Source organism: Enoplosus armatus, chromosome 7 (genome assembly GCF_043641665.1).
Source record: "Enoplosus armatus isolate fEnoArm2 chromosome 7, fEnoArm2.hap1, whole genome shotgun sequence".
NCBI lineage: Eukaryota > Metazoa > Chordata > Actinopteri > Centrarchiformes > Enoplosidae > Enoplosus > Enoplosus armatus.
Window position 1 is genome coordinate 17,864,249 of NC_092186.1, and position 72,089 is coordinate 17,936,337.

At 40.6% G+C, this 72,089-nt stretch overlaps 4 protein-coding genes across 5 annotated transcripts; 3 read left to right on the plus strand and 1 right to left on the minus strand.

The window, feature by feature from the left end:
• Positions 1–5,141: 5,141 nt before the first annotated feature.
• Positions 5,142–15,759, minus strand: srek1ip1 (SREK1-interacting protein 1). Of its 2 annotated transcripts, none has more exons than XM_070908271.1 (5): positions 15,695–15,759; positions 7,640–7,689; positions 7,303–7,461; positions 6,611–6,686; positions 5,142–6,230 (listed from the first exon to the last, which is right to left on the minus strand). In XM_070908271.1, exons 1-5 carry the CDS (start codon positions 15,757–15,759, stop codon positions 6,053–6,055), a joined length of 528 nt encoding a protein of 175 aa, XP_070764372.1. In that variant the 3' UTR covers positions 5,142–6,052. The 2 variants fall into 2 exon arrangements, with proteins under 2 accessions (XP_070764372.1, XP_070764371.1); XM_070908270.1 differs by lacking the exon at positions 15,695–15,759 and adding an exon at positions 8,174–8,238 and having other exon boundaries at positions 5,142–6,284; positions 7,640–7,687.
• On the plus strand, positions 14,879–29,097 carry alpi.1 (alkaline phosphatase, intestinal, tandem duplicate 1). The gene is made up of 12 exons (XM_070908268.1): positions 14,879–14,927; positions 18,710–18,826; positions 19,522–19,647; positions 21,854–21,969; positions 23,134–23,308; positions 24,123–24,295; positions 25,570–25,704; positions 25,793–25,868; positions 26,643–26,777; positions 27,012–27,203; positions 27,491–27,607; positions 28,823–29,097. Exons 1-12 carry the CDS (start codon positions 14,879–14,881, stop codon positions 29,095–29,097), a joined length of 1,686 nt encoding a protein of 561 aa, XP_070764369.1.
• A 2,688-nt stretch (positions 29,098–31,785) lies between these two features.
• Positions 31,786–38,331, plus strand: alpi.2 (alkaline phosphatase, intestinal, tandem duplicate 2). The gene is made up of 11 exons (XM_070908362.1): positions 31,786–31,861; positions 32,430–32,546; positions 33,724–33,839; positions 34,619–34,793; positions 35,027–35,199; positions 35,683–35,808; positions 35,987–36,056; positions 36,508–36,646; positions 37,060–37,250; positions 37,363–37,479; positions 38,060–38,331. Exons 1-11 carry the CDS (start codon positions 31,786–31,788, stop codon positions 38,329–38,331), a joined length of 1,572 nt encoding a protein of 523 aa, XP_070764463.1.
• A 1,454-nt stretch (positions 38,332–39,785) lies between these two features.
• LOC139287764 (uro-adherence factor A) lies at positions 39,786–47,208 on the plus strand. The gene is made up of 10 exons (XM_070908936.1): positions 39,786–39,850; positions 40,826–40,978; positions 41,317–41,422; positions 41,688–41,811; positions 42,451–42,562; positions 42,893–44,904; positions 45,316–45,484; positions 45,894–46,056; positions 46,157–46,289; positions 47,042–47,208. The coding sequence occupies exons 1-10, from the start codon at positions 39,786–39,788 to the stop codon at positions 47,206–47,208; spliced, it is 3,204 nt and encodes a 1,067-aa protein (XP_070765037.1).
• Positions 47,209–72,089: the final 24,881 nt, after the last annotated feature.

Genomic DNA, 72,089 nt, shown 5'->3' on the forward strand with positions numbered 1-72,089 from the left:
CAGAGGAGACATGGGTAACCAGTAAGAGCGGCAGCAAGTTTGCGATGGATGTCGTGTACCTGCACCACAGGTGTGACTGGACTGGGATGGTGCTCTATGGCTTTCGTATGAGAGGGGTTGTATGGAGTGAGTAAAAATATCAAAAACATAAAGTAAAGTCCCTCGGGTTCTAGGGTGAATACTCTGCCATAAAAGATGGATGATGCAGTGACAAATTCATTTTATCAAAGAAAAGGCAGATAACATCAATTTGGAGAAGTGCAGACAGCCAGAGTGCCAGTAGTCATATTATGGTCATGTGCGCATTTAGCAAAAACTTATTGGAAATATCTAAATCCTGGCTTCTGGCAAACAACTACAATTTTGCTCTGATGGGGCAGGATGTGACATTGTGTTGTTTCAAAATAAAGCCCCCTCTCTACATTGTTTTAAATTCTTTAAGAAAGAACATGTAAACTTTCTTGCGTCAACTCAATAGAAAGATACTATCTATCCCCTCTTATGTGGTACTAAAAATAAACAAAATATTTAATGGGACTAAGCTGCATCTCTTTCAGCTTCATCCCCTAAGTTGATTTTTAAAGCACCATAGACATCAATATCATTTACATCCCCTTGCTTTCTTATTAAGTAACCCACACTATTAATACAATTTGCCTGGTATTCCTCTCTGGCCTTAAACTGTTCTATCTTTACAACTGTCTTCCTACTGTACAGCATGTGTCTGAAACTACTTTATACACTATATACTATACTTTATACCTCCAGCTATAAAAAGAAAGAAAGATGGGTTTTACAGATGATGAGATTCCCAATCTCATCAAGTCTAATCTGGAAAAATGTGGTTAAATAATATGATTTAGAAATTGTACAGTAAGTAGAAAAGCCTCAGAAGGATCCATGATTTACAGGATCAAGGCCTACACATCCTGGGTTCTGACTGACCCATATTCCATAGCCAGGAAACTTGTCCTCACCACCACCACCTCCACAAGCAGTCCGGTCCAACACAGGTTAGCCGTAGAGGGCCTACTGATCGTGATCCAATGCGACCCTGCGCTAATTCCCTGGTGAAAGCCACCCAGTCAGTCCAGCGATGCCTCAAAACCTCAAGGTTTATATGAACAAGCTCCACTCTGAATGGGAACCCAGGAACTAGGCCGGTAATAACAGACCTCAGGAAAAAAGCTTTTGACCAAAGAGAGAGCGGTGAACAGAGACTCACCCCGTTCGCCCCCTCGTTTTCTTTCCCTGCAGGTTTTGGGAGAATGTCGAACACGCTTCCTGTAAAGCTATGTCGTATTTATTACAGCCTCCGTTTTTGATGGCTGGGGTCATGTAGCCTGCTGTCTATTTATCCTAGAGGTCATTTACTACATTAGGCCTGCTTTCGGGGCCAGGAGAGGAAGAGAAGAACGAAATCTAAGATGCAGGAACTAAATTGGTAGCAAATGTATAGCCTCCAACTTGCCCCTTGGCCCTAATGCGTTTTTCAAGTGCTCTGCTCACCGTGCTCCAAGATGCGGGGACGGCTTGCCTCTGAAATAATATTTCAACAGTGGTTACAGACGCAAAACCGGCGCCATCTCTCAGCTTGGGTTGTTCCCACCAAAGTGCAGCATAAGGGATTTTCATTTTATTTCTGGGAAGATATTATGCTTTGCTGTGTAGCGGTGGTGGCCTTAAGGTTAAGAGAAGCAGGCTCATGATTTAAAAAGGTGCAGGTTTGAATTCCCAGGCTGAATGATAAAACAGAAAGAGTAATTCTCTATCCTCCTTCAACAGCTATACCACTGAGGTGCCTTTGAGCCAAGCATTTAACTGTATCTCCAGTGGAGCTGTGCACTGGCTTCAGTAGGAGACTGTGGTTGTACTGGGCCGCTCCCAGGTTGGATGAACTGTGTGAATGTGAAGCAGGGCGTTGCTGGAAAAAAAGAGCATGTGTGCTCAAATCCCCAAGAAAGGTTAAAAACAGACACCAGTGCCGAGGCTACCAGGCCGCCCACACGAGCCTGAAACTGAGCTACTAAAGTTATATAAACAAATTGAAAAACACACCTAATGTTAATGAGAGATCATTTAGCCATTCTGGTCAGCCATTTTGCCAAAATGATTCCTACTACGTTTGAGATCAATGCCTCAAAGATGTTTACGTGGAGGCTGAATTGCTGTTCTTCTGCAGCTAAACTCTCAAAAAGATGACATTGACCGTCTCATTTTCATTTAAATGGCTCAGTGGAGGCCCATTTGCTTTGAGCCCAACAGGCTCAATAAAAGCCAATGAGCTGATGAAAACAGGAAACCCTAGTTGTTGTCTTATACAAACAGCATATGGTTTGCTCAGTGTGGCTGCGCATGGCAGCACTCCTTCGACTCCATTTGCTCCTCTGTATCGAGTTGTCCTCTTACCATCTGGGTAATTATGAAGTTTCCCGCTCTCCAAGTTTCTTTTGTCAACACTTCACCATAGACTTAATAACAGTAGTGTATTAATAAGCTTATGAACAGTATAAATATGTTGAACAGCAGGCATACAACATTACTGTTATTTCTGAATATTAATAATGAACGCTTAAGTGTAATTCACAAAGTGATTTTTGTTATTTGACCTTCTTCTTGATGCAATAGTACTCAAAAATAATTTCATTTTTATTTTAGAAACATCTAAGTTAGATGAGGAGAATGAAACTTTCATGTATGTGCAAAAAATATGAAGCTGTGGACAATTTCTTTTACACAGTGACAGTCTCCGCCGGTTACATGACAACCTCATGGTGACAACAAGACTCCAGGAAGTCACTTCGCCGGGCCAAGAAATCGTCCAGCACATGACTTCCTCTAAAAGCACAATTTGTCGTTTTTTACACTTAGGGTTTTGTACAGATTAAAAATGAGATACAACATGTTAATTAGTGAGCTTTAGAGGTGCCACTAGGTGAATTTGTTACATTCAGACAGAGCCAGGCTAACTGTCTCTACCTGTTTTCAGTCTTTATGCTAAGCTGAGCTAAGTATCTACTGACTGTAGCCTCATTTAGCGTAAGAATAAGAGCATAGTATTGATCTTCTCATCTGACTCGCTGTAAGAAAGCAAATAAGCGTATTTCTCAAAATGTTGAACTGTTCCTTTAAAGAGGTTGGAGTGTCTGTAGATGACACTCTTCTCTTTATTCAGCTATGGTGGGGCCAAGTGTCACTTTTGCTACCAAATGAGATCTTCTCCAAACAAACAATTTCCTGTGACGATTTTTCTCAGAAATGACACTGAGTGAGGACAAGGACTCAAATTCCACCTTCTCCCGCAGGAATCAGACATCACACATTCCCAATTCCCAGATTTTTATCGACTACTGGACTGTCTCCGCTAGCTGTCAGCAGAGGCATGAAATTTTGATGAATCTGCCCTCTGGACCTCAAAAAGATAAAGGAGCGGGATATGTCTTGTCATAATGACGGGCTCTGATCAGCAGCTGTGCATGTAGCTGTCAGGATGTTGCAGATGTTTAAAAAGATATCACCTTCCCCAAGGCAAAGTGAAATTAATGGCACTATTATAAACATCTGTCACACAGCCTAGACTGAACAAAAAAACAAGGGCCCCCAAAGAACCTTGGTTTGTAAGGTTTGTAAGCCTCTGTGGCTCTTTTTGCAGTTCCATGTCTTTGCGGGGAGTGATACTGACAGTAGTAGTGGGATGGAAGCAATAATCACAGTAAACTGTCATGTGTCATATGGTTTGCTGCACCTGACTGTGGGCCACCATGGTGCCTCAGCCCATCGTCGCCCGCCTGCCTGGACCACAAGCTGCAGGGTCCCCAGAGGAGCTGGTCCAGCCCCAGCCTCCTGTCCTCCCTGGTTCGCCCTGAGCTGCTTTGCCTCTGACACTCTGAAAGCCGAGCAGAGCTTTGTGGTGTTCCTCTCCTGCAGGTTACGACAGGAAGGTTTGCGTGCATGCGTGCTGTTCTGAATCTAAGCGTTTATGTTTGAGTGTGTTTTTTGACATGTTTATGCAGGTGTCTTGCATGGGTCTGTGTGTATATTTATTCATGTGCCAGTATGTGTACGTGGATTGGATCACCCAGTGAGGACGTGATATACTCCCCATGTTTATCAACCCCCCCCCGAACATCTACTGTAGCAAGTGAGATTGATGTTTGACACAGATGCCGCTGCCATTAAGGAGTCGAGTTTTGAAACACTCCTATATGTCTCAGTCTGTCTCTATTGCATATTATCAGTAAAGATGATGGCAGCAACTCGAATGGATTCAGCTCAGTCTCTGAATGTTCACATCATGACCACAAGATGGAGCAAAGATTCTGTAAGCCTAGACATACATAGTGTAGTGTTAAGCATGGTTGTAAGTCATTATTATGGGTTTTTGTCAGATCATCTGTCTTTTAGATTACATATGAAAAACAAACTCACTTATTATTTGCCCCGTTCTGTCATTCACAGTTTTCTTCAGAGTACATTTTATTTTAAATCTCCTCTTTTTGACTATTCTTGAATATTTATATTAAATAGGTAATCATTATTTTACAAAAGAAGGGGTTATCTGATGCAAATCAATTTTATTTTACTTCATGAATATCTATGGCAATTCTTTTCCCAGGGCTGACGGCCTGCTCAGATTGGTTGTCCCTTGTCGATACCACGAACCCGAACCGGTTCATCACTGTACTTCACAAGAGTACTAGACCCTGACTCTAACCAGAAACAATATTCTTCTATGAAATATGTGGCATGTGCCACTGAATAACTGACTAAATCATGTTGTAACTTGATTTTCCACAGAGCATTTTTTTTCCTGCTACAGCTATGTAGCAGGTGGTGTACGTTTGCCTCAGCCACACATTTCCTTGTAATCTATAGTTTAAATATTTGAGATCATTGTCTTTCATCTCTTCGTAAGATTTCAGTCAGGTTTTAACACATTCGAAGCGTGTTGCTGCCCTCTACAGGACATACAAATTCTATCTGCTCCATTACCATGCAAAATGTCAGCAGGTCTCTCTGGCATCATAACTTTTATGACTATTTTCTGCAATGTCACATCTTGTATTTTTTCAAAGCCTAAACTGAAACAGTTGAGATAGTTTGATACAAATATATTTTTATTACAATAAAAGAATGGGGAAGACCAAAAAGGACATGTGTATAGGGAATAAACAAAGCTGTTTGCTTGAGAATGAACTCTTAAAATGTCCAGATATGTCCATAACTAGCAACCACATTGTCTTATCAGGAACCTCCAGGAGTTTCATTGTACTATTCAGCCATCCCACCAAAATACAGTATAAACATTTAAGCAGTTATAAACTAAAAGACCAAAACTTTTTTGTCTGACATTAGACAATACTAATAAACTGCTGCCGACACATCAGCACAGACAAATAAAAGGGCTGATTGTTGTTAATAGTGGCCATTACATCAGCCACAAGTATTTATAGTCATTATAACCCTTAGCCATTATTCCCAGTCAACCAAAAATCATGTTTAGCGTTCACATTTGACCTTTTAAAATGTTTTTGGGTACAATTTCAAAGAGAAGCATTGAGGCAGCAAAGTGTATTTAAAAAGAAAAAGTATGCAGAAACTTATTAAAGGAATCAATCACAAAAAATTATCCAGGATTGTTTCCCTGAATTAAATGTCTTGATTGGACTTGAAAACCTTACGCTGATGTTCAGCAATATGTCTGAAAAGAGACTGTACCATGTGTTCCTCTGCACACAACAAACACTGTCAAATGTGAAATGACAGTGGGTCTGGAAGGACAAAGAAACACTATATCAGAACATGTTCCCTGGCTTTGTACATGTTTTCCAAAATGCTTCAGAGAATCACAATCAGATTTTTTTTTTCATTTGCATGAATTTTCAGTGTACAGTGTATTCAACAGTGTTTTCTGAACTAATTAGTCATTTGAATCCTTGTCTCAGTAATAGCCACTTGTATGGAACAGGATGAGGTGCCTTGTTTACACATCTTTTCATGGACTGGAGAATAAATATGTTGGACCTACAGACGCTGCACAGTTCAGTTTGGCTCAGTCACTGTCTGAGGATTCACTGGAGCTGGAAGAAGAAGAGGAGGAAGAAGATTCGTGTTTCCTCTTCTTCTGTTTCTTCCCGTGTTCCCTTTTGTTCTTTTTGCTTTTCTTCTTGTGGCTTTTTAGTTTCTTTTTCTTCCTCCTCTCCTCTTCGTCAGATGAGGAGCAGGACCTGCTGCGTTTCTTTTTCTTCTTTTTGGTCTTTTCATCACTCGATGATGACGCAGATCTAGGGAGTAAAAAAACATTTTTTTGAATACTAATTTATTTTGTTGCCCAAAATAAAATCATTCAAAAGAATGCGCATGTGTAGAGTATCAATCAAGTATTATCAGTAAAATAATTACTGACTTAGACTTCATGTTTGCTTTAAATCTGTAATAGCTTATTTTCTGTTTTAACAAGTCCACTCACACAATATAGAGAGAGGATATATATTTACAAATCTTGACATTTCTGTTGTCAGAAGACTATATAAGTATAAAAAAAGAGATCTCTGGGGTCAGTGTGAACACAAAAAAAAACATAAAAAATTCCAGGTAAGAAAAAAGTTACCTCTTTCTTGACATTCTGTCTCTGCTCTTCTTCCGTTTGTGTCTCTTTTTTCGATCGTCGCCGTCATCATGGGAACCTGCAAAGAATTGTAGACAGAAGAGTCGGGATAGCTTTTACTGGAATAGTAGCAGCTCATAAATTAAAAATCATCTGTAAAATCAGAAAATAAAGTATGTATAATAGTAGCAACATTGAGACTTCAACCACTAGCACTTCTGGGGCTACTACTGCTGCTCATCTATGTGCAATCATCAAAATCCATCTGATGAGTTCGAAAGGCAGCAGAATATACCTTGTCTTTTAAAAGATACACCACAAAAGGCCCAGCTTAGCCTAAATCACAAAGTAAGGCTGTGTTAAAGGAAAATGTCCCATCCCCACTTACTGTCAACCCATTTATTGACCATATTTTCCCAAATGAGAGTCCTGTGTTGTCTAACTCTGCCAAAAGAGTTAGAAACGTAAGAGCAAAATAGAAACTGTATCCTGTAACAGCAGTTTGGCAAACACTTGTGCTTGTGGAGGTTATTAACATCAAGGTGCATGACCTCCTAGTACTGAAGTATAAAGCTTTCTTATGTCTTCTTCTTACAATGTCTCATTGCCACCCTTGTGTAAAACTGCTTTGTGAATCTGTAAATTGGTTCTTCCAAGACTATCTAACAAGGATATAGAAGTAGCACATTTGTTACCTCTGCGATGCTGGCCACTTCGCCCCAGCTTCTCGCTGCGTGGACCTGCAGCTACGTCTTCTTCACTCTCCTCACTGCTGGTGCTGCTTACATCCAGGACGATGTCTTTCTGGGGGTCAACTCTGACAAAGTTTCGGCACTCGAAGGTCAAGTGTCCCGCTGAAAAATGAATGTCCAAGAGAGAATGGATGAACAACTACAACAGAATAATTTTAATGTTTATAATGAATTAACAGCAACACACACAGACACACACAGACACAGACACACACAGACACACAGACACACACAGACACACAGACACACACACACACGTGTGGGTCAAAGCTTTACTTACGATATCCACATTTTTTGCACCCAGCCCTGATGTTGTCCTTATTAGGACCTGTGAGATAATAAGAGTTTTTTAGTGTTCGAAGTAATTAAGTGTTTGTACAACAGCTATAAGAGAAGTACATTAGATACGTACATTAAATAACGTTTAAAGTGACCGGTTTTATCTGTTAGACTCTCCATTTACCCGTATTTTAGTTTCGCTATATACCGACAGCACACCACCACGAGTAAGTTAACTAACGTTAGTTTACTTTCTCTCTGTGGCGCATTAACATTTCAGCAAACAGCAAACAGCCATGTATACAACCATGTATAAATAAATACAGTACAGTCTACTTTAGCTTCTCGTGTGAGGTGAAATATGTCGTTTAAAGGCAGTATCGATTATTACAATTATTGTTTGGTCCCTTAGCCTTAACGTTAGCAACATTTTGTTAAGCCACATCGTTACTCTGGTTGTCATTAGATCTCCAGATTAAACTACACGAGCCATACACTTAAAAATGTAAACTTGTATACAAAATCTACTACTTACCTGGATCGGCCATTGTGCTTTCCACGATAAAGCCAAAAAAGTACAAAACGGATGGTTGCTAGCGCGCGAACCAACCAAAATCTCCACGAGTCTTCACTCAAAATACCGCCGGGCGGAAACGTTTTCTCTAGAAACTACAAGGTTCCATCTTCTTCTTTTGTTTCTTTTTTTCCTTTACTGGCTGAATCATTGGCGTATTATCGCCACCAACTGGACTGGTGGAGCCTGGAGCAGTAGATTGCACTGGTTTAAGGATTTGTTCATCCAACAACAGCTTCACAAAAACATTTTAAGCCAGTTTTGAAGCCTTACTTCAACATTCCATACGTGACATATTAAGTCGTCAACAATTAAATCAAACAAACAAGACCTGAAAACCACTGTTTTGAATCTCTGCTTGAATCTGTGTTTTTTGTATTCATAAGTCATGTAATTGAAAATATAGGCCAAAAGCAAATGAGTGTTTTGGATGAGTAAAGGTGAAGAGGCAAAATTCTGTATTCTCTCTATATTTATGAATTATGAATACTACTATCTGACTAACTCATGTATTACTTGTTGGTTTATTTTCCAAAGTTCATTTGTTTATTTGTGGGTAATACAAATATGCCACATGGGCATGGGTTTCATATAGAGTGGTGCAATGTGTGCCAGAAAGTTTAGACTATAACAAGTGTACATTAAAATCAATATTGTGTGCTCTTCCTCAATTGCCCTGACCCAGAGTAGCCATTTCATGCATTCCATGCATCAATTTAAAAAAATGCTATACATTTTTCAGAAACAATATTCGCCCCATGCTTGATTGCTTTCCCAGTAAAGCCACTTGTGGTTTTTGTTAGGGGTTAATTGAAGGCAGCCAGAGTCAGACTGGCAGATGGAAAATGTCGACAGATGCGGGGCCCCCAGACATGCCCTCATCCTAATGTCTGTGACTGTGACACACACAAACACACAGACGCACACACCATCTCACTCTGGGTCTTTTGATCATGCCATCTGCCTCAGTGGCCATTCTGCCATAATTAATACTGTAATTCACTTTATTTGCTATAAACACTGTCATTATTGCAGTCGGTGTTACCCAATCAGCTGATGCATCATGATAAGCAGTCTCACAGCTCTGCTGTTCAACTCAACCAGAGAACTTTGATCCACTACGCCTCACCTTTTTTTTTCTTGTGCACTTGTAGTCACCTGACATGCTTAAAAACACACAACCTGTTTTTGAGTTTTGAGTCCAGTTTTGAGTCTAGCCACTGACCAGATGTACCCGCACTTTCTGACAAGTTTTGTTGCAGAGGTGATGTTTTTCCATTGAGGCATGATAGAACTTTTGTGAACCTTTTAGCACCTTTGTATCATTATCACTGCCTTTTTCCTTCCTGCCTTTCTCGTCCCATATGAATGATTGATTTCTTTACATGACTGAGGTGATGAAATTGCTGAGAATCGTAGCTTGCACAAGAATATGACTGTCACATTAGCCTCGAAGTAGAGTGTTCTGTTTTGATGATGCTTGTTTTATTTTCGTTCAAAAATACAATTGTTGTGTTTCCCTTGTACATTTAAGCACAGCATCCTGTCTCATTTTAAAATGTAGCATTACAGTAACCAGCTTAAGTAAAGCCTTTCTCCAGGCTTTTAAAACAAACTTCAGTTACTCAGATCTGGGCTTGCTGTTACGAAGCATTGATTATCTAACAAGGGTAAGATACAGTTCAAAGGAGCGTGCTTTATCTTTGTGTCGGTTTATTGCCTCGGGTGAGAGATTAAAAGAAAGAGTGTTTGTCAGAAACCTGTGCAGCTGCACGGTAGACTCCCTCTCTGTAGAGAATTGTTAAATTCACTTTTCAGCCACTGGAAGGTGCAAAGAACACATAGAAGACCTTTGAGAGACAAGCTTTGTAAAACAATTCATTTACTCTTAGTTGAAAGGAATAGCCTGCAACTGCTGTGGCAGTACAGAGAAAAAAAGGCAGAATAGATACAAAAAAGACAAATGACACAATATCACTATAGCTAATAGCAAGACAGAAAACACACACTCAATAACATTTATAATTACATTAGTCATTGGTCTGTCTACACCGACACAGTGGAAGAAATGCATACCAGTAGTCTGGGATGAGGGACTCTTCTGCTGGCTAGTTCTTTACTGCATATATCATATTACATTCACTTTAATACAGATTGACTCAGAGTAATCTGAAACTGTTATTCCAGATGTCTTTTTACAAGTTTCATGCTTTCACTCAGACATACGAAACACATTGAATACTGTCTAAGTATTCCACTTAAAAACAATGCTTCAGTTAATTCATCTTCAATGCTTTATTGCATTTCAGGCTACCCAAAAAAACAAAACCACAAAACTGTGAGTTATCACCTTAAAACTGATTGAGAGGCACAAAGCACGAGGTTCAGCTTAGTCAGTCTCTCTTTTGCTTGCCTGGCTTTGCTAATTCCAACTCTGTCTAGTTTTTAACTACTTCTGTTAACCCTGGGTTTACTTGTTCAGCTATAGGTGTGCAGTATAATTAGAAGCCAATCACATGTCACGTAAGAGATCAATGGTGACCCCCTGTGGAAATTAGGTCACTGATAGTGGAAACTGCAGTAGAAATTGACATTTAAGTATCATATTTTAGTTATTTTATGAAATAAAGTGGTGAGAGCACCATTTTAATTTCAATTTTTCCAGAATAGACATATGGTTGTTTTTTACGGACCTCATTATAACTTGTCAGTTCATTGTAAATGCCACACTTTTCCCAACATTGGGAGCCTGTAGAAATGAGGACTCAACTCTTCCAGTAAGCTGATTGGTTAGCAGATAGGGTTCTTACACATTTGGATCTTTCTGATCCTCTGAGCTGAATCTGCTCTGATGCAGGTTAACCATGCAATGAAGATTACCGAGGTGATCTAGCTCAGTTAAGAGTGAGCCAACTTTGTATTTATATTGTCAAAAAAACATGGATTGGGGCCTTAAAGGAACGCTTTATTGGTAGCTGTTGACAGGCTGGTTCACAAACTTGTCTACATTTCTGCACATAAATAGCTCCCTGACAAAGATAAGACCGTGGTAAAACATTCCTCAGTGGCTATGCTGCTGCTATTTTCCATCCTTACCTGAGTCCCACTTCTACAATGTCTGTCGTTCATTTTGCTTTCTGTTAAGGGCTGACTAAAAAACAGCAAAGGAGCGTTGTATTTGTGTCAATGTCCTATATGCCAGTGAATCACACTTTGACCATGTATCTAAGGGTTTGTGATACACCTTCAACACATCATTAGAAAGGGTATATATACACATTAATGTGGTCCTGCTGAGTCTTCGTCTTTTTCTCTGCAGCCTTTGTGAGTCACTGAACAATCGTAAGATGGGATTTTATTTGTTTTTGCTGTTTTTATGGTGCATCAAACAAAACACAACTTTTTAAAATGTGACTGATGGGGATATGTGTCAAAATGAGATACATCCATCTAGTTTGTGGGAATTTTTCTTGACTGTTGGATTTGAAAGGGGTGTTGCATTCAAAACATTTCCAGTAACACAAGTTATATTGCGACTGCAGGAGCTTGACAGACAGAAATTCTTCCTCAGGGACAACAAACCCTGACTTAGTTGCACAACTACTGAGATGAAACTTTGAACAAGAAAAACAACATAAATATGCTTAAAAGTGACCAAGAAAATGACAGTAATAGGTAACTGTGCAGAAACAGAAGGGTCATGATCAGACTGGTTTTCGTTCCTAAATGGGATTCATGAAATTCACCAATTGAGATGAAACATGGCCTTTACACACCAAGGTCATCTCATTGCGAAATGGCTTTTATTAAGTTTTGGCGATGTGTTTATGAGCAAAGTTGAAAATAAATTATTGAAACAATCTGTACTCCACTGGGACGCTTCAGCCACAGTCAATTAAATCTAAAATGGATTTCCTTGTTGGCCAGCTTTTGCATGCATTCAGATTCATTATTCACATCTTCGTGCCACAAACACACGTCATAGACACGGCTTCAAACGGCGGCTTCACACAAAGTACTCTGGTGGTTCCCAGCCCGAATGTTGTTGTCACCCAGTTGTATGTTACCCCAACAAGCATCTGGAGAGTTGGTCTGGGGGCACGAGATGTTTAGGTATGAGGGACTTTTTCCCACAGAAAAGAGCAAGAAGATGAAACCTTTTGTGCTCATTCATCTACATCAATTAACATTTCTTAATCAGAAAGAAGCAAAGCTCCCATAAAAGATTCATAAAACAAGTTTACAGAAATGCTAGAGGCTCTGTCAGGCTATGCTTAAGTACAGCTTCAAGTGAAATGCTAAAACATCTTAGCATAGAATGTTAGCATGCTAACATTAGATAGCACAAACTGCAGCTAAGGGTGATGGGAATGTCAATTGGTCAAGTATTGGACAAATTAATAAACTGACCTGATGATGGTGTTAGATGAAAAGGTAAGTTATTATAATTCATCCTGATGGGGTCATGAATGTGTACACCCCATTTCACAGCAATCCATCCAGCTCATGGTGGTACAAGAGGAAAAATCAGGGGATCACCAAAGTCATCCTTTGAGGACCATGAATGTCCATACACAAGTCCATCCCGAGAGCCATACCATTACATGGATAAAATTCAACAAAGTCTTGAGAAGTCCTCAAAGAGAGTGATACCCTCTCTGGGACATTCAGGTGTGTAAAGGGTGCTGAGAGTAGCAGATAAAGACTTCAGAAAACAGACAAAAATAACACATGTTGCCTCAGTCAGTTTATTCTGGATCAGTGAACATTGAGACCTCTTCACTCAACATTTCTTTTGTAAATGTGTAGCTCACTCATCTATTGTGAAAATGCAAGTTAAGATTGTGCCAGAGACAGAAAAAGGTTAATGTTGTTGCAGTGCATACAGGTCACTGATGAAGCTCATAGTTCACTTAAAGTCCTGTGAATTACAAATGTATCTGCAGTACATGCAGTCTCCTGGGTGGTCCCCAAGAAATGTCAACCCCATGTCTTATTGGTAATCTGTGCATGAGTGTGTGGCCTGAACGCCTAAGTTGTAAATGAAATGAATACCACAAAACCAGTTGAATGAAAGAAGCTGTCCATCTCGCAGCAGGTCTCCTTGTGCCGCTAACAGGCCCTGTCTGGTCAGCACCTGGTGGACACTGTGGACGCGGCAGAGGATGTTTTTGGACAGAGGCCTGCCTAGGAAAATAAACCCACGTCTGACCTCAAGCGCCAGTCGCTGAGTCGCCCGACCTCACCACCTGACACAATGTTCCTCCCACAAACACGAGCATCACGCCTGGGTGGCCGTGCGGGAGAGGGGAACTCTCTTTGGCGTCCTTTCAGAAGGGTAAACAAAAGCCGTGAGGAAGAGGAGCAAGACTCTGATTTTATGCTGTTCCACCACAGTGATTGGACTCCTCGATTTATAAACATTAATCTTCTTGACCTTCATTTACTTTGACTCAGGCTAAAATAAAAACTGTTTTGGGGATCTTTTTGCACATTGCTTTTTGGCAACTGCTGGGCTGTTTCTTGTGTTTCTGCCTGGTCTTGTTCAAGGTCTTGCCAGGTGAGGCAAATAGCAGCTGGAATTGATTTGTTTTGAATGATACTTCTGTATGCAGTAGGAGTGTGGTTTCTCTCCCTCGCCCCCTCTGTCCTCCCACCTCCCTTTCTCCCTCCCGGCTCTCTCTTTCTCCCTCCCCGAATCTTTCTGTGCATGTGTGATGGCTTCTGTAATGAGGGCTCTTTGATGTGGAGGAGATCTAGGGTAAGCAGAGTGCTTAGTTGAGTGGGAGGCGAGGAATGCGAGGCAGGTACACCACGGTTGTGTGTGTTGATTAAAAGTCTTGTTTTCTCCCATCAGACCGCGCTCGACCATCCTGAATACGAATGTATCTCTCCGGATTTCCACAGTTTCCTGCATAATCCTGGTTTTCAATCAACATTTAGCTCATTAGTACAAGTTTATTTTCACATGCCTGTCTTTGTACTGTACAGCATCTACACACTTGTTTATTTCCCTGCATTCCTTAAACCCTTTGTCCCACTTTGACTCCTCTGAAACCAATTCAGACATTTCCTGCAGCAAACTACAAAGCCTCAACCTGTGTGAGCTGCTGACAGACATGTGTCCACAAAGGACCGGGAGAGAAAAACACTTTGATTCCATGCATTGTGGAGAAAAAGATGGGCAGCGTGGGGAGGGAAATGGGCCTGCTCTCTGATTTGATGGATATTTCTGACGCAAACTGGTAAAAAGGTGAGAGCTGCTGGTGGTGCAGATATGTGTGTGTGTGTGTGTGTGTGTGTGTGTGTGTGTGTGTGTGTGTGTGTGTGTGTGTCCAAATAAATGTGTTTCCCCCTCCTCTTCTGCCTCTGTCTCCAACAAAAGATGTAAGCCAAGGCTACAGAATGGTAGTGGTGGAAGGAAAATAACTTTTTGTTTTCCATCAGTCATTTATTGCTTCCCTGGATACCTTGGAGGTGAGAAACTTCGCACGCCATTGTTGCAGAAGGAGGTATAAGAAGCAGAGTGCAGTCGCCAGGCATTTGGAGACCCAAGAAAACAGGAGAGGCGGAAGACAAAGAAGAGGAGCAAGAAGAGGAATGTGGAGAGAACAATAACAGTGTTGGGAAAAGAGAAATAAGTCTGACACCTGAAGAAGAGGTGGGATGATACTGCTGATGAGCTTACTTCTCCTCACTGGATGTGGCTGCTCAGGTGAGTCCGAATTTTATATATGTGATGTTGCTAAGAGAGCGAAAAAAAGGGCGAAATTAGCAAACCAACAGCCATAAGCAAATATTTGATGTGGGCATCATGTGCCCATGAAAGCACTTTTTTATGACATGATGTCAAATGCAATATATTCTTCAATGCACACAGTAAAACTGGAGCTATAAGCCTGGATATGAGTTTACTGCAATTTACTTTTTTTCCATGTCACAACATTTAGGTCTTAAGTCAGACATGACAACCATGGACAATTATAACACATCACAGAGAGGCAGGCAGGCATGTTTGCATTCACACATAACACACACACACATACACAGTCTTTCTTATACACACGAGACTTTTCTTTCGATCTTTCTTGTGCTCATATGTGCTCTGCTTCTTGCTAAACCAGTCTCTTTAATTTACTCTCTCACACACACACACACACACACACACACTATAGCTTAATTAGGGTAAACTCCATATTTCCTTTATGAGTCCAATTAAAAACTAAGAGGGGCCACTTCTCAAAGCTGTCAGACTGTTTGATGTTGAGGTAGCAATCTCCTGCCGTAGCTGCTGTGAGCTGTCTTGAGGCGGGACATGGGTCTCTCCGTACTTCACTTCTAATTGTCCCCCAATTGAGTTCTTTGCCTGCAGTAAAACCTTTTATGACTGGCCTTCCAACTGTTCTGAGATGGGATCTCAGTCACAAGCTCTTCCCATAAAAAAGGGGTTACATCATTTATGGTACCTCCCTAAATCTAGATATATTCTTCATCTGTCTTGTGGATGTCACTCTACGAGTGTGTGTTTGAAGGGAAGGGGGGGTCATATTTGTGACGATGGCCAAAATAGATCACAGGCATCATTGAAGACTTAGTTTAATTGTTCCTCCAGTGCCGTCTCTGTTTTTATCTCTTTTAGACCTGGCAGTGTCTCTGTCTCTTCAGTCTTTTTCTTTCCCTACTGGAGCCCTTCTTTAAGATAGCATAGCAAGCATCTACAACTTTCACCATCTATATCCTTGTCATCTGGTCAATCTCCCCTATCTTTGTCATATTTCAAAAACTCCTTTTAAAAGCCATCCTAAAAAAGTCAGGGAAAAGGATTTGGCTCTTTCTTTGAAATCGCGGCTGTGTGGTCTGGCACCACCCACATGTATATCCTTGCTTTGACAACCTGAGCCTAAACATTTCCCTCCGTGAGTTGTAATCTAGACACAAAGTGGGGCTAACAACTGTAATTTACAAAATCTATAGGTTAAAGGAGCCCTGCATGTCAAGAGCAGAGAGGAGGGAAGCAGAGGGGAGTGTAACATTTGTAATTTACTTTTAGGGGAGTCTGACTCAGGATCCAGATGCTGGAATGGGGGAGTGCTTGTGTGTGTGAAGAGGTATGTGTGCAGCTGTAAAGCCAGTGTATATTTATATATTTATTTTATACTTTAAAAAGATCTGTTTTAGGTTCTTTACGTATACAACCATACAGGGCAACTCCTCCACTAGATTAGGTCATGTGCAGCCTCTTTCACCATTCATTGATGATTCTCTTATGAGCTGTTTAAATGTTTAATTAAACAAAACATCAGCACCTGAGAAAAGCCAACTCTCGACAGACAGCAAAAAAAGAAAGAGAAAGATCCTGTACCCAAGTGAAGTGTTTCCTTCCACAGTGAAAACCACTTAAAAGAGACATAACACCTATTTATATGAAGCAATAGATGTCACAGCTTTAAAAGAAATACACTGTTTTAGCATTAGTCCTTGTTATAGATGATGATTATTCTTTACCAGACTGGGTCCTTTATATTTTTGAGACTCATGAACAGGTGCTTTTTGTGGTCGGATAGAACCGGAAATCTGATGAAGAGCCCCCCCACTGTATGGTTTCCTCTGCTTCGTGATCTCAATAGTGCACACAAGTCACCATCTGCTACACTATAAATATCCTGTATACACTTGCTCTCTATCAGAGGGTGGGAAAGTATGTATATATATATGTATATATATATATATATATATATTTATTTTTTTTACCAGCAGATATCTTCTTATCCCTCCTGCATGTAGCTTGCAATTTATTTCAATGGATCATATTTACTAGTAGTCAGGACTGCTTTGCTTGGGGGAATAAAAAGATGAAATGTGTTTTTGCTCTCAACAAGTTAGATATCTATCCCTTGGAGGTAGTAGGTTGTACAAGCGATTGTAGTTTTTAATACATAGTAGATCAAGAAATATTATGTATTACCTCTGAATATAAGACTGGATTAATAGCATGGCTTTAAATTTAGATGCTGAAGGTTCAGGAATTGATTCTATGACTGAAATGTATATAAAATATACATTTTAGATTAGATTTCTTAAACGGTTAACGTGCCCCGCTTTGTCTTCTAAATTCCCAGAAGTTCACTGCATTCCCACAAGCATTCCAGCGTGCCATATAATCAGCCAACAAAACAAACTAAGCACCTCTTGGTGAATGGATGATCCACGCTGAGACCTAAAACAGCCACCAGGTGTTTACACTTGTCTTGCAGGAAACTAATTTGACTTTCCCAACATAAGCTCGACTTTCTCTCAGGGGCAAACCCATAACAAATGGACAGACAGACTTGCCTCCACAAGTTTTCCTGCTCTTTGCACATTGCCGCTGGTATTTCCAGTTCATGTGGTGTGGGCCACATCATGTGAGGCCTCTCTACCCAGATTGCTGCTATGATTTTATTGCAGTCTTGATTAGGCACATGTGACTAACTGCAAACCCCTGTTGGCAACGGGTGAGCGGTTGGCAGAAAGCAGAGGTCTTCCTGAGCTCTGAAATGTAACGAGATTCAGCCTCGCGGGTTCACTAGACGAGGGCCGTTCGCCGGGAATTTGATTCTTCTGGCCGTGTGGAACAAAGTTGGCCCAACTCACTTCATTTCACACATTAACTGTTGTGTTTGCATTGAAGAGAGACATTTTCATTCTGCAGGCGGTCTCCACTACCTCACAGAAGAAAAATGCTAACCCCGCTTCACTTCCCATGGAAAAAACGGCCAAGTTGACGTGGTGAGAGGGGAAAAATATTGGGGTCTTATAAATGCAAAAAATTCAGAGGGGGGAAATGAAAATATGACCATTTCCCTGACATGAAAAGCAGAGCCCATCAAGACTCAATCATTATATTCTAAAGAATAGGTTGGACCTCTTTCCCTTTCCTCCCTTGGACTGTTTTTCCAGGAGATGGGGGGAAAGAAATGGAAAGAGACTTGGTTATGATTTGTATCGTGATGGATGCCAACATAAATTGGGTAGCCATTATTTTCTCTCCCTGTTAAAGGGACTGCTGCCTAAAAAAGACCCATTATACTGTACATTTACCACATCAAAGGACCATTCAAATTTCTATCATACACACTTGTGAGTGCAGGAGCCAGGGAAAAGAGAGAGAACTGAATTAAAGCACCCTTTTAAAACAATATAATGGGGGTGGTACATTTTTCAGGAATCAAAGTGAGTAGAGGGGCTGTGATGCTACAGTGCTCTTGTGTGGTCCCAGCTTCTCTGTCTCTTTTTCTCTCTCTCCTCTGGCTCTTCCTCCTTCTCTCACATTTTCTCTTCCCACTTTTGTGTCTCTAAGCCTATGAGCTGGCGTTGGCCCTTCCTTACTGCACACCCAGTGGGGCTTTAAAAAGGCAGGGCCGGAGGTCTTAGCAGCCACACACACTCTCTGCCTGTGCCTCTGTCTTTCGGTCTCGGTGTGCTTGCTCTGAAAGCCGGCTGTGTCAACCTCTCCAGCCTCCAGGTCGCTCGGATTAGAGATGCAGACGCCACATTGCAGGGCCCCCAATCTCCTGCTCGTCCTTCTGGGCCCCATACTGTTGGCTGTGGGCCGGGCCGCTACGCAGAGCCAAGGTGAGGAGACGACAGAGTTATTATTGCTGCCTGCGGTTGGGATATTAGTAGCACTTTGTGGGCAGACAAATGGACGCGCAGGGAGACTCAAGCAGGTAACCTCAACCTGGGAAAGGGTGAGTGTGTGAGGACAGACTGTGCTTGAGAACTTGGTTCATGAGGACAAACTCAGGTATGTAGGTGTAATGAGAGTTTGTGTTAGTGTAGATGCACAAAAGCATATGTGAGTATATTTTTGCCTGTGTCTATACCTGTTTATGTAAAATGTGGGATGGACTGTTTGTCTTTCCGTTGTTTTGGTGTTTGGCTGGAGGAATGTTCCTGTTAGATTTCCTTCACTGTAAGACTCTCAGTGGGCATGAATGGACAGAAACCAAAGTGTCTTCGTGGCTGTTTTTGTCATTTTTGACGCCTCTTGAGAAACCTCTTCTCGTGTCTAACCCAAGGCCAAATATAATTCAAAGTGTCAGAAAAAGGCACAGAGGGATGCAGGCACGCACAGACACACCTCAATTCACTCGAAGCAGCTCTGTACTGGAGCTTTACACTTCCACACAGGCAAACGGCACACACCCACACATACTAAGCAGTCACACACATACCTGATTCTCCACCTGCTAAATCTCTGAGATCCGCTCATATCCATCCACACTCCCATCTCATTTTCTATCTATGTGTGTGTTTCCTCTGAGCAGCGCTGTACGAACTTGAGAAGGAACCAGCCTATTGGGATGCTCAGGCCAGGGCAACACTGGATGCTGCGCTGAAACTCCGCCCTCGGGACCACCAGGCCAAGAACATCATCCTGTTCCTCGGCGACGGTAGGTCGTGTTACCATTATGGAATCCATTCCAGCATACATTCAATACTGACTTTGTTGTGGTTGAAAATCTTTACCTTTCAGCCTCAATGACAAACACAGCTCAATATGCAATGCAAGACAATGATCAGGTGTGTTCAGTTACAGTTTTCTGTGATCAGGATGGATTTAGGGAAAGTGGCTTGGACTGTGTGTGAGTGGTAGTGCAGGCGTGTGTCTAGATTTGTAAGGGCTGATGAGCCAGTGGTCGTAATAAAACTTTGGACAGCTTTAGTCGCTTGTTCAAATGCTTTTAATTTATTACGTTTACGTGGGCTTGACTGAAGTAGAACAGCAGAAGTAGTGTGGCATTAATCTCTGAAACAATTTGGAGTTCACATCTCATCTCCTGCCAACAGCCAATGCTGGTTTCCTTTAATCGTGAAGGTGATTTTTCTCTAACCAAGTAGTTTTAGTCACCTAAACTCAAAGCTGCACTGACAAACATTTTATGGTAACAACGGATCAAATGCCAAAGGGTAATGTGAAAGGGGTCTCTCGTAGTGAGTGGCCCACAGAGAATTATCCTCCTTTACAGTTTCCCTTGGCTCTACAGAGCAATTTGGAGTCTTTCAGCTGATTGTTTTGGTTTGTTAAGCCAGCTACTAGCTTGTGAACATAGTGGAACATTTAGCAGCTAAAGAGCCAGATATTTCCCTCAGTGAATATTGGATTTACATTCATCAGGTGGCAAGAGACATGACTCCAAAAGAATACTATTGTTAAAAGGCACCAACTGTCATAAACTGCACCTGTTTTGTCATTTAAGTATGACAACTTATTGAACTTTGCATCGTATTTTTAGGAGCTCAGGAGGTGGAATGACAATTAAAGGTGTAGAGATTTCTTATGTTTACATTCTGTGTTGCTAACCAAAACACATTGTGTGTGTCCTTCAGGCCTCACATATGTGTTGAGAGCAACAAAACATTTGCAAAGCTGATTTTTTAGATATTTTATATTGGAGATTGTTTATATCCATGTTTTCTTGCTAGCAGTTCTCTTCTTCATTGCCTTTGTTGGCACATCGCTACGTTTGTTGGCACTATGTGTCTGCACAATTCAAACTAAACTAAGTCATAAAAAACATTGCTCCATAACGTTACTAGTGGTCAAAAACTATCTTTGAGGTAGCTGCCACCCTGAAGATCCTCTCCAGACACGTTACATGTCTCCTCCTTTAGCAGTGTAGCGTGGCATTCAGTGACTGTAGGGATGACTATTGCCTGTTGGGGAAGTTTCCATCTGGATCAGATTTGATTCGAAAATTGTTCACATTAATTGTCACTTGCGTGGTATATTTACAGCTGGTGAGGCATGAGAGTAATTTTTGTAAGGGGGGCTGTTTGAAGGCGCAGAGATTTAAAAGTGTTTTTCCTGTTAACTACTAGAATATCTGCTTTAAATCAGACCTACTGAGTCACATTTCTGGGTGGTCGAGGTTGAGTTTTCTTTGTGCATCTCTCCAGTTATGCCCTGCCCAGAGCATGTTCTCAGTTTTATGACCGTGATGTTAAAGGCAGAGTTTAGTGCATCACAGTGACATGGGATTCGTAAAGTATGGTCTTCAAAGTCAAGGGTGAAATCCAACAGTGGACCACAGGAAGAGATAAAACAGGTCCCTTCGTTGTTTTCGAAAATGTGATCTAAAGGTATATACTGTATGTTTTATGTAATATATGCAAAATGGTGACATAGCCGTATTTTTATGTATGTTTATATGTCATATGTTCTACCAATAGTGGTCTGAATACTTGCCTGGAAGAGTCAGTGTTGGTCTATGTGATGATTTTGTTTGAAAATGTGGTTCTCCTAGAAAACCACTGCCTTGAATGCCCGGTCCATTTGTGGATTCAGTTGATGTTAATGGCCTTGACATGCTTTGACTTTGTTTTCTTAGAGAATTACTGAATCACATTTTTCCCCCTCAGCATGACAATTATAGTCTGAGCATTTCTTGTCTGGATTTTTGAAATGCTCACTAACTGGACAGAGAACAGTGTTCTGGGCTCTTTGCAGGGCAGAACAGCAAAACCTTCAATATAATCAGAATCTAGATTTCTATATCATTGTTTTTTTTATTATGTCAGTAGATTGAGATAGTGAAGCTAAAAAAATATAGACCGACCATATCAGTGAACCTTCACCTGTCAATGATTGTCTCTCAGGGATGGGCGTGTCCACAGTATCGGCAGCTCGAATCCTGCGAGGTCAGATGGAGGGCGGATCAGGGGAGGAGACAATGCTGGCCATGGACACCTTCCCATATGTGGCCCTGTCAAAGGTGACATACAACACCTGTTGACCTGTAGTTCATCAGTCATTATTCATCAACCAATTATCAAAGTGTGGATGACAATACAATTCCTAATTTGAAAGAGCCAGTTAAACTGTGAAGAAGGCTATTTCACAACCAATCTGTTCTGTCCTGATGAGTGCATTTTTAATCAATTACATTTCAAGCTTCATCACTTAAATACTAAAAAATTTTTCAACTGTTGGTGCCGCAACATTTTATTTTCAATAATCCTTCCGGGTATGAATATAGATATTCATCATTTACCAGTAAATACTTGTACAATAACTTTTATTATAGGTTTTGGTAATGATAGTGTTTTACTACAAAACATTGGATTTGTATTAGCTGATTTGTACGTTTAAATGGGAAAAAGGGCAATGACAATGGCAACGTAGTAATTTAGCACTTTTTTTCAAAAAAGCAAGTTTTTCATAATACTTTACAGTAATGAAACAGGCCTTAGAAGTTACATTTTTCTATCATGTGTCTGCACTCTGTGACCTGAATTTCTTTGCCTCCGCACACATACACATTATCAATGCTGATATCAGTGGATGGACTTCAAGGATGAGCTCTGTTGTCAGGTGTGTGTGTGTGTGTGTGTGTGAGAGAGAGAGAGAGAGAGAGAAAGCGAGAGAGAGAGGTATCACATGCTAATATACTTGGGAATGTTATTCACACGTATGCATGTTTATGTATGTGTCTGTGCTTGCTTGGTAAATCAGTACAGTGTGACACATGTAGAGAGAAGAAGAAAAAAGAGAGAGACATCTCTCGCTGAGAGATGCACTGCAGATGATTACCCCACTAAAAAGAAGGGTGGGTCGGTGGTTTAGCGTGTGTCCATTTTTCACATGCTTTGTTCTCTTAACATGTTGCATCTTGCTTAATACCTTCCCGCGCCGACTTCAGTACTCAAACCTTTGTGTGAAAAGATTTTCACTTTACCAGAAAATGCTGACATTGTGGTAGAAACACATTTGAAGTCAGATAAAAGTAGGATTCAGCTTCTGGCCAGGCATAATCCCTCAATTACTGTACCTTAAGTGTGAGTGAGTATCCAGTGTCTAACCTATAGTGTAGAAAGGGAAATGCAGTACTACTTTAAATGTATGTTTATTTATTGGTGTTTGTGTTTCTAATCCACAGACCTACAGTGTGGATAAGCAGGTAGCGGACAGTGCTAGCACGGCTACAGCCTACCACTGTGGGGTGAAGGCCAACGCTAAGACAGTAGGGCTCAGCGCTAACGCAGTGGCCTACGAGTGCAACACCACCTTCGGTAACGAGGTCTACTCAGTACTACGACGTGCTAAAGCACAAGGTAAAGACACTAAATGGCTTGGCTAAATAGTGGGTGTGCTGTGTAATGGAAAGATCAACTTGTTCAATTACATTGTTATCTCAAGATAAACGATGACCATATCTGCCTTGAAATGAAATATGAGGAATAAAACAATCATCTGATAAGCATGTTCCCTGCTACTTGAGTTATAGTTCAATGTTCAGAATATGTCTAATTAGCAGATCATTTCACATTAACCAGTGTTCACGTTTGTGCTTGTGCTCATGTGTATCATGTTCACAGTGTCCATCATTTGTGTGCAACTGTCTGTGTGCCAAGGCATGTCATTTGTGAGGGATCATTAGTGTCCATTATAAGAAATATTCTACTCACTATGTTTAGCAGCAAGATGTATGAGTTACATTTGCTATGTGTTACTGTCAGTGCATCTCTGTGTCATTATATCAGTGCACTACATGGTAGAGTGCCATAGATACAGTAGTATAGATCCCAAGATAGCTATTGCATCAGGTCCAAAAAGTACTTGTTTTGACATTTTATCATAAAGGTTAAATTATACAAAGTTTTTAGGAGGCAATACTTAAACGTCAAACACTGAAAGCATGATGATTGATGATTTCCATTTCTCACTCATTCATTGCTGTAGCAACAAGCTTTTCTAGAAAGCAATGACCTATATGGTTAACTGGAGCCTGTCTTACCCTCTACCTCTACCATGACTTCATTCTCCCTCCAGATAAGAAAACCTCCAATGTGCATAACAAAAATCTTTCACATGTGTGCCACTGCCTTCACAGTTTTACTGATTTGGGTGTGTCTCTGGGTTGTCCAGGTAAATCAGTTGGTGTAGTGACCACCACCCGTGTCCAGCATGCCTCCCCGGCCGCTGCGTATGCCCACTCTGTCAGCCGCAGTTGGTACAGTGACGCAGATCTTCCTTCCAGCGCCCACAGACAGGGCTGTGTCGACATTGCAACCCAACTGGTCACCAACGTTGACATTGATGTATGTTCTAGTGCGCATGCGCCGAACGTGCATGCAGACTGTCGCTGATTCTGAATCAGAATCAGAATCAGAAATACTTTATTGATCCCCGGGGGGAAATTGTACAATTCTGATCTGAAGAACAATTCTGATTGGCACAAAATTACAAAAAGATGATGTTTGATTAATTGGATCAAGTTCAATTTTAAAAATACTGTGCTGTAAATTACTGTACTAATCTTATATGGCTCACTGCACAAGTGAAACAGAGTATAGTGCTTATCTACAATAGTAGTATGTCCTTTGATAATTGTTTTGTTTTCAGATAGATATGGAGCAGTTTGGAAATAGTCACCATGTGCTTTTATGTGATCTTACAGTATATTGCTCAGAAGTAAATTACGTAAATGAGGGGTTTTATTAGAATATGGCTCATTTTATTTGCAAAGTGCATTGAGTGCACTGTGACTTTGATCTGTTTAAATGTTTTTTAAGACATTACAAGACAGTTGTGGAATACAAGACTGAGAGACAAGGTGCAGGGAAGAAATAAAAACACAAGAACGACAGGAGAAGACCTTAGAGCAGAGTTCATACAAGGCTTATATTCAGATTTAGTCCATCTTAATGATATCCATCTTTAAATTCATCAATTTTCATCTTCCTCATTTAATACAACCCTTTGGCATTGAGAGGATGTTGTTACAGGAGGTAGTATCCCACTGATTTTCGAGATGTGAAAATGTAACATTGTTTAAAAAGAGAAATATATTCGAGTGAAAGGTTATAAAAAGTTGTTTATGTTGCTCTGGGGGTTGCTCATATTGCTATGATTTCTGGCTGAATACAGCATATTTAGTTTTATGGCCAACTGAAAATATATCGGACTGTATGTGGTCGAGGTACTTTTACCTTACATACATGGACATCCAGAGCCAATAATTATTTACTTATGTCACACCATTGATACACACACCTTATTTACATAGATAATTAACACCTTAAAAGGCCACATACATATGAGAATACCGTACTCTTCCAGTCATTTTCATTTTCCGTCTTGATCCTCTCGACTCATGGAGCCTTACTGGTTTAAATTCTAGCCATAAAATCAAAGACAGATTTACACATGAGATGTGAGGTGAATGAAGTTAAGTACCTGGTAGATTAGAAAAGCAGCAGTTCTGTGAAAACCACAGCTCTATTGTTAGGGCAGTATAATTCTTCAGTATAATGACCATCATAGTCTACTACTGTTAATATAATGACTCCATTTTGTCTGGTGTCCCTTTAAGGTGATTCTGGGTGGAGGGAGGATGTACATGACACCAAAAGGCACCCCAGACCCTGAGTACCCTACCTCCAACTCTCGCAAGGGGGACCGCAAAGACAAGAGGAACCTCATCAACGTGTGGCTGAAGGCTAAACCAGTAGGATTATTTAACACTGCTGTTGAATATTTCCACATATTTTACGACATGAGTCACAGATTCAGGTATCCTCTGGTTTGTTTTTCAGAACAAGAAGTCACACTACGTTTGGCACAGGAAGGAGTTTGATGAGATAAATGTTAAAACTACTGACCGGCTCATGGGTGGGTATAGCTGTGTTAACACAGACAGATGCAGTATATATTTACTGCAGTATATAAAACACTCACTGACACCACACACACAAGACTGAACTCACACATTATGTACACGCACAATATTTGTACAGCTGTATCTACGTTACTCCACTGTTGACGAATAGACTTTTTATCTAAGTTATGAAGTCTCAATGGCTTAGAAATAAGAGGAGACCTGTAAGGTCAGCTTTCATCTTTACAGCCATGTAGAGTAGTCATGACGGTGCACTGTAAATTCCGGTTAGCTAGTGTTATCACCCATAACTACAGTGATAAAAACCAAAGGGCAGGTTCCTTGCTGTGATGCTGCGTACGACAGTAAGACAGATACAACAGAATTGTTATCGTCTTGGGCAGTTAAATTGCTTTTATGTACATGTTACATGGATGTGTGCTGTCTGAAATTTTTAATACATTTGAAAGTGTTCCTGCATTTCAAATAAGAGGTGACAGGAAAACAGAATATGCTTCCCTAAATGGCAGCAATTAATTGTTATTCTAAGCATTATTAGCATGATCAGAGCATGTTTAGATTACGTGCTAAGTTTACAGTTGTTCAGTTTAATTGTTTTCCACTTATGTCTTTCATTTGGCCTTCCGTCTTGAGTTTCCTCTCACTCTGTTCTTTAGCTCTGCCACTTCAGATTTAACTCGTCATCACCACCGTACAGTGCCAAAGTCACTTTTTTTTTATTTTACGGCACCTTTAAAATATTCTTTCCTTCTTTTCGGTGGCTCCAGGTCTGTTTGAGCCAAAGGACATGAGATTTGAGGTTTTCCGAAACAGCACACGTGACCCCTCCATTGTGGAGATGACAGAGAAGGCCATACAAATCCTCAGCAAGAATCCAAAAGGATACTTCCTGTTTGTGGAAGATGAGTACTATATCAACTTTATCCTCTAACTTAACATTGCATCAACTTTAACTTTTGAAAAAGACTGTCTTTAATATCCTACTACACCTATTTTTGAAGAATGTCAGGCAATAGATAGCATAATCAAATAGGTATTTTCCTTTTAACTACCACTAAAATGAGTCTAGTGGAGTTGTACTAGTGAGACGTTTCGGGCCAGGTCTAATTAATTAGTTCTGTGCTGCTCTGTGTTACGAGGGAGAATTGATCATGGCCACCATGACGGCATTGCCAAACTGGCACTGACAGAAGCTGTGATGTTCGACCGAGCCATTCAGCGCGCTGCACGACTGACCAGAGAATCCGACACTCTCACTGTGGTCACCGCTGACCACTCCCATGTCTTCACCTTTGGTGGTAGCACACCCCGAGGGAATCCCATCCTTGGTACGGTTCAAAGCACAAAAACTTGATTGCAGTCCAGATTGAAAATGGCATGAAAATTATTCTGAGAAATGTAAAATTTACAAAGTACAGGGGGAGTAGTAGAAGTACCCTAGAATGACTAGCTTTTAGACATTCATACTGTATATGGAGGTGATTACATAAGTTTAAATTTTGTTTTTTGTCTCAGAAAGTACATGTGAGTCTGTGTGCTCCTTTTGCCTCTATGTGAAAAGATACTTTGGCCAATGTTTTATTACTCACCTTCTCTACCATTATTTGTTATTCAGGTCTGGCACCAAAGAAAGCTGATGACAAAATGCCTTTCACCAGCATCCTGTACGCCAACGGCCCCGGTTATGTCCATATAAATGGAACCAGAGGAAACATCACAATGGTGGATTACTGTAAGTACAAACTAATGTCTTTCAGATGCGACACTCGTCTGTGCTGATGTGTGTACAGACAGCGTGAACTGATGTGGTTACAGCTGACTCATGCCTGTGTTTTTCTCTGGAAAGCAAAGATGAAATATGATGTTTATGGCATTTGCTGTGCACTGTTCTGTTCTCTGCACAGGCCTCACTGTGTACATGTAACTGTACTTAAAAAAGCTATTTGTATTTCTTTGTGGAACACTGGACGGCAATGATCCAGTTCCTCCTCCTCTTGTTCTGCACCATTCGCTTTAGTCATTGCATGAGTGTGTATACTTGAAGGTGGAAATACTTCTATCCTGGGATGAATAACCTTTTAAAACCCCCAATTTTGTCTTTTTGAATTGACTGGCGTCACTCTATGTTTTTGGAACCAGTAGTTGTGTCTCAAAAGTGCAGACTCATCTGGCACCTTAAGTAAACATGCAATCATAAGTGAGGGATTCATTTCTAAAACTTGTATCCATGTGGAGAGTCATTGCAGAAGTCAGCATCTATATTCTCATGACTATACTACAAGACTTTGAGGCCAAAACACCATTGCAATGTATGTTTGACAATCAATCCACTAAAGGAGTCTTTTGAGTGCATTAAAGACTGCAGTTGCTTCAAGAACACTTTACTGTCCTACTTGTTTTCCAGCATTGTGTGTTTGGGGAGGAAAAAGTTATGTAATCTGTCAATACACTTCACTTTAGAAAAGTCAGACAGTAAATGCTGTAATTTCATCAAAAGGACTTAAATTACTGTCTGGGTTTTTCAAAATGTTGTAATTAAGTTTAATTAGGTGAATTACATACGATTTACAAAACACCATTTGTAATCTCAAAGCTATCCAAAGATGTTCCCTGGAGTGGGTGGTATTTGCACTGACAAACCAAGGGAATCTCTTGTAATAGCAATGCTCAAAGCCCTTAATGTCAGTGTGGCAAAGACAGCATATTCCATTTTTAGTGAAGTGCACTTTATTCGTATGGTCCAGTGCTGTGAGCAAACAGTGATATATTATAATGCCTCAGTAAATAGTCTACTGGGTTGCGGGTAATACTGACGTTACACTGAAGTTAATGTGGATGGACATCACGGTTAATTTATGATGATAAAAGGGATCAGTTTTGTATTAACTTTAACAATCGATGATCCGAGTACAGTGTTTGGTTACATTCTACCCTCATTTCTCTCCAGACGATGAGGAGTACATGCAGCAAGCCGCCGTTCCATTGGATGCTGAGACACACGGCGGGGAGGATGTGGCCATCTACGCCAAAGGCCCAATGGCTCACCTGTTCCATGGGGTGAAAGAGCAGAACTACGTGGCACACGTCATGGCCTACGCTGCCTGCTTGGAGCCCTACAGGAACTGCCCTCCTCACCCCCACACCCACACCTCGAGTGGGTGTGTGAACACACCCTCGAGCCTCCTGTTTGGCCTGCTTGGCCTCCTCTGGTTACTCAGATGACGCCCAAACACGCACACATCAACACACACACACACACACACACACACACACACACACACACACACACACACACACACACATACACTGTATGCATGCAGCAATACAGACACCCAATGCACTAAATATTCAAGTACATGCACACACATTCACTGTATGCACACAGGCTGGCAAGTCAGAATGCAGGGGTAAACATATGCTGTGCTGTATGTCATAGAAATATACTTGCATACATCCTGATCACACATGTACATTCACATGAGCTTGTAACCTAGAATGCATGAAAAACGTAGGCTTAAACATGCATGTAGTAGCTCTTATTCAAATACAAACTAACAAACAGGTGGACATTGCAGGCTAGAACACATGCAAATATGCAGACATAAACCTTCATTCATACACAAGCGGCTCTTTAAAAAACACTCCATGCAACTGTTGCCATGATGGAGCCATCAGCATTTACTTCATGAGGACTATTTCAAACTTCGCAACATGACTACTATCTTGCACTAACTAGTTCTTTCATTACTTAGTTAGCTTTTTGTCCTCCTCTTATTTTCTAAAGTTAAATACAAACTCTGCTAGCACTCTGCTGGCTCAGAGCTATCAAACATTTTCAAGGAGCTGCAATTTACCAGTTACACATTCATCTGAGGCTTTAGCCAAAATCACTTGAAACAAGCAAGCTGGCTGAGAGCTCACCATTCAGCTTGTGGACACTTAGACAGGACACACAGCTTTTGATGTACATGATCGTCACTGTCCGGATGGAATGTATGACGGTAACAGACACCTGAACTACAAGCCATCTTGCCATGCCAAGCTGCGACGCCAACAGACCTTACAAGAAATCTTAAAGATGCTGTATCTCTTTCAGGAGTGGAAAATATGTAGCTTTTGAGTTTTGTATCTTGACCTCATTGGTTCCAAATAGTAAATCTGTTTTCTGTCAGATTGGCTGTCACTTGATGTGTAATCTATTTGGATCATACATGAATGTATTTTGTAAGCAAATATTGTCAATGTATTTTTATACTGTGTTTTTGCAAATGTTACTTAAATAAGGATGAACAAAATCACTTGTTGTTGGTGAGTCCATTCTCCATTCATTTGATGGCAATTCTTTCAGGTAACACCTTATTTTATGGACTTCATAAAGCAAGTGATATTAGGAATGTTTTCTGGAAAATGTGCGAACACATTGGTAGTTTCCAAAATCCAAATACACTGGAAACCCTGGAAATGCTGCAAATTGCATCATGGACATAGATCATGCAAAAAGCAATCAGGTAATCAACAGAATGAGTAAGAAACAGAAAGGGAAATTACAGCACATACATCAAGAAAAACATTAAGTGCATTTTTACATGAATTAATTCACTTTGGTGATACTTAAATTGCGCAGCTTATACAAGGATTGGCCCTGTGACCTTTCTGTAACAATGTCACACTGTAACAACATTATAATATTCACAATATTCAAGAAAATATTACCAGTTATAGAAAATTCCATAGCATCGACCTTTTTGAGAGAGTCAAGCCCAGAATCTGTGAAATGCTGTTGTTGCATTGTCATGTACTTTCATTATTTTGTTTAGAATGTATGTAATCTCACTTTTATTTGTCCATAGCCAGTCAATTCTGTGTTTCATAGAATCTTTTGCTGTTATACGTCTAAATGCTGATACTGACAAAAAACTGTGACCTTGTGATGGTCTGTCTGAGCCACAAGGCCAGTCAGAGTGAGAGTGTAGAGGGCTTTTAACCACACTGCTGAAAAACATCACACAGATGAACAGTCAGACCCACCTGTACACACACAGACTCACATGTTATCAATTAATTCTGCCACATTTTCAAATAACTGGCTGCTCTGTTAGAAAACCATTTTAATGAAGTGGATGTTGGCTGAATTCTGGCCTGAGCTGTAGAGATTTGTAAAACTACAATATAATAGGTACCATAAAACATGGAAATCATCATCAATATGTAATAATTTATGGTGCCTATAATAGAATATTAACTAAAGCTGCTCTTGGTTGTGTTTGCACTTCAGCTGACCTGGACCTAATAAACACAAAAATAAAAACTGATAATGGATTCATTAGATCACAATTAAGATGAATGATTAATAAGCCTCACGCACATTTTCACAATGCAGTATGTAGTATTTCTAGCCAAATGTACTGAGAACAACACAAACAAACTAAGAGATTTTGTGAGCAAAGCAATTTAAGATGATATCTGTTTGAAAAAAGGTTGAGTCTTTTTTGACTTTAATGTCCAAATGGGCTTCATCAAAGTGATGAGACAGGAGCTGAGATGAACTGTTGGGTCAGATGTTTAGCTAACAACAGCTGCTGTGATTTTTTTTTCCTCCATTTGAATAGGAAGTCCAGATTTGCCACAACTTCTATTCTATCTGTCTAAACCAGAAGTGAAGTTATTCCTTTCTAATTTTCTGTCCATACTAAATTACTTTCATGTGAGACAACACCGTGACCATGCCAAAACACCTGTCACATGCCACCTCATCCACACATCTGTGTGTGTGTGTGTGTGTGTGTTGTATATAACCTGTGGCTCACGTTGAAAGGCTCCTCCGTGTGCCCTTTGCTCCTTGGCTGCAGCTATAAAGGGACCTCAGTGTGCAAGTTTTTTTTCTAATTCATATACAGTATAGTCACCGCCATGGAAAGCAAACATAAGCTCATTTTTACAGGATTACTGATTTTCATTTCAGTGCAGTGGACATTGTCTGTTCCAGGTAAGGATCTGTTACATATTGCTGATGTTGGACAAAAATTTGATATCTGCATAAACTATGACTGCTTACTTTCAGATGTCACATCAGACTTATACAACTGGATTTCAAGGACAACACAAAGACATGCCATAGTACACAACCATGTCAACTTTCAATTCAGGAAAGAAAAAAAGTTATACGTGACAAGAACAGTGCTTTGTTAATAGGCTGGAAGTGCCTTTTTTTAGTCTCTTGATGAGATAGGGGACTCAACTGATACTGCAGAAAGATACTTGATCCAAAATAGCCACTAGTTTATAAACTAGTCCTTATTTCTCATTCATTTTCATGGCATCTTTGTGATAATTTCAGCATCATGGGAAAATTACCTAGCTTTTATGACTTTGCTCATTTTATTTCTTATTCTAATTAGCAGTAATGTTAGATTTCTTGTTTATATACCTGTTATTGCAAATCATACAAAACAAAAGTATAACCTGGATGGCTCACATACATTCAAAAAAGTACATTTAATAAGCCACTTCTAGTTGTGGATGACACTATCATATTGTCTTTTTCTTGTATATAGAGGAAGAGCTCCATGCCAGCTACTGGAACAACCAAGGGAGGCAGGCTCTTCACACTGCCCTGAATATTCAGCCTAATCTCCACCAAGCCAAGAACCTCATCCTCTTCCTGGGGGACGGTGAGTCTGAGAAAGGAGCTTTCCCACAGTTTACGTAGTTCCTTTGAATTGTGGAGCATTTTCCCCTTTTAGTTCAGTTCATTTGTTCATGTGAGAAGAAGCCATTGGAGCTTGAAAGTGTGAGTCTCATCATCATTGTGGTGTAGTTCACCAAGAGAGAGAGAGAGAGAGAGGGAGAGAATGTAATGCAAACCAAATGTACTATGTGACCATAAAAAGCAGGAGTTCATGGGTAGAAGGAGATGAATGTTGACATCTGATCACCAGCAGTTACTACTGCATGAAAAGCCAAGCATAACAAAATGAAGTGAGGCTAAATCACAGTCTACACTGCATGTGTAGCTATTTCCTCATGTGTCCTTAACTGATCTGAACACCAAAAAAGGTAAACCACTGCAAAGAGTTCAAATAGGTCCATGATACGTAGCTGAAATTGGTCGCCTATCAACTCCCCTTAATATCAAAATCTCTAAACTGGTATGATGACTGGTTACCAGATCTTAAGTTATATCTGAGTAAAAGTCCTGTTTTTCCAAAACTGTGTGAATGTAAATTTAACAATTACCCCCCAAAAATGGAGCAAACTTTTCTCTGTATATTTTAGGCAAAAGAAAAAAAGAAAACAAATTGTATATCCCATGTAGCGAAGCCAAATAAGATGTCAGTTAGCTATGACCCGGGACCTCACACACAGATAAAGTAAGCGCTGCTGTTTACTTCCTGTTTACTCCATGATCCAATATCAGTATTTGGCAACTCTGCTTGACAAATTACAAATGTATAGATGAATTATGGATTTATTGTTACAGTTGCCTCCACCCCAACCCACATACATGCTGACAGCAGCACATTTAAGATTATATCAGAGTTTGGGATTGATCAGTAACATTTAATTACCCATAAGTGACATGAAAACAACGTTCTTGGCATTAATGATACAGTGACAATATACCTTCCGCAGGAGGAATGGCAAATTACACCTTAAACTCTAGCAACTGACAGTAATTTAATGCACAAGCATTTTGCAGATTCATGTTGAAATACATTTGATGTCTTTCACCGCTTTTTAAACTCTTGCATCAGCTGAGCCTTATGAGGTCTACGGAGCACAAAGGCAGCCCTGTGCCTGCCTGGCCGAAGTTATCTAACACTCAGGTGTGTTTCCACCTGCTTCCAGGTATGGGGATACCGACAGTGACTGCTGCGCGGATCCTCAAAGGCCAGTTGGCAGGAAGATCTGGGGAGGAGACCAGTCTGGTTATGGATACCTTCCCTCACCTGGCGCTGTCTAAGGTCAGCCCACTCTGACCAACACATTGAGAGTGCTACATAGAAATGTGTTTTAATTAAACTGTTTGAATGAAGATACCAAACATGCATTCCTGGTATGAAGATAATCTTGATCTCATGCACTGACTCAGTGTCATGTAAGGACAATGTACACTGACCAATTATTACTGCAAAGCAAGGACACACAGTGTCATAGGGATGAAGCTCTCATGTTGTTCACAAATACTTTGTATTCTTTAATATTGCTTTCATTTGCCAAGTGATTGTGCCTTGATTGAGCTTCTTATACTTTCACAACACACTAAAAAGCCATCAACTTCAGATGTTAATATTTGATTTTGATATTAGCAGGTGGTATTTTGATGTTTGATTGGCTGTCATTATAATAATCCCATGATGACACAAGTAGCTAATTATCAATTTATCTTGGGTCTGACTCTTGTACGTCTGCCAATCAGATTTCATAAAATGTCAATAAATTGTGAAATGCAGACAGTGTTTGGATTTGTTTGTCAGGTTTAGGCAAGTAACATAATTTTAGTTCAGGTTGGAGTTGGAGCACAAACTTGTGGCTTTGAAATTAAAACACAGAATTGGAACCAGTTATTCAACCCCAATTAAAATGACAGGTCTTTTATTCCACAGACAAACACCACACAACGACTACATTTAACTTGTTAATGTTCTTAAATGTGTAAGTCACTGTGGATATGAACACCTGCTAAATACCTGAGAAGATAAATGTTCATGTTAATGTGTGTGATTATATTTGGCCCCTGCAGACGTACAATGTGGACCAGCAGATGCCAGACAGTGCTGGCACAGCCACAGCTTACTTATGTGGTGTGAAGGCCAACTATGGCACCCTCGGTGTCACTGCCGCCACCCCAAGGTACAACTGTAGTGCTTCCTATGGGAACGAAGTCACATCAGTTCTGCACCGCGCCAAGAAAGCAGGTAGGTTCAGGTTCACAGCTTTACTTTATGGTGGTTTCATTTAGACGTGGACTTACTATATATGTGACACTGTTTACATGAGGCCTTGTTGAGGACATTTACTCAGACGTATGATTATTACTCTGGACTCTTACTCTTTAATATGGTTTGAAATTAATTTCAGTCTTGTTTTTGGTGGTAGATAACTTTTCTTAAATGTTCATTATGACCAAAGCTGCTCTGTGTGTTTTTAGGAAAATCAGTGGGAATTGTCACTACAACCAGAGTGCAGCATGCCTCTCCTGGTGCAACCTACGCTCACACTGCCAACCGAGGCTGGTATGCTGACTCGGACCTTTCCTCTGACGCTATCCAAAATGGCTGCCGTGACATTGCTTGGCAGCTGGTTCACAACACAGAGATAAATGTAAGCCTCAATATATAGGTGTTTTTATAGCAAAACACCAGAGCAACCACTCAGCATGCTCAGTCTCATTAGTCAGAAGATCACGCCTCAGATGATCAGATGAATGGTGAAACGACTTCCAGACCAAACAGCAAGTCTAGGTTTTCTGACTTACTACTTCTTGGTTGTCTGGATGAATCTCCATAAACATATTGTAAAATGAATGTAATCATTATCAGGAAGCGATATTAAGTCAACAATTTGATCATTGCCAGACAACATGGGATTTGATGATTACCAAAACAATGTGCTTAAACTAACATCCCAAACAATGTTCAGCACTACTATGCAAATACATCCCTCAACCTGTAGATAATGAATGAGACCCACTACCCAGTATAAGGGCATAGTAGGGACATCATTCTGGATTAGAGAATCTGCTAAAAGCTTAAAATGTATAGAGTAAGAAATGCATATAAACTGTTACCATGTCTCTCGTTCCAGGTCATTCTTGGTGGAGGTCGTCAATACATGTTTCCCAGAGACATGCAAGACCCAGAGTATCCAACTTATAGAGGTGACCGAAGTGATGGACAAAATCTTGTTGTGGAGTGGATGAAGAACAAAAAGGTATATGGTAGAATTTACAAGTGTGCTCATCAGGTTTGAGTTTGAGTGTGAATGAATGTCATTTATCCTCTGGATGCAACTTGTTAATTCTATTTAAAGTAAACAAAGTTTACAATTCCTCCCCCTACCCTTCCAAAAACTTCCAATTAATTAATTTGTTTTTATTCTTTTCCGACAGAATGTCAAATACGTTTGGAACAAAGCTGATTTTGATGCTGTCAATCCTGCAAATACAGACTTCCTGATGGGTAAGAAGAACTGTTCAATTCATCAATTACTGTACATGTGGTACAAGGACAACAGGACCTCACATACAGGGCAAAGTCACAAAACAACAGTTTGTCACGCTGGATACAGTATTGACAGACAGTACTACATTCTGATAATCATCATCATAATTTTGATAATCAATTAATCAATCAAGACACTTCTTAAATAAAAGTACTAAAGATTTGGTGTTTGAATGCCCATTTGAACTGCAAACAGGGTGAATCAATCAGGGTCTCAGGGTTTACCTTTCAGCCTCAATGTGCAATTTAGAGCGATTATGCAAGTATTTTTTTGTTTTTGTTTTGCAGAAAAACTTAAATTGTGCACATTTAACCACATTGTAGCACTAACATTTCCAGCTCTATTCAAAAATCGCCATGTGTTGCTTAGTTCTTCAAACTGAGGCCTGCTATTTCTCTCTGAATTTAGGTCTCTTTGAGCCCAAAGACTGTCGCTATGAGTTGGAACGTGACCCGTACATGGACCCCTCCCTTACAGAGATGATGGATAAAGCAATTAAGATTCTCAGCAAGAACCCAAACGGATATTTCCTCTTTGTGGAAGATAAGTGTTAATTGTTTTCTGTTGGTATTTCCCAGACAGCAAACAACCATGTAATCATCCCTTTTATACCATAAATTAATCGTTGAACATTTAAACACTCTAACTTCCAACCACTGATTAATAAAAGTAATGATTTAATTTAACGTCAGGTAATTTCGACACCAGTGATTATTTTGGGGTCTCACCTTTCAAATAGTGGATATATTATTTTGGAAACGTTTCTGGTTGTGGTCGGATTATTGAAGTTGCATGGTATGTTTTTTGTCCAAATCACAATGAGATTTGAATATACTAAACAATTTGTGTTACAGTGAATACGAATGAATGACAATTATGAAATAGACTAATTCTCAATTACTAACATAAGGGATATGCTACTGATGCTTATGAGTCAATCATTTTCTGTTGGACTTTAAGTGGGAGAATTGACCATGGTCACCATGGTGGGCGGGCCAAGAGAGCTCTCTATGAGGCTGTTGAGTTTGACCGGGCGATCGGGCGAGCAGCTGAACTCACCAGTGAGCTGGACACCCTGTCTGTGGTCACTGCTGACCACTCCCATGTCTTTGCCTTCGGAGGATATTCTGCCAGAGGAAACTCTGTTTTAGGTAAAATGCACTCTTGGAATTTGATAAGAGCTGAACTGACGGAGGTTTTATATTAAAAAGTGAATATCATCTGAACTAACCTGTAGATACCAATTTGTCCTGTGGTTTACAGGGGTGTCTCGCTCACTAGCTGAAGACAACAAGCACTTCACCACTGCTGTTTATGGAAATGGACCAGGATACCAGATTGTCAATGGAACTCGCCCAGATATGAATGAAACTGTTTCATGTAAGTGTACAGTGATAATGTCTCTAGAGAAAACCAAGTAATATAGTAGCTCCATCTTGTGGTGTAACAGGATACCTACTGTAGAGGCACAAAGAAGAATTTTATCTGGGTGTTCAGTGTCACAGAAACTGGTTTTGACCAAGACGATGAACTCATGTTTAAAATATTCAAACAAATGTTGGTTCTTTTTTAAAAGACAGCAATTAACAGCAGAATTTCATCAACAATGTCACACTTTTATCAGTTGTATTCTCTATATGAAATTTACCAAATATAGGGGATCACAGCAGATGTCATACATATTTTTAAAATTTTCCCAAAAGTTGAGGTAATAACATATTATTATACATTGTATAATACAATAATGGCTCTGCAATAAATACTACAACTATATAGGTTACAATATTTTGATACTGTGTCAAAGATTTGACTCAATTGTTTGCCATTTAGCTGTATTGGATTTCATCATATTGTCCGGTGTCCGTCCTGTTTTAACAACTCTCTGTAGGTTTGCAGTGTGTCTATGTGCCAGAAGACCCAGATATCTAATATGATGCTCCTTTGTTCTATTCTTCCTCAGCGAATAATGATTACCGTCAGCAGGCTCCTGTCCCTCTTGATTCAGAGACCCACGGCATAGAGGACGTAGCCATCTTTGCCAAAGGCCCCATGTCGCACCTTTTCCATGGGGTGCAGGAGCAGAACTACATTGCCCATGTCATGGCATATGCTGCCTGCCTGGAGCCCTATGACAACTGCAAACTGCCCCCGCCCAGCCACGCTGGATCCATCCACCCCAGCCTGCTGCTCCTCCTGATGGGCCTCCTTCTCCTCTCCCTCTGCTCTGTCTGAGATGACAGCCTTTGGGGAATTTGTCCTGTGCTATCTGACATTTTGGTTGAAAAATAAATTATTCGTTCACACTGTACTTTCTGTGTGGAATTTAAGAGCTGTATAGTCGCACAACTTCGAGATCATTGCCATTTCAAGCCATTTCTTCTTGTTCAGATAACTTCGTTGTGAAAAGCCTTATATGCAAATATGGTTGTAATTATTTTTTAAATATTTTGAATAAATTTTGTTTTAAATATTTCATTTGCTCTGCTATGTATAAGAAGGTCGTACTTGAGCCAAGGATGCAAGTTATTGTATTGAACAGTTGTCCAAAGATGAATACCTCTCATTTTCTTCATCTTTTCCCAGTGACTCATGGCCTTTAAACGCACTAACGTTTCCACTTTATTTTAATTTGATCTTACAAAGCTTTGTGGGCACATCCCCGTCCCACATCCCAATCATCCTACTTGAAAGAATAGGCTACCATACCACTGTTGTATCTCTATTCACTCCTCTCTTTCTCTTTATACATAGCCAAAATGAATATTGTAAAAGGGTAATACTACTCACTCTCCTTACTATTATGCTAATTGTGTAGTGTTTAAGTGGCTGGTTGGTGTCTTGGTACTGAAACATCATTTTATACAAAATATTCAACAACACAAGATACAAAATGTGTTTAGATAATTAGTTTTTCTTATCTCACAACACTATTTTCACAAAAATGCCCAGAACATTAAATATTTCTTTGCAGAATCCATGTAGTAAACATTTGAGCTTAATTTAAAGTATGAATCTCTGAAAAACTATCATAGAGTGCTAAAACAAGTACATTAAGAGATTTATAACTATGAATTAGGCTATATCTAAAATGAGGTTTCTGAAATAGTGCACTGAAACCGTTTTAGTCAGACTATGATACTTAATAGCGGAATCATTCCTTAACTGAATATCACAAATCTTTTATTCAAACATTAAAGAGGCGATAAACCAGAGTGACAGAGAAAACGGTCCATTTCAACTAAGGTCTCGCCTGAATTAAAGCATTCTCCAATCAGCGACTACCTGTGGGCGGGACTTCCGCCTGCTGCCAGCCAGCAAGGAAAAGGGTTTCTGTTCCGTGTGTGCTTGGAGGGAAATTTGATCAAAATAGTCGTGCAGCTCCTCGAAAACTAAAATTCCGTGGATAAACAACTGGTGTTTACAGTTTGAAAACAATACATCTCTTCAGGTATTTAAGGGACAAAACTAGAGATAATACACATTGGCTGTTGTAACTGTATACAAAAACGTAGTTTGATGTATGCAGGCACTGAATAGGTTTCTGCAGGTTCTCAAGCGCTGTTAGCGTAGCTAGCTAGCCTCGATTAAGAGTTAGCCACAGCTTGCTGTACGGGTCTCGACTATGGGATAATTCAGAAGATGCTGATACACGACCATAGATCATTTATAAACGGATAGTGCTGGCCATGGATCGGAAGACGACGAGGCTCGAAAGTCAACTGTGTAAAGCCGTGAACGATGGAGAACCCAGGTGACGCTCAGCCCCCTCTCTCTTTGTTTTGTCCATACATGCCTTTTGTTGACAAGATGCGACAGCTCTGCCTCTGAGCTACATTTTTGTTGTCTTGTACAATCTTAAAGCATCCCAAGTTATTTTCCTGATGCAATGGTGGAAGTTAATTGAGTGTGTTTGATGAATGAAAAAGGTTTTTCCAGACCTTGCAAAATTGTTATCACTTCCTTTGTATGTGTTTGGTGTCTCTGACACCATGAGCTTTAATTCAAACCTTATGTATGCTTGTTCATGATCTTTCTTTTTGCATTATTTATGAAATTGCATTATTTACAGTCTAAGGATAGAGGGCCCTATGTTGTACAGATAAAGCCCCTTGAGATAAAATGAAATTGACTTGATATGACTTTCTGTTCATTAACCCCACACATTTTGTACAGTCATCTTTCTACATCATCTATAAAGTACAGGTAAACATGGGGATTTGACATGCAGGACGTAGTATTTAAAAACACCTGATAATGATATTTGTACAATAACTATCAATGTGATAATGCTTGTAATGCCTGGGTATATTGAGAGGTGCACATATTATATCCCCTTAATATTAGTCAGTGTGTTGTGAGTCTTCACTGTGTCAAACACAAGAACAACTGATGTGACAACAGTTCAGACGCTGACTGCTGTCATTCACATACACTAAGCTAAACAGAGCAGTTAGCACCATGAATTGCAAGGGTGTCCATGAAAAGTAAATAAAGATGCAAGCACAGCTTCTACAGCTTCAGCAATTATTATTATTGAACTAACACGGTTTCAACAAAACATTTAACAAATAACTTAGTACTTATAGAGCTACAAGCAATTACACTTTTTTGTTCACTCTTTATCCTAACATTTTGCAGGACATCCTACCCTTGTTTCCAATAGAGTAAAACTGTAATCTATAATACGATTTATGTGAGATTGTAACAAATCTCTCTTCCTTGAAAGATCCGTGCAGCTGCTTCTTTCACAAGGTGCATGCCCTGACCTGGTGGGTAGTAAGGGGGTGGCTGCAATACACTTGGCTGCTGGCAAAGAGACTGAGAAGAACACACGCTGCTTGAAAATGTTGCTGCAATATGGAGCGGACCCCACTATCAGGTATAGTTAAAAATACAGCGAAAAGGAAAATCACCATGTCACCTTGTTAGATAACTTTCCTATTCACATTTTCCATCTGTATGACTGCAGAACCCGTTTATTTGAAATTACTTTTGAACTTACTGTTAAATTTCTTTTGATTGGATTGTCAAAGTATCAGTAAGTCTATATGAAGATTGTATAGGTTTTTTAGTAATCTTCCTCAGATGTTTTGCATCATATAAAGCCTGCAGTGACTTTCTGCATTATTGTCTCCAATATCCTCTCTGAGTATAATGATAATGTAATGTTTCTTTGTGTTTGTAATGTAAAGTTGTGTTTTCTTGTATTTCCCCCAGATCATCCGAGGGTCTGACTCCTCTTCACATTGCTGCACTGTGGGGATGTTATCAAAATCTGAAGCTGCTCTTGATGAATGGAGGGAACCCAAACAGTAAAGATAATGTAAGAATTGTTTTAGCGTTATCTATCATTTTCCCTAAGGGACGGTTTAGGGTTAGGGTTTAGGAAGTTTCAAGTTGTACACAGATACATGCACAGTAACATTGAGCTATATATCTATATTAAGCATTGATTATACAGCTCTTGCCACGTGTATTGCAGCTTAATTAATACAGCTGTAACAAGACTACTATCTACTAATGTGTGGCTTTAAATGTTTGGTTCAGTTTGGTTTACGCCTGTTATCTCCTTGATGTATGTGCTGTAGGAAGGGAATACACCAGGGCAGCTTGCAGAGCAGCAAGAGAATCGAAAATGTGCCCAGCTCCTTCAGGAGTACCAGGCCAGCTCAGTGGACACAGAGGAGGACGACTTGCCTCAATTCCAATACTGTAAGAAAGTATCTTTGAAGGCTTTGTCTTGTTGGGGGTTTCTTAAAAAACATAATCTGCAAAATTCCACTTGAATGCAAAGTTAATTTGTCCAATTTGTGTTATTTCAGAAAACTTCCGGTAGCGTTAGAAATGGCGACACAGTATTACAGTAGTATTTACTCAGCCAGTTAAGTGTTTAACATAGTGCATTGCTGTAAGCAGATTGTCATATTATAGTAATACTACAATTATTACAATGATCGCACACCAATAAGTGTTAACTTCCATGAATCCCTTGAAATTTCAACACACATATCTAACAGAATATCTTGTAGCATTTCAACATGGTGACTCTACCAGTACTGATCTTGGGTATTGTTTCTTTAAAAATTGCAGGGAACCAAGGCACAAAATGCTTTGTCAATACCTGTCATCAGTGCCTAATTTAGTTCAAAAATTGCCAGTAACAACTCACCACTTTCCCAGCCAAATAGAAAATAAACGCCAGACTGATCATCTGTGAAACCGCTGGCTGAGTATAAAGATTAGATCAGATGAGTTGCAGCTACATTTTGTCTAGAATTCGACTGGCTAGTGGTAATTGTTCACCTTTGTAGGTTCTGTGTTAATTTATATTTCTCTTTTTATTTTCCACAGCTGTGTATTCAGACCAAACAGACACGTCCAGCTATCCTGAATCAGACTACAGCTTTAGTTCCCACTCTTCTATGATAAGTGACTTTGGTGAGGCCCCATTGAGCAGCACAAGGCGCTCATCGTTTTTCAACATGTCTAACATTAATGGAAGGCCAAGTTGCAGAGGAATATCGTATAACAGACTTTCTGATATGGACAGTAGGAGGCATCACCGCCAGGACTGGAACAATTCCTCCTCACATTGGGCATCTGAGGGTCCCTCCATACTATCAAGTACTCGCATGTCTGCAGTGGGACCTGCAGTTGCAATGCCGATTCTTAAGGAGGATGATTTATTTACTCATGATGGTGTGTTCACATCAAAAGCAAATGAACATGCTGCTACAACTGATGGCAGAATCTCCCCCTCCAGAAGAGACACACTCCCTGCTTTTCCCTCCAGGCGAGTGGGCCGTAAGAGCGTGAGCTTCAGAGATGTAGATGAATATTTCCCTGTGTTTAGTCCTGAGTCTCCCAAACAGCAGCCTGCTGTTGATGGCAGCGAGTGCACCAGCAACTTACCGTTTGACCTGTCTGAGTACTCTGACTTCCTGGATTCAGAACGCATGGCCACTGTTTTACACAAGCAGGGCATCGACGTCACATCACCAGATCACGTTTATGTTTTTTGCAGGGAGAGCAGTGAGAGCACAGAAGAGGACATGGAGAAAACGGTCATCAGTCACTGCGCTTTGGAGGAGAGTGATGATGAACAGGAGGGTGAACATGTAAAAGAGGCTCAGGGGAATATACCTGAACAGCCAGCCCGCAGTAGCAGTGGGACTGGTAGTAGTCATTACAGTAGCTGTGAGAGCGATCATTACACCAGTGCTCTGGATGCTTCTTTACACCCCAGACATCTTTTACTCCCCGCAGTAGAGGAGGTGTCTGCTGGGGCTGAATCTGACAAAAAGATTCAGATATCTACAGACTCTGATTCTGAATTCACAAGACGAGATGGGAATCTTTCACCTGTCCAAACAGAACCCCAGATAGATTCAAAACCTGAGACTATAAAACATTTGCCAGACATGCTTCATAAACTGGCCCTGTCTGAACACCCAAACAATGATGTATTTGTGGCTTGTAGTGGTTCTGTAGTGGACACTTCAAGTGAAGGTGGTGTTGACCAGCCAGTGGCAGACACCCCATTGGGCGATGCAGCTGAAGCATTACAGGAAAACTTCGACCATCCATTCACACCAAGTCCTTTTGTAACAGGCAGGACTCGCTCGAGGTTAAGTCGCTGCTCACTGAGAACAAGCAAAACCCCGGAGAGCCTCCTCTTAATGTCTTCTCTGTTTGAAGAGACTCTCCCCACACCAGTTCGAACACGCCGCCAGACACCCCGGTCTCAGAGCAGTGAAGACTTTTACAGTTCCCCACATGCACCTTGCTATACACCATCCTATTCAGGGAGTAGCACAGGAGGCGACTCCTTGCCTGCTGATTACCAGGACACACAGTCCAGCACCCTCAGAGCTTGTTCAAGTGTTAGCAGTAGCCAAGCTGACACTCTCATCCTCTACAAGAGCAAAACTGACTCTGTTGCTGAATCACAGACTTTGTCTGACACAGTCGTACTGGAGAAAAACCAGGACTCTTCAATCGATACTTATGAAAGAAACCTTGCAGAGATTATACAGGCCATGCAAGGCCATGGTCTTGATGAAGGCAGAGGTTTTCTGACTGATGATCTGACAAGTACAGATGAGAGAAAAGTAAATGATGCCCCCAGTGAGGACAAAGTAGGCAGCCTAAACAACGAAGATGTCTGGATCACTGAGGACTGTAGCTCTCAGCCGGAGTCTGTGTCATCTTCATCTAGCTATTTTTCCCCAAGGAGCTCCAGGGAAGACTCAGACCTTCCTTGCACTCCAGGCACTGGATGCACCCCAAGGTACAGCATGAGCCGGCTGTCAGGCTGCCGCAGGCCACAGCACCTGGCTAACCTGTCTTACACCCCTGGAGGGCGTCCACTCCTTCAGGATCTGGACGAACCAGTGGAGTACCTCTACACTGATATGGAACAGGGCCACAAGCTGATTGAGACTCATGTTCCGCCTACAGCAAACACCTCACTCAGCTCCAGCATGAGTACTAGCAGCAGCGAGGAGACCATCCTTTATGACTGGAGCTCCATGCGCACTGACATGCTGAAGAACAGAGGAAAGGAGAACCACAAGCCCCAGATGGTGCTACAGAAGGAGGGAAATGATGAGGACAGTTTGTTGCCGGAGACCAAAGGGATGACTGACAAGGAGCTGAGACTGAGGCTAGTAGAGCTGGGGGAGAGCCCGGGCCCCATCAGCTGCCGCACCAGGCCCACCTACATGCGAAGGTTGTGCCGCTTGTTGCAGGAGTCAAACTCCCAGTCACCACATCCCCAGAAGCAGTTAGACCAGCAACAGACGGGTAATGCTTGTGCTCTTTATTTAAAGTTGTTGGTTACTTTTTACCGAACTTGAGTTATGATTAGCTAATGATATTATTTCTGAACTTGTGGTTTGGGTTTTATAATACATTCATAATTATTTTACTATTTAAATGAATGTTTTGTCCTGAAGTGAAATATTTGTGGCCTTTATAACAGTGATTTCATGGTCAGCTAAAGAAGCATGAAAATGGAAAATTAAACTCATTATTTCTATTGAAGCTCACCACTGCTGTTTGGGGGATTGAAATAGGCATCACTTTGTGGTAGGATTAGATTAGAACTACTGAACAAATTATGCATATTAATACTTTTTTTTTAAATAATTGATCTTAGATTCACTGTCACTGACACATTTTCTTGTGTTCTTGTGTTGTTTTTTGTTTATGTAGATTTAGGTTATAGTCCAGAATTGTGTCGGGCCCTGAGGACCTTCGAGCTGCCTGAATGCCAGGTTGACGAGCAGGCTTTGTGCCAGCAGTTTGACCAACCAGATCAAAACAGAAAGTGGAGGGAGGGCATCATCAAGTCCAGCTTCAACTACCTGCTGCTGGACCCAAGGTCTGCTGTTGATTTGTGATTTTTCTTTGCATTCTTTTGGACAATGTTTTAAGCTGTCTAAGGAAAGATGATACTGCACAAGATGATGTCATTCTTATTTTGGATGAGAATCATTTCTACAATTAAATGCTTGTCATTAGGACAGGAGGTTATGCTATGTATGAAAAGCAGCACTTCAAAAACAGCTAAAACTACATTAACAAAACAAGTTAATTGGCTGATTTTATAGATTAATGGACACCTGGACAAACATCACAAATCGACAGTAATAATTGTGTCTTCAACATTAATCTTTAGGACTGATTTGTTTCCTCATGGAGTCTTAACTACATACACCTCTCTAATACAAATAAACATGTTTCACTCGCAAAATATAATTAAACGGATTTCTGTTTTTCTTCTCTGCCAGAGTGACGAAAAACCTCCCATTCCGCAGTCACACCATGACTCCACAGGAGTGTTTTCAGACATTTATTCATGCTATATTTTATGTGGGCAAAGGAAAACGCTCCCGCCCCTACAGCCACCTGTATGAGGCTTTAGAGTACTACAAAGGAGACAAGACCTCCAAGGTAAGGCACACTGATCTGTCTTGAATTTAAATTTAGATAAACAAAAAAAAAAAGTAAAATATGTATATAAAACACTGTCCCTTTCTTTTCTGTGTGACAGAAATTGTGCCCCAAAGTGCAGCACATCCTGCAGGTGTGGAACGCCGAGCAGGGCGTCATCTCTCTGCATTGTTTCCAGAATGTCATTCCAGTGGAGGCTTACACGAGAGAAGCCTGCATGGTGGAAGCCATTGGTGAGTACAGGGGGTAGGCAACAGTGACACAATCCACTGGAGAACTCCTGTTTGAATACTTATTCCCCACCTGCTTTCCATCAGGGTCGTAAATCACCCCGTCATTTATGAGAATAACAGCCAATTATTGGTCACATATTAAATATATAATGTGATAGTTAGAAGTAGAAGGACTGCTGTTAAAAACGACTGTAGCTGAAGACTTAAGTCTTACTTAATCTAGACCTACCTATAACTGTTATATATTGAAACAGTTAGATGAGGAAGATGCAGGAGAGGGATGTAGCTGTGAAGATTGTATTTGTGTGTCCACTCAAAAAATACGCTTACCCATTTTGAAATTTGCTTGTGTTATTGCTATTTTGCCCCATAATCTGGAAAAGTAGCTTGGTTTATTGCTTGCAGTTGTCGTAAATGAAGTCAGTGGGATGAACCAAAAAGTGGACAAATCAAGCAATGTGTTATCATATAGCTATTCGATAGACTGTGTTCCTATGCAGCATGTTTTTCCCTGTTTTCGTATTGAAAAGTTCAGTTATAATCTCCGTTTTCACTATTTTTATGAAATCAAGCCTGTGAAACCAGAGTACCTCATGAATGCCCTTGACATGTATTGCATGCATTTATATTATATTTAAGCTATACATTTTGAAAGACTGCAGTTTTACTCTACCACGTTTGACATTGGACTGTATGAGGCATGGAAAAGCTCCAGCATCTCAGTAACCTACTTAATTCTCCAATTGTCCCAGGGTTGAAGATGCTCACCAATCAGAAGCGAGGGGATTTTTATGGCGTGGTGTCCAACTGGCAGGTGAAGAAGAAACGGGAGCTGGGCGTCCACCTGCTCTACAGGGCCATGCAGATCTTCCTGGCCGAGGGTGAGAGACAGCTCAGACCAGCAGACATCAGGCAGTAGTGACCCCCACTGGAGGGAGGTATGAATGGCAGCAAAATGCTCTGCGCAGAGCGGGAAATACCACTAGTTCAGGGTACAAAGCAATCCTTCTTTGAACAATTTTGCACTCAAAAGTTGGCTGGGGTTTACAACATCAAGATTGTTACCTGGCATTTAATTGTCTTTCTGCTGTAAATGAACTCTGTTCTCTCCATCCCTCAGCAATAGACAGTTTGTCAAACATGTGACATTCTCTGATAATATTTACATCCCCTGAACTTGTCAGTTAAGATCATCCAGCTTGTTTTTCATTTTAAAGTGTCCACAGATTGAAAATGTGTTAATAATGGAGCTTCCTGGTATGATGATCATATGTTTTTGTATCTATGCTTTATGTGGACTGGAGATGCATTTCCTCATTGCATTGCTTTTAATCTGCCCAGATGTGACAAAAATAATGATTCCACAAAAAACGTAGGAATAATATAACTGTGTATACATCAGGAAAAAAGTGGATGAATGAGCATGAACATGATGTGGAAATCAAAATGGTAAGACTGCAGGTCTCAGAACTCACAACAAATAAGCATGATTAAGTTATTTAAAAAAAAACATTGTTCCCAGTAGGACACTTTTCTTCTCGACTGCTGTAGTACTAATGTTTTTTTCATATTGATCCACAACCAATTACAAATGCATTTCAGCATAATCAAATTAGCTTGTGATTAATTACGTTATTTTTGTAGTGTTAAAAAAGATATGAACCAATGAAGGGCATATTTTTTAAGCTTAGTGTGTAAAATGTGATATAATTTGTTTGCACTGCTGCATTTCCATTGTGTTTGTTGTACCATTTTGTTATTGTCAAAAAAGATGCATTACAGGCCAGCCGAGGATGTGATAGCTTCCACTAGTAAAAGGTGTTTGTATACAGTTCTTTTAGAAGTGTCCATAATGAGATATGTAGAAACCAAGTGCTCATGTTTGTCTGTTGTACATCAGCACTTGCATTGGACTGTCCAAGTTAGTAGCCAAACTAGTTTGTGTTAGTTGAGGTCATTGCATTACAACTGTTATTTGGTGTCATAATCATACATTCTTTTGTGAGTTAGTAGAGTCAATGAAAAAGGAATCTTTTTCGGTCAATGAAATCCCAAATTGAAATCACTTGTCTCACAATCTCATCTCATGGTCTACACATTAATGTCCAGGGAAAGTGAGCTTCAAAACCATTCATGATCTCCTCAGGGTAATACACTTGACCAATTATCTGGAAGCTGCAAATATTATTTATTTCACACAAAATGCACTAATACTAACTATTGAAACTGACTATTGACTAATTTTGCATTTTAGAGAGATATTTTTTTACATCCCAATCGGCAGGTTGATAAAAATCAAAGCATGAGATCTTAGGAAAGTAAATCATTTACTTTTATCTATGAAATTAATTTCATGACAATAATTACCTATAATAATTAAACTTTGAAACCATTAAGGGTATAATGATTTGGTGTGTATACACCATTTCAGTTTCCAGGGTTTCATAGTTCTAAGAATAAAGCACCTCCATTGTGATCTATGTTTGATATGTTTTCTTATCAGTCATGTGTAACAATACCTGTAATCATTTCTGCATACATGTAATGAAGTGTGCTCTTTTCATTATGATCATTAACTTCTTCTGCTATGTTTTCTCACCCCTTTATTTGGCATTTATGTAAATGTAGTAAAATACAAATGACAAACCTGAGCTGGTTGACTCTTTGGTCCTTTTCATGTCCTTTTCTCTGGTGTCCCTCTAGTGGACAAAGGAAGTAATTCATTTTATTGTTGAGTTATTCTCTTTAAGCGGTGCACTGGCCTTCGTCCACTATGTAAAATTACTGTTTGGTGTTAATGTTGCAAACAGTTATTTCATGGAGAGCTGTTTGTTGTGTTTAATATCCTTATTTAATATAAGATTAAGATATTCAAAACTCAATTTCACAACCTTTCACAAGTTTATTTTAGTATTTGTAAATCCCTGAGATACGATCTGTACAAATATTTACCATTTTACCAACAAGGGCTTCAATCCTACAAATAACACAATTTAGGTTTTAGTGTGCCAAAAAGCCCTCTGCTTTGCAAGAATGAGTTTTTTTCTTTTCTTGCTTATTTGATGACATCTAATTTGGGAACACAGGCCTTCAATTACTGTTACTGTGACTCATTCAGTGTCATAGATCTACAGCTTCTTGCTAGTGGTTAGCCAGTATTTTCTCACAAACATCAGGGTGGTTTATACAATAAACACTGAATGTGAAGGCACTCTTGTCTAACGTCAGCCCCATGGCTTGGTGTGACATTCAAATACTCATCTGAATATTTGCTCTCCCATGCATGCATTTCACAATTTGGACTCTTGAGATGTGCACAATAAATAGTGTGTAATGTAGGTTATATATATATATCTCCAAATACTATATTGCAGGGCTATTTGGAAAGCTTAAAATGACAGTTCGGACCCAAGTGCTGCGTAACTGAAACTAAAAGACCACGTATAGAGGGGCTTCCCAGTTGCACCTGTACTTTTCTTAATTTCTGCTGGTCAAGCAGTGGTTATATACAGAATCAGCACTGTTCAGTTTTTCACTGAAATACTTTGCAGGTACTTTCCTGACTAAGAGGCCTGCAGAAACAAGCATATAATGTAAGTCTCCTGGCAGACTGTGAAAGTCAGTCAGTACCTAATTATGGACGAGTGTTTTATCAGCACACTTTCATCATTTACAGACTGAACCAAACTAGACCAGCGGGTTAATGTGAAGGCACAAACTTTACTGTGTCACTGCAATCATTTGTAGAGGATAAAGACACACACAAAAGGGTCACAGTGTAGACATAGTATAAAATTTCTCATGAAATGTACAAATTATTTAAATTTGATTTACTGGAATAATACAATGTCTCAAATTGTATTTTGCAAAATGTGTTCTCGGTTAGGCAAGCTGGATGAGCTGCTGGCTATAAGTAACTTTATTTACATTACATCCCTCATCTTATTTTAACAGAAATTAAATGATAAAGAAAATATGAATCTTATCATTACATAGAAGTCCAGTCTACATTGAGGCCTAAGTGAATTCAGGAAAATAAAGAGGCAACATTAATGGTGGAAAAAAAAAAGTTATTATTTGCATGTTGAGTCATAAAGAATTTGTAGAGGTTGTCATTGTCAGTTGTTTTTTTATTTTAACTGTGGTGACTGCTCAGACAGGTTGTTGGGATTGTGTGTGCATTTATGTCCCAAGTGTACTGTTATTTTCTGTATGTGCTGTTGTGTATGTAATTTGGTTAATAACCAAAACATTTCTATAAAAAGTTGACATAATCCTTGTAGACAAAATGTATAGGACCACTTGAAATACAGTATTTCATTAATTTGCAGTGTATATCTATTTTCTATTATTCTCTAGTAAGAAATAATTAATATGAAGAAATACTGTAAATGTAAAGAATCAATGAAAATAGCTTATAAAATAGCATCATGTCTTTTTTTATTTCATTCAGCAGTTGTTCAAATTATTGTTTCTTGCAGTAAAATTTAAGGCGAGTAGGAGCCATCACATTCACCTGAGACAAAAAGTCCAAATTAATGATAAATCAAAACTGTTACTGGAAAAAAAAAAAAGCTTTTCTATAGTCAGTAGTACCACTGAATATTGATTTAAATAAGCATCAGATCAGTGGCGTGCTGCTTCGATCACCAGCATTAATCTGGCACGAGCACATCTTCTCTAACCAAACCAAAGAAAAACGAAAGAAGAGAGACCCACCACATCACTGAGGGCTGAACTGGTCACAGTTTATTGGATAAACAAACAAATCAAATAGCATGCAGTATTATAACAAATACACAGTCATGTTCTACAACTTAATGGTTCTTCAAAAAACATAAATGAAAAGCAAGTACATATTTTACTCCACATATTATAAACAGCTTTGTTCCAAAATGACCATTTGAAAGCAGTTAAATTATCTGTTCTACCAAACTGACTTCCACATTTAAAAAATAATGGCATTCGAACATATTTAGATTTAGTGGTTTGGCTGATGGTCTTGAAAAATATGGCAGATAAAATTATGACTTTTAATGACTAAATCCTTTTTTATCCAAAAAGGTCACTTACCATGTTGGAATGCATGTTCATATTCAACATATTCTTGCTGTTTATTTTTCATATAATATTTACAACTACATCATTTATCAGACCCTAGTTGCAATGCAAGCCATATATTCTCGGTGTGTTTTTCTTTAAAGGTCGTTTTCTTCCAACTATCTCTTGCATCTTTTTTCTTCTTCCTCTACTGCTGTAGCCAGACTCGGACCCCTCCGCCCCAGCAAGCGTGATCGAGATGCAATCTGAACTGCCTGTCAATTCACACCGCCACTGTGTGCCTGTTGGGCACACAAAGGCGTGGGAGGCTGAGGGGGGAGACAGGCGGAGAAATAAATAATGCCATCATCAGCATATCGTGACGCTATTCCTTTTGACGTTCGGATGAAATCTGGGACACAGTTGCATTCATCGTTCAGTGAGCTCTTCCACACAGTTAAACCCACCGACAGCAATGAATGTTGATTGTGACCTTTGCTGTGGTTTGGAAGCTGGAAGTATTTTTTGTTTGTTTGTTTGTGGAGGATGGAGGCAGTGTTCTTCATGTAATTGTTTGAGGAGTCATTGGCCATGCCTGTGTGCAGGTTTCTGCATGAGTTTTACCTCTTTGTCCATTTTTTTTGAGACACTGAGTGACAAAGGCTGGCCACAGGGTACAATCAACGGTCGATGGTTTTTTCAATTTAGCTGAAACTCACCGACAGCGTTGAATGTTCACTGGGGCGAGCACAGACCTGATGGTGACCAAGGATGACAGTCTGCTTAGAGATGCAGAGGGAGCAAGTCTTCTCTGTGGGCGGAGAGGCTTCTAACTCTCACCCTCTCTCACTAAATCCCTCTTTCATTCTCTGAGCGGGAAGGTCGCTGAAAAAGTCATGAGTGTTTTACCCTACTTTGATGATGCTATCTTTTCCATCTTATCAGATAACTACAAATGACTAAACTGAATATTATTCTTTATCTATTTTCTTCTGTTTTCAAATTCCAACACCTGTGTGTATATATATATATATATATATATACACATGCATACATCATGAATACCTATTTCTGCTTTTCGTCCACATTCTTTGCACTTGGTGTTGGTGTACCTCAGGATAAGAGACAGAGAAAATTATTAATATGAAGGAAACATATATATATATATATATATATATATGTATATATGCATTTTATTATTACATTTATTATTAAAAGAAGTTCTGCCCCCTGTGCTTCCCTCTACCACAGTACCACCTTATAAAAAAAGCAGAACTGGCTTTGCCTTACCTGTTCTTACATGCTGACAATGGCACTATTAACTTCCATGACACATGGTCCTTGTGACACCAAAGACAGTGTCAGTGTATGGGAGCATGTTTTATTTCACTGCAAGTAGCAGTTAGGAGAGGGAAGTCATCTTGAAACTCCTGACTCATAGCGGGTTTTAGTAAGTACAGCACCTGGGTGGAGGCTGCAGCTAGTCTTCGTATGCCGTATTGAAGCACAGCGGCGTGGCCTCTAGAGAGGAACCAGTATGCCTCGAGGGCTTCATGCAAGGTGGAAGATGAGGAAGGCGCCGGGTATGAAACTGTCGACTCACCCAGATCAATAGCGTCTGTTATTTCGCTATGATGTGGCACAGTGGCTGCACTAATACCAGTAAAGGAACCGTCCGCCATCTTGCATGAAAGGTTTTATTACACACTGCTGAATCATTGTTGCTCATCATGAGAAAAAAAAAAAAAGGCGCAGTTTGTGAGAAGCACAAAACTCAAATGCCACAGAGCTGCTGTAGCAATTAGATACGACGTGGCAATAAAACTGTGGCAGTGAGTCAAGATGTGGTTGATGATAAATATGGTGCCGGGACTCTTACAGAGTAGGACAAAGGGTGACTAAGATGATGTGGCGGATATCTCATGTCCTGCCAAATACTCATTTGACAGAAAATATAGAGTTAAAAAATAACACCATGACTGTCTATGATAGTCATTACTATAAAGCAAAACACAATGAGTTGCTCTTTTTCTCTCCTTTGGATCACAAGAGCTGCTTCTACTTTGTCATTTCCTGTGTATGTCAGTTAATGTGTTCTTCTGAAAACTTGTCAGTTGTGAGCAAAAATAAAAAATAATCATGACCCAAAATACCTCAATCAAAAATAAATAAAATAACAGTTTGCTAGCCACTGACACGTCACCCAAGCTCGGACTGAAAAGCACAGTCCTTGCTGCGAGGGACACCGCTAACTTGGCCTCTCTCCGCTCTCCCAAACAGCGATTTGAGTGACAGTGTTAGAATTGACAGAAGTGGATGAGAAGGAATGTTGCTTTATAAGGTCTTCTCTGGCCGCAGGACGAGGGTGACAGTGGGAAGAAAGATCCGGGACACGCAACTAGAGAGAGAAGGGCCCTGAGCTGACAATGTGGCCCTAATCTGAATGACAAGGTCTGCACATCAGCCCTCAAACCAGCCTGGGTTGGGCAGGGTGGGGGTGGATGATGAGGGAGCTAAGGGGAGAGAGGAAGGAGAAGGGAGCGAGCGAGAGGAATAAGAAGAGACGGGGGGGGGGGCAGGCAAGAGTGTCCTTCCTTCAAACATGCTGGCCTTAATGGCACGGACAGCTCTGACATTTAACCACTGACTCATTTTTAGATAAGTGGATATGGTGGTTTGTGTGGGGAGAGTTGTGACTTGTAAAAATTTCAGGAGGCGTTTTTCTGGCTTAATATTAAGACCTTTGAAGAACACAAAAAAAAAATAAACCTCAGCTAAGGAATAATGGAGATCACAGAACATGGATGATCTGCTTAATGAGTGAAACAACTTTAAGGGGCAGGCAATTGCAGGACCAGTTGGGAAAACGTGAACTGATAGCTCTCCCTCATAAAGTAACTACTGTTGAGGTTCTCTTGAGCAACAACATAACTCACAGTTGGTTCATTGAAGCTGCTCAGTGGAAAACCACAATCTCCCAAAGGAGAATTACTATGAATGTGATACAGGACGCCACAGATAAAGGCCACATATGCTGAGCAGATTGTGAGTGAAAGGAAGCTGTAAAAAAAAAAAAAATGTCAAAGCTGCTCTAAGGAGCGCAAACAAAAGCAAACTAGCAGAACAAGTTTGTATAACGGATACTGTCAAAGTTTCACAATTAGTACTGCGGACTCTGTCAAAACACCCTAGTAATTCCAGAAAGACAAATCATACGGGAGGTGATCAAATTACTCCAAAACAACAAAAGATCCATCTGTACTCGATATTACAGTAGCGTGTGAATGTGCCGTTCTTTTTGTATGTCAATGGGTATCGTTTCATCAACTGAGGTTAAGGGAGAATGTGTGTAAAAATGTGGCCAACCAAAGAAGGGGGCATACTGGGACAGTTTTTGTGCTACTTTTTGTCCACACAGGAGTACTTTTTTTCTTCACTCTTCCATCTCACTGTCCTCTTAGGCATTATTGTCCCTCCATGAAGATAGTTTTAGGAATTCAAAGCAAACTTTTGCTTGGAATTTTTTTTTTCCATCATAAAACAGGTTGAATATGAAAACTACTTACTAAAAAGATAAAAAGATTTCCAGAGATAAAATGGTATATGGAGCTGTAAAACTCACTACAAGTGAGCTGAAATCTAAAATATGACAATTATTTAACCTGCTTCAAGAAACTAAATAGACAACTAAAGACATATTGATGAACTGAGTAATGATGTCAGACTCCTTTATTGTCAGCTGATTTTGCTAATAGTTCTTTAAAAACGTACTACATTTTTAAAGCACTTTATAGGGGAGGAACATGTGTAAGAGATCTGGGTAGTCGCAATGGACAAAAACTGAACCCACAAAAATTCAGAATGTCCAAAGCCTCTTTTGAAAGAGGGCTGAAATACAGGCCTCTCATTATTCCAGTAGTAAATGTGTCTCTGCTGCTTCTTATCTCATTTTCTTTTTTTTGTTAATCAGCACCAAAAATATCTGCTTCATGTCAAAGTTAAAATATTTTGTGCCAAAAACTCTGAAAAAAGTTTTGCCAGCCAATCAGGCTTTACTCCATGGTTTGCATAAAAACACTTCAATGGAAACCTCAGTTTATGTCTGTCTCTCCTTCACTGTCTCTCTCTCTCTCAGGAGGGGGAGGACATTCCTGGCGAGGGTGCTGTGAGTTGTTGCTCTCTGCCTGCAGGTACAGACCGGCCTCCTCTGTCTGCCTGTCTGCAGATATCATACCGCGACGTGATCTGTTTAGCTGCCTGACTTAATGCTCACCTGCTCATGCGCCTCCGGCTCTGTGTGTGTTTGTGTGTGTGTGTGTTTGTGCGAGTGTATATGTTGACTTCTTCCGTCTCCTCACAGCTGGAATGGCGTCGCCCTCTTTATCTGTCGCCCTGCGATTACAGACACACAGAGAATGATAGATGGACTTTTAATACACTGACAAGATGTTTACAAATTTAAACACTATTAATCTTCTAGCAAACAATATGCAGTCAACAAGAAAACATGCGCACACACACACACACACACACACACACACACACACACACAAGGACTGACAAGTTGGAGTGGAAAGAATGGGGCTGATTACAGTAATTTGGGGGAAGGAAGTGAGGAAGGCAGGATTGTGCGTGCACTGAAACATGGACATAAAACCTAGCATTTGCAAGCAACATGCTTTTCCCTTCAATTTCAATGCATTTCACTCTGTAGATGTTCTTTGTACATCTCAATAAGTAGAACAAGTGGTTCAATTCCCACTGATGCTGGAACTGGATGCTCTCCTCTGTGTTGAGAGGCTTTGCATCATGTGTCAAGCAGCGTATTGTGTTGCATATTTTCTTTCGTTATTTCATCCTCAGGTTGTCTGCGCTGATAGATGCAGGTTGACGTGTACAGCCACGCTCACAAAACACACACGGACACACTTGAGTAGGGCTCTGAGTCCAGCTGGAGGTGGTCTCCTGCCAAACCTGCAGGCAGGCTGACTGTATTCATATTCATCACACACACACTGATTGGAACTGACAGGACACACACACAGCTGGGGAAAAAATATCTACTGGTGAGCAAATCAATATTTCAAGGGCAACCTGCCATCCTAAAAATGTTGTAACGGGAAATTATTTAGCAACCTCTGCTGCATTATTCTGTGTTTAACTTCTTTTTCTGCAATTGTATATCCGCACTGTACATTAAAAAAAAGGGAGGGCCATTGAGAAAAGAGAAATAGAGGTGGAAGAGAGACGGCCACAATTGGATGCAGACTAGCAGCAGAGAATAATGTCATGAGAGAGGAGCGGACTGGGGAGAAAAAGCGAGAAGAGAATAATAGCCAATAGGCAGGGCGAGCGACAGGAGCGAGAGAGATGGAAGGAGAGTGCCTCTCTCTCTCTCTCTCTCTTTTTCACACACAAAGCAGAGAGAGACTCCGCAGGGTGCCAAATAATAACCTTCCTTGTCATTATCATCGCCCAGCCAAACCGCTCTCCACTCCTCCTCCACCTCCTTCCGTCTTCAACACAATCATTGCCCTATCGTTTACAGTGGGCTGCTAAATGGGAACATCAATAGACACATCCATTAGCAGTGCGAGTCCTTTCCTCTCTGATTCTCAAGTGCTTTAATAGCCGACACACACACACACACACACACACACACACACACACACACACACACACACACACACACACACACACACACACACACACACACACACACACACACACACACACACACACCTCAGCCCGACTGTTAACCAAGCTAGCCCCGCGCAGGCCAAGTCGAACTGATGGAGTGTGTCATTACAGCTGGTTAGTAACGTGGTCGCTGTGAGGGAGGTGCCGTCGGTTAACCTGAAGCCAGAAACCAAGAGGACGGGGCCGCTTTCTGATTTAAAGAGCTTTCACACAAGCAGCAATCCTTGCAGTTCTATTTTCATTTATGTATTTATTTATTTTGCTCATGTCTACGCTGCCACGCTGTAATATTTTTTTTGCGCTGTGCTTTTCAAAGATCATCCTTTTATCACAAAATGTTTTTCACTGGATTTTCTGTTTAAGCCTTTGTAGGCGGCACACTTTAGTCTTTTCTGGCAGCTGCTCATGATGACTACCAAACTCTGGGAGAAATGTTCCCTGGGAAGGACCCGCCAGACATCAGGGGTTGAAACCTGAAGTGTGCATAAAAATGAAAACGAGTTTTATCCATTAGTAATAGTAGCAAAACTCATAAGTATTGCTTTGTGTGGTTATAGCAAATTTAGGCCATAACTTCACCTTTAAACACATGAAACACTGACATATGACCAAAGTGTGAGCTTCACTTCTTTATTTTAGTCGATGTAGTACAGTTGAGTTTTTTGGCATATTTTTTTGTGATAACCTGGAAACATACTGAATAGATCAATACAAATGAATTATATTTGGTGTTTACTTATGAGCTATTGTGTTCATAAAACACACACACACACACACAGGGTCAGTGATCATAAAAGGACAAACTATCATCCAAAATTATAATTTGCGAAGGCCAACAAATAAAAAACAAATCAATACAAAGAGGCCAGTCTTAGTTAGGACTGCATTAATACCTTGTTAACCTCAGTCTGAACTTTAGTCACTGTAACTGTAGATGCAAATTAACACGGGCAGCTGTTTGACAGTTTAATGAACATCAAAACCAACCCCGCCCGAAACCCATCCAAAACAGTAGCGGAATGAGAAAAAGATAACACGAAGGGCGAATACAGAGAGTGAGAGGGAGAGAAGGGTTTCCCACAATGCCGCCTCACACGCTGTAATTTCAGCACGCATGAGGGTTTTTTTTGGATGGAGGGCGAAGCAGGATGCTGGGAAGCCTGGGAGGGGCACGGGGTGGGTACAAGGGGTTGGACATGGGGGTTTGTGGGATATGTGGTACGGCTGTTACACTTGACTTGTGGAGATGGTTTTGACTGAAGCAGGCTTTCGGCATGCACACACACAAGCACACTACAAATGGCATGCGTGACAGCAGACACACACAATTACTCCTTATATGAAATGACATGGCATAAATTAAGATTTGTTCCAAAATGAGACATACAAATTTGACATTCCTTTCATAGCCTATTTAATAGCACGAACAAACTACTTTTCAGAGTGTGTGATGTTAAATTACTGAATTCAGCTATTTTTTAATTACTGAATTTAGGGCATTTTGGAATACAAGTAGTCAATTTGTCTTTAAATTACTCAGCGAAGAAAACAGCAGAGATAATGAGTTTGTTTTCACATTCACACCATTATTATCCCCCTAACTCGGTGGTCTCTGATTCTTACCGTAACAGGCATGTGTGTGTGTGTGTGTGGCAGGGTGGTGGTAGACCGCAGACAGACTCTAGGTGCCGTCGTATGTGTGTGTGTGCGTGCCTCCTTCGTGTCTGGACCTAGGCAGAAAACAAACAGAGGAGAAGAAAGCACAGGATAAATTCCGGTGTTGTTTGGTAAACCATGTTATTAAAATGTCATACGCAGACGCTCACACACACACACGCTGTGATGTGCACTTAAATTATTCAGCAGCACTGACTGATGTGTGTGTAGCAGTATTAGCTGTAATAAGTCTGCATTTTATCCCCTTTAAAAGAGCTCACATGATTTTATATGTAAAACAAGCCCACTCACAACCCCATTCCTATACACACTCTGGGTGGTCTTGAGAAACACTGACAGGGACCCGCCATGTGTGTACATTAACACATGATTCGTCTTAAAAAAAAAAAAAGGTTTGGACGTAGGTTAGGTGGGTAAAGAAAGAAAAACGGTGATGCCTCGAGAAAAAGAGCCCCGCTAACACAAACATATGGATTCAGCCTTTGAAGCCACTTTGCAGTTTGTAAAATCAGGTCTTGATAAACATGCAGTGATTGTGTGCTGCGATGGCTGTTAATGTCTCTTCTAATAAAGCCGAAATGTCACTGATGTGCTTTTATGTGGTGCCCTAAACACAACAAAGAAGTTTGGGATAATGACAGCACCGACTGTAATGTATTATATAGAGCTGGCTGTTTGACATGCCCACAGCACGATGAGGCAGGGAGTGATGTGCACTGAGACAGAATGAATTATCAAAAAGAATTTCTGAGTACAACATCTTAAGTTGACCAGATGGAAAGGGAGAAAAAAATAAATCTGTACAACCTGGAGATGTAGCAGTGGGGGGCGACTAATGTAGCCTTCCTGGTACTCAAGCTATACATAATTTACTTTGTTTGAAAAAAATTATATTGAGCATACAAACATGACAAATATGTATTTAACTCCTTTTCAATGAGACGTCAAAAGTATTATAAGGGTATCAGTGTGGAAAAGGACATAACATTGTTCATGTGTATAAAAGTCTGTCTGTTCTTTGAAAGGCTAATACTGCACTTTACTGCACTGCCGCTATTCTTCTCTACCCGAGCGAGAGCTCTAAAGTGAAGGGTGATATAACCTGCTCAAGGTCCTGATAATAATTCTACTATGGTGCCCCATTTCCAAACAATCACTTTTAAACCTTTGTAAAATCAAAACGCAGTTCAAAAAACATCCCTATCATTATTATAATATACATATTATTATTATTATTATTAGTAGTAGTAGTATCAAATCACATCACAGTTTTTCCATTAGTCAGTCATGGTTATTCCCTGCATCCCCTGATGTTTTCTTTGATTCAAGTGCCATTTGGTCTCCCATTGTGACTAATAATGAGTCACACTGTGTACTCTGAAAGCTGCGGGTTCATTTGTGGTCAATAAGCTCATTAAAGTTCCTGTGGAAGACACATTCATCAATGGTTTTTTTAAGCCACTTTGGCCGTATTAATAATTTCTTTGAGCTCCCTGCTGCTTGTAGTTTTAAGATGTCCCTCAGAGTCCTTTTTTGCTTCTTTGGTTCAAGAACCATTTGGTCCTTGGCAGAAACTCTAGTGAGTGGTCATAATAAAATGAGGTACAAGAGCTTCTTACTGAAGATATCCAGAAGTCTAAATGTGCTGCGTTTACGCATGCTATGTATGTCTTAACCAGTTCCATTTTTGGTTTGTGTAAACATCAGGAGTGCAGTTTTAGAGCTTAAATCTGATCCAGGATCAGGCTCCAATCCTAAACTACAAGTTTGTGCGCAGATTCTAAGGTCGACATTTTATATGTTATATTTATTATATGTAGATGTAATCTTTTATGCTCATATCAATCTTCTTTTTCTTTCATATTGCATGCAGCGAGTCACGTAAAGCAGTCGAAACACAGCTCTAATGAAACCCATGCTAAAATAATACCACATAATAAATGGACCTGAAATTCCTGGAATTTATATGTACAAGCTGGAAACGTAGTTGCAAATGAAAACACACACAAAAAGAAGAAAAATAAATCTGTCCAAAAGGTTGTTGAGAGGTGGCTTGCTAAAATAGACTCGCCAGTGAAATATGGTTCCTCTGAATTCCTCTCAGCCAGATCTACATTCATAGAGAAAGAACAATGATTGACCTTGGCCAGATGAAAAATTGCCTCGATTGTTCATACTTCACTTTGATGTTAAATACAGTGAAACAGGGCAGCACAGGAAAGCTGCTCGCCACATCCGAGGGAGAAATTAAACCTTTTATGCCGAGTATGAACTGCCCCCCTCATTTCTCTCTCTAAAGTTCCCCTCTGTTAAATTGCCTGCATCTGCCAGAACATACATGCAATTTACTATTTCTGTCTTGCCAAGCAAACGTATCCTTCAGCTAACGCTCTTTTCTATGTTCCTTCCTACAATCGCTATGCTTTTTTTAGCCACCTCCTGCATCATTTTTCTCCCACCTCTCCATTTCTCTCTCATTGTTTTTCTCTCTCTCCCACTCCCAGAGACTGAGACCCACTCCCTCTCTCTTTCTCTGCTCCAGTAAGCAGACTTGCCGAGACCAGGGAGGGCACCTCAGTCATTAAGGTCCCGGCACGGAGTCACCAATTTACGCTCTCATTAACAGATCCATGTGCTGCTCAGTACATTAAAAAAGAAAAAAAACCCGGGACCACCCATGTGTTTAGGCCCCCTCAAAACAAAATGCAACAATAAAGATCTGTGTTCTCTCTGCCGGCTAAATGAGCCAATTCACGCGAATGGAAAGAAAGAAGTTGCAAATTAACGGACGTTTGAGGGTTTGATGGTACACTGGGTGTTTATGTGTTAACGAGAAGATGCTATTAATCAGGATTGAGTGCTTGAAAAAGCCCTTGTTGTGGGATTGACTGGCCTTGCAGTTTTTGTTCTTTTTCCACAAAGTAAAAGGAAGCCTTGTAAAAATTAGTTTGTTTCCAAATGTGTCAGAAAATGAGACTGTGTGCGCACCAGTTTGATGAGTTTAACTTCAGTTTATTTTGACTCCTAACAAATAACCAAGACAAACTGTGGTGTTGAGAATATTGAGTCCTGCATATCCTGACCCCCCGAGGTCGTACAACACAGTCATAGATGCTAACACCTTATTTCTAGTGACTCAGGTGAGATTTTTCTTTTTACTGACTGCTACAGAGAGGCTGCAGGATCAGGCAAATAAGCCCAGCTAAAAGTCACTGATGAACACCCCCTTGCAATTTAAGGCATATTCAGTTCTTGTGGTCCTGCGTGTCACAATGGGCAAGGAACAACACAAAACATCGCAAGAGTTAAGAGTTGGAGCTCTACTGGGCCACACAGGGTTGAAATGTAAGATGCTCAATATAGTAAGACATGTCTGCTCTCTACGGAAAAATACTGCAATTACGATTTTTCCTACAAGTTTTATCTCTGGTTCTTTGAGCTGAAGACGTACACACGGAAAAAGAAATGTCTTAAATAGTAGAGGCACTTATGGTCACCTTATGTACATATATGTAAGCCTTTTTTTGGATCAGATGGCTTCAGTTCAATGTTTAAATAAAGACCAGCGTGAAGCTGTAAGATGTTTAGATGAAGGCTTCCAGATAAACGGCCTGATGTTAAAAGTTGGTTCTGTGATGAAATGCAGAGGGCGTTGACTCACAGGTTGCTCTTTGTAAAGTAAAGGAATCATTTGTTGGTGTACCTCTATGAATGTCAGGCATGTCTGCCAACTGCTTTGATCAATTTTGCTTTTATTTTTAAATCTACTGCGCTATGTCCAACGGGGGTACCAGACCAGGAAACAAGTGACATGGCTGTCTTCACGTCTTTACCTTTTATGTCTGAACACACTATATACACAGATCTTTGTGCTTTGTCAGGATATGTCTGTGTTCTTACCATATTGTGCCTGTTTGTAATAAAACTAGTACAGACATGTAGAGCTAGACCACCCAGAGCAGTTACCCAAACACCCTCCTTTCTCACAAAAAAAAAGAAAAAAGAAAAGTCACTCGTCTTAATTATATCCATCCTCTGGGCGTGTCTTTCTGCCCAAAACAGACATCTGAGCCACCATCCTCCACTCCCCCCCACCAACAGGCCACAAACCTCACCGAGGCATTATGGAAAGAACTTTTTGGTGAACACATTGACCTTAGATGGAAACAAACCTATTCAGTTCTGTGAGGAGTTATTTTCACTGAGGTTAAAAAGACAATCTGATTTTATATTGTTTATTGTTGGATTATCTCCTCCTGTACTCTAAGACTTGAAATGATCCCAGACTTTTAATGTTCCTGCAGGGGTGCTTTTGATAACAAAATCTACAGGATGGTAAAATCAAGTGGGTGAATTGTTCACCATATCAAAAGAGGCGGAATGAAATACCAATAATATCAAAACCTGCACAAAGCCAGGCATTTAGATGAAAGAGAGGAGAAGACAAGACAATGCGTGCATGTTCACACACACACACACACACACACGTACGTTGTAATAAGGAGGCGTCTGCTCCAGGGAGGAGGTTGTTGTGACTGCACTGTTCTTTTTCATGATCTATAATTTTCAAGCTGGCAGTGTGAGGGGGGAACCTAGTGGTGTACACATAGAGAGACATGAAGAGAGACATGAAGAGAGAGAGAGAGAGAGAGAGAGAGAGAGAGAGAGAGAGAGAGAGAGAGAGAGAGAGAGAGAGAGAGAGAGAGAGAGAGAGAGAGGACCCCAGTGACTATCTGCCAGACAAATCCTCCCCTGGCTTTGATCCTCTGCCCACTTCTCTCTGCGGTTTTTGTTTTCAGGCAAACAACTGTGATGTTTAGCTGAAGTGCAACGAGATTCCAAGGCCCCAAAAAAAGGAGGTCTAAAATCTGGCTGCAAAAAGACAAAGGGACACTAGCACGAAATCGCTGATTTAAGACGGAATAGGCTAAAAATGTAAAACCATGCTTGTCTACTACTTCCTTCCTAATGTTTCCAATATGCTATCCTCCAAGGATCAAGGGGTTAATCTACTCCTGTTTTATTTTAGCTGAGATGCTATCGAAGGCCATTTGTTCCAAGCAGCGAGGCTAATGACCCTGAGCAGACGCTTGCCGTTTGGCCGGGAACTCAGAGCAAGGGAAGGTAAGTAACCTCATATATTCTCAGGGGGCTGGGCTAATGAGAGGGAATGGGAATACGAGCTACGGTCCATCATCTACTTAGGACCTAGACAGCAGAGACGTCGTCCTCCCCTGAGTGCACACACACACACACATACACACACGCACACACACACACACACACACACACACACACACACACACACACACACAGGCAGACAGGAAAACCCTAATAGGAAACCCAATCATCCTCTTCTTCGTGCACCTAATTTTACTCCTGTCTTGTTAAGTAAATGTACTATGTGTAGCGTTTTATCATCAATAAGTCAATACCACATTAATTCTGAGACATTGGTGTTATTACTGTAAACAAGGGGTTCTGTCATCAAGATGGCTGGCAGCCTCCTTTGGCCTTTTAACTGCATTTAACCATGGTTGTAGATAAAGTAAAATAAATACAGTATAACATTTACACATAAATGGCCGATAGAGGTACATATAAACATCAGTTTAAGGGTTCTGTGCATTCTTTATCGTTAGCTTGTTGTAGCATCAGCTACTTAAAGTTGCAGCCATATGTGGAGGAGCCCACATGCGTACACAGACGAGGTATAGCAGAGCGTGGATGCCCCGGTCTTGTGGGGCTGAGTGAATTCTGCTGTAATGGGAAAGTGGCAGGGGGTCCACTCCTCTGCCTTTCTTCGATTTAAGTCGAGCCTGGCTGCCTCCTTCACTCCTCTGGCACGCATACGATTATTTATGCGTGTGTATGTGGAAAAAGAGAATGGGTCTGGAACAAGTACCCTATATACCCTGTGTATGTGTGTGCATATACTGTAAGTGTATTTGTGTGTGTTGGTAATACCTCCAATGGCAGACTAATGATAGGTCTTATCGACACCCAGCAGTGAATGCAGGCCTTTGTCTCCTCGCGGGACGCATTATGGAAAGCTTAGGGGGCTGCCTTTGACTCCTTTTCATTCTCTCACCCACTGATAAAACCCAGCACAAAAAAGGCAACTGTTATACAGCTCCCGTACCGTGGCAAGTTGAGACACAATACACTACCGCCATCAAAATAAGCAAAAGTTAGGCGCCCAGCTCATGAACTCAGTATAAGTCACTGACAAAAGACAAAAATTAACACTGAGATTTACATTTTAGAGCAACAAAATCACAATGGCTGAAATTACCATTCAGTTTTGAATATACAGCATATAGGGTGACTGGATGGAAAACCACGATATGCGTGGGCTTGGTGGTGCAGAAGGATGTTGAAGAATAGTTTAAAATAATTTTAATGATACTCCGCATTACTAGTGACTATAGCATTTGTGTTGTTATTTCAATCTGTTTGAGCGTTTGAAAAATGACGTCATCAAATATTAAAGGATAGAAGAGATAACATTGTTTTTTTTTCTCTGTGAGACATTTAATTCTACCATTCTGCCCACAGATACATCTATCACATCTCTGGAAATCTGGTTGGCCTAAATATAAAATATCTGGATGTAGTTGAAGGCTTACATTTTGGCAAGCTATCTGCTATCTTTTATGATTCATGCTCCCAAACATTTCATAAGTCACCGTTATCAAATTGACGCGGTCTCATTTCGAAACATGATACTGATATTAATGGCTCTTCCATTCAGTTAAGTCTGCAGGTATGTAGGACATTATTTAGAAGTTTGTGCCTTTTTCACCCCCTTTTCCATGTTGTAAAAGAAATGAAGCTTTTCTCTGCCTCTGAAGGCTCTGTTAGTTATTGTGCTTATTTGAGGGTTAGAGGTTGGGGCAGGGTCCCTTAGACAAGCAGTTTATGAAATGAAAATGTTTTCTTTTCCAATGATGGCAAGCGTTACTTTTCACATTTTGAAGAGTTCAGCATACTGCTCCTTGGGGAAGCGTAGCCCTTTCTACGGTCGTTTCCTGCTGAGTCAATAAAATTCTCTGCCTCTTTATTTCTGTGTGTTCTTTCTCAGCCTTATTACCAAGTAGTTATTGTTAAGAATAGCCTAAAGTACATTATACTTTTACTCCTAGCTCTCTGTCTTTGGAGTTTTTCCTCTTATTCCCCTTTCCGTCATTCTCCATTCACCTTTATTCTCTGGCAAGATAACTCTAAGGGGATCATTAAAGTACAGAACTTTCCCCCATCCCTTCTTGTCTTTTTTTGCATTTATCTCTCTTTCTCAACTTTAATCTCAAGCAAACAACAAAGAAAATTCAAATGTAGACCTTCCTTGAGTTGCTCCCTCTCTGCATCCATATTGCTGGCATAGCAATCCAAAGGAAAGCCCCCAAGGCCAAGCAATGAGGATTTAGAGGCCTCATTTAGTAGGCAGGTAGAGTCGAGTCTCCCCCCATCCCATCCCATCCCTCGCAGCAATTAGAGAGAGGCCAGGAAGTGCAGTATTTTATGGCCTTATAAAGACATTAGAGGCATCGCTCTTTTGGCCCTCACCCCCACTTGTCTATTTACCAGTTCTACTGTATCTCTCTCCTTTTTGGTTCTCTCTTGTAGATAATGCTCTCATGCTCACTTTTAAATCTTCTCCACCAACATCCCTTTCCCTTTCTTGTTGATTCCCACTCTCTTTGAAATCTTGTGTGCCCACCACCTTCTTTCTCCTTTTTAATTTTTTTTTTTCTCTGCCCCCTCATGGCCATCAATCTTTCATCCATCCATCCATTTTGAAACGGCTGTGGTTTCAAACTCAATAAAAGCTCTCCTTCTAATCTTTAATCCTCTGGTGGTTGATGGGTGTCTTTGCTGAGGGGGGAAAGGCTTTGATAGAGGAGCACTCTGTTGTTCTACGCTTTCCTTTGTGCGGACACAAATGTTACCATTTTCGACACTTGTCCATCAGGCTTTTTAATGCCCGTTCTCCAACCGAGTATGCCCCCACCCCCCTCACCATTGTAAACCATCGTCCATCATTTGCCGGTTATTTTGCATGAGCGTGAAACTGACAATTACTCGCTCTGTCCCTGAGTCCTGCAGTGAATCAATATGACTTGACGGAGTGACTCATTTGCCTGTCATTTTCCCATATGCGTTTTTTGAAATATGAAACCGTGTAACACACTGGGGCTTCAGCCTTGCAACCCCGCCTCCGCATACACAAATGGACACCAAAAGAGAACCATGGCGCTTCTTGAGCCCTGCAGCTTTTAAAGCCAGCTTAGACAGACTCGGCTGCTCTTGAAAGACCTTCTTCTACCGGAGCAGAGGATAGACACACTTGAGAGGAAAAAGGGGGGAAGAAGAAAGAGCAGTGGCATGTCTGGATACTTGCTTACAACATCCTCCACCTTTTTCAATTCTTTCTTCCCCAGACTACACTTGCATCATTTGACCAGTTCCAAAAACAATGGGGTTGTGTGTAGTAGTACAACTTGTGACTCCACTAATCCCAGTTGGAGGATATAGTACATCCATCAAAAGAATGATGAAAGAAGAAGAAGCCACTTCTTCCTCAAATGAGTTCAAAACCACTTCCATTTAAAAATAACTTTGTCTTGTCCAACTGGGGTGATTTGAACAGAGATTTGAAATGTGAGGAATTCTACTAATTAAAACACATTATTATTGGCATTTGACAATCCCTTGGAGGATAGTTTCCCATTCTTTACACCCACACAACCCTCCTAATTTCTTTCATCATCATATCCTGTCTTTTAAAATGGTGGAATGCCATTTTTTTTGGGTGGTTGTGGATGGTAGAAAGATTGGAAACCAAGGAACAGAAGAAAGAAAGGGCAGTGATGGAAGGACATAAATAAAGATAAAGACTAGTTGCATGAGCATAAACTTGAGAAAAAGGGGGGATGTTCAAGAGACACTGGGAGTTGAAAATGTGAGGAAAGACAGAAGATTTCACGGCTCAGGCAGACTGAAAATAAGTGAGTGAGGGCGCAAGACATGAAGAGCTAGAGGAGAGAATTGAGTATGACTGGACTGGGTTGATATGAAATGAGTTGAGTTGAACTGAAATAAGCTGAATTGAATTTGTCTGTTGTCTGCAAAGTCATTGTGAGGTGCAGTTGATATTGTTAGTATCGCTCAGAGAGCTGGACAGAGGAAAAAGAGAGTGATGGAAAAGGACATTTGTACTGGCATGGCATGCCAGCAAAGCAGTACATATTATGTCATGTAATAGAAGATTCACAGGTTCATTTCCCTAACAGCCAGTGTTTCTGGAAAAGTGTCTTGAACATTGAACCATACATCATGTGTTGTGAAATTAAATTTTGCCCTTTTTTATCATACTATTATAGTATTTTAACCTATATCCAATTCATTGAAGCTTTTACATTTGTTGTTCTAAGGAAAAAAGGAAGGAAAAAAAGAGTGGCACCTTTACAAAGTCAGCTTTCATGAATAAAAAAAAGACAGAATCACCAAAGAGAGAGAGAAAAAACACAACCTGCACATCACCATTTAAGGAGCCTATATTATAACATTAATGATAAAATATAAAGGAGCTGCTGTACTATGGAAGGTAGGAAAGTAGGAATGATAGTAATCTACTGCATGAAGTGCACTGGATCTTCTTTGTCTAAAAGTAACTTGGACTGGACGGGATCCAAAGCTTTCAATCACACCATTGCTATTGTAACCTCTTGGTGGAAGGGTGAGGATTAAAAGTCTCACCAGAAGGGAGGATGACAAGAACTGAGAAAAACAACATTTTCTTTTCCTCTCACTGCCTCTCCTCTTTAACCATCCCCCTATCTGCGTACGGTGGCAGCCATTCTGGCCATGCCTGCATGGTAGAAAATGATTTACTGCTGCTTTCAGCCTCACACACAGAGACAGTGACTCTCTGAGAGACTGCTCACTTTGGGAACCGCTGAAACACAGTTAAGACAATAAGGTGGCTCTTTTCCCAGTTTCCCTCCTGTGTTTTGCCTTTTGACTGTGCTGCTCTCCAAAGTAATATTTTATTTTACTCCCTGAATCCCTGAAATGTTGGACTTTTTAAAATCCTGACGATTGCTGGAGAGAAAATATCAAATCCTCACAACATGAAGTGGATTTTCTGTGTTTTGACACAAAACAGGAACGGGCTACACATCTATGATAACACAGGTGGAGTTAGTAAGTGGTGGGATACAGTAATGATTAGGACATGGGTTCAATAAGATCAATACTGATGAAGATATCTCCATGCCATAACACCTTTTGCTTACTTTTTGGACCAATATTCAGTATTCATGATCAATAAATACATGAACTTCAAAGATTTTGTATTTTATTTAGAATTTTCATCTCTACTGGGTTGATTTAAATTGTTTTAGTTTGAATTGTTCCTTAATGCATAGTGACGTATAACTATTTAATGTTAAAGAAACACGTACGTATGTAACATAATTATTTAAATATTAAAATGTGCAAAGAAATCCAATTTTAGACTGTTCCTCTGTAGCTGAGTTCTTATTGCAGGTGAATGACATTAAGCCAATGTATGAACAAAAAGGTGTCATCCGTTGGTTAGCCACTTTCATGATTAAAAAAAACAAACTGTCCCTGTTAACCATTAACCAGTCCCACTTTGTGTCACTTCTGCATTTCCAAGAGACCTAATGATTCAAATCAAGAAATATATCAACATACACAGAAATGAGTATTGCTGGTGGGTTCCTCCTCAGTACAGACAAATGAATGTGAGCGGAAAACAGAGAAAACGATGGAGAGATAAAGACAATAGAGAAGCTGAGGATGCAGCAGGTGACACAGACGGGATGGTCGTTCTTCACCTGGCGGCTGTGGTTCGAGGCTAGGCACACACACACACACACACACACACACACACACACACACACACACACACACACACAAAAACAAACACAGGCACAGTCAAACACATAACAAAAACACACACATGCATGCAAACACCAAACCCACCCCAGGTACACAGCTGATTCGGGTGGAAGGGCAACAGAGGACAGACGAACACACACAAGAGACAATGTTAAACCCTGGGGCAAAGCGTGCTCTCTCACCTCTCTTTCATCGCTCTTGTGTTTTCCTCTTTGCATTCTGCTTCCCTTCCTTCCCTCTGCGGTGAAGGCCAACGCTGCTATCGCTCGTACTGTTTCTTCTTCTCGTGCCAGCTCCTTTCATGACCTGAAATGGGAAAAAGAACAGAAAGGGGAAACGAACCATTAAGGAACTGTTTGGAGTGGAATGGAGATATCTCTATCAGCACCCCACATCAAGAAAATAAATAAATAAAAATACTCCATAGAGTTGGGCCTTGTAGGATTCCAGTTATTGCCTGTAAAATTCAGTTATCTTTCAAAAAAGTTTCTCACTCTGCGTGGAGACAGATTGTATGAACGAGATAGGCGCAGAGATTATAAATCGATGTGGTTCATGACCCAGAGAAGCATGTGCTTACACGAAAGTCAAGATATATTTTGTTGTGTTGTATTTCATCCCAAGTAACTGTTTTAAAAACATTCAGTTGAAAACCTGAGCTATGCTGAGATATCCCGAGCGTCAACAGCCACTGTTGTATTTGCAGAGACTGCAGAGAGCAAGACTGTTTAAAGTAAGGAGGAATGAGGTTCAAGTGGAGGTCAGGAAGCTCTGACTGGCAACCAGTGGCAAAGAAGAGCCATAGGATGATGATGATTATGCTCCTATATGGCTGCATGATTGCCATTTACAGTTTGCATACCTGCGTTGGCTCGTTACTGTGTCCGTTTCATCGTTCAGTTTTAGTTAGCGGAGACCAAGTTCACGTGTAATTGTGCTGTTCGGGGAATGATTTTATCTTGGCCGCAATGCTTCGTAAATTGACAGTGTGTGTGTGTGTGTGTGTGTGTGTGTGTGTGTGTGTGTGTGTGTGTGTGTGTAGGGGGTGTCTTACAGTGCGCTGATGAAATTTCTAACAGCTGTGACAGCCGCCATCGTACACACATACACACTTTTTCACCCATCTCATTTGTAGCATACAGCTGCACGGATAAAGCACGAGGGTTAAGCAAATATCGTACAATGGCCAGGAAACAAAGAACCATCCCCATCCCTCCCCTATCTCTTTCTCTCTCTCTCTCTTTCTCTCTCTCTCTCACACACACACTAACTGCAGCATTGCTTTGAGTGTGCAAATTGTGTGTGTGTGTGTCTGGGTGCGTGTGAAAAAATGACTGGCACTGCTTGTCCTCTTTATTACTGTGAACAGAACAGACACCCCTGCTCCCCTCCCCATTCATTTTAATCTCTATTCTTAATGATAAACCTCCTCAGTCACACTCTTGCTCTGTCTGTACCCCTCCACCCGCACCCCTCCAGCCTGGTGTCGACCCTCCCCAAAACCCCAGCTAGGCAGCAACAGTGCTCCTTTGTTTGCCCCCTCTTTCCCCCTCCTCTCTTCTTGCCCCCTCGCCCTGCCCCGGACGATGCTGGTTGGCGGGGACGGAGGCATGCCTCGACAGGAACGCCAGAGGAGAGGAAGGGAGGGAACGGAGGATGGAGGGAGGGAGGAATAGGAGAAAAACATGTAGGTGGAGGGGGGGGGGGGTCACTTTGGGGGGAAAAAAGTAGGGGTCTTACAGTCATTTTTCAGTCATTCTTTCTCTCCTCTCTTTCAGTCCTGTACTTTTCTGTCCATTCAGCATTACATGAGAGGGGCTTCTCAGAGCATGTTTGTCGGGAGGGGGGAGGTGGGTTTGGAGGGACTACACCCTCATTGAACCCACCGACTCCAGTTGACTGAGAGTTGAATAAAGTTGTTTGCAGAGGACTATTTCTGGTTTGGACTAGGAAGCTAATTTTAAAAACACCAAAGTAAAGATGGAGAAGAGAGAGAAAAATCTCTGACTCTGGATTTTTTATTTCTGCTCTGAAAGAACAAACACTTTTGAAAAAAAGAAAAACAGCTCCACTCCTTTGGCTTTTACATTTACATGGCTCAGAAATAATGTGCGTGATATTCCAACTGGCAATTTGCAAAAATAGCCTTTAAAGTACACAACTTGTAATTTCTCATTTATGCAAAGAAAATACTGGACCTGCCCATTGAGGTTAGTCAAGACATAATTTTAGCCGTTTCGTTCTGGTACCACGGCTCGCGCGGCAAACCCAATTCCCTAATAGCATAAATACTGCTCTTGTAATGGTGCCTGGGGCATGTCTCATTTGGAAGTGAGGGAGACAGCACAGTAGAGCAGTGCCTTTTCCCCTTAGCCAAAAACACACATGTACACGTACACGTACACGTACACACACACACACACACACACACACACACACACACACACACACACA

Excerpts from the sequence above, each read along its gene's own strand:
- alpi.1 (XM_070908268.1), top strand. The coding sequence starts at position 14,879 with ATGATACTGCTGATGAGCTTACTTCTCCTCACTGGATGTGGCTGCTCA. Across the intron at positions 14,928-18,709 it reads CACTGGATGTGGCTGCTCAG|CCTCCAGGTCGCTCGGATTA; the intron begins GTGAGTCCGAAT and ends CAACCTCTCCAG. Across the intron at positions 27,608-28,822 it reads CATCACAATGGTGGATTACT|ACGATGAGGAGTACATGCAG; the intron begins GTAAGTACAAAC and ends ATTTCTCTCCAG.
- LOC139287764 (XM_070908936.1), top strand. The coding sequence starts at position 39,786 with ATGGATCGGAAGACGACGAGGCTCGAAAGTCAACTGTGTAAAGCCGTG. Across the intron at positions 40,979-41,316 it reads GGAGCGGACCCCACTATCAG|ATCATCCGAGGGTCTGACTC; the intron begins GTATAGTTAAAA and ends TATTTCCCCCAG. Across the intron at positions 44,905-45,315 it reads GTTAGACCAGCAACAGACGG|ATTTAGGTTATAGTCCAGAA; the intron begins GTAATGCTTGTG and ends TTGTTTATGTAG.
- srek1ip1 (XM_070908271.1), bottom strand. The coding sequence starts at position 15,759 with ATGACCCCCCCTTCCCTTCAAACACACACTCGTAGAGTGACATCCACA. Across the intron at positions 7,690-15,694 it reads ACAAGACAGATGAAGAATAT|AGGTCCTAATAAGGACAACA; the intron begins ATCTAGATTTAG and ends TTATTATCTCAC. Across the intron at positions 6,231-6,610 it reads GACAGAATGTCAAGAAAGAG|CAGGTCCTGCTCCTCATCTG; the intron begins GTAACTTTTTTC and ends AAAGAAACGCAG.
- alpi.2 (XM_070908362.1), top strand. The coding sequence starts at position 31,786 with ATGGAAAGCAAACATAAGCTCATTTTTACAGGATTACTGATTTTCATT. Across the intron at positions 34,794-35,026 it reads GCACCGCGCCAAGAAAGCAG|GAAAATCAGTGGGAATTGTC; the intron begins GTAGGTTCAGGT and ends GTGTGTTTTTAG. Across the intron at positions 37,480-38,059 it reads TATGAATGAAACTGTTTCAT|CGAATAATGATTACCGTCAG; the intron begins GTAAGTGTACAG and ends ATTCTTCCTCAG.